Source organism: Pinus tabuliformis, chromosome 6, assembly GCF_031772625.1.
Source record: "Pinus tabuliformis cultivar Carrire ecotype Pingquan chromosome 6, CPIR1, whole genome shotgun sequence".
NCBI lineage: Eukaryota > Viridiplantae > Streptophyta > Pinopsida > Pinales > Pinaceae > Pinus > Pinus tabuliformis.
The window spans coordinates 396,188,615-396,260,703 of NC_142292.1; positions in this window are offsets into that span (position 1 = coordinate 396,188,615).

The following is a 72,089-nucleotide window of genomic DNA, read 5'->3' on the forward strand; positions in this document are numbered from 1 at the left end:
AAAATTATTTGAAAATCTAAAACTCTGTTTTACTTGCACCACTTGCCATTATTACAATCAATCTGCTACTATTTAATTTTATCAAACCATTTGAATGTTACAGTTTCAATAAAAAGAAATAAATTTTTTCGACCAATGTGAAGAGGGAAAGTTTGCCAAGAGCAAATTTCCATCTCAAAGACTCTGAATTAACCAGAGGATATCCTCCGTGTCCTCTCCACCAGGTCTGGAATTTCACATTCCCTTTGCCCACCAAATGAGTATTTCATGACGTTTTTGTTAAAAAGCAATGTTTGAATTAATAAAAAACATGCACTGGTCAGCTCTACGACAGAGAGTCTGCACTAGGAGAGTCTGGCTTTGCAGAACACTCTACATTGTCCATGTACATCACACATTAAATAGCACACATGGTTTTGGGGAGGTTTGAACCATACCCTAAGAAATAGAAACTAATTCCTATCCCGAGGTACCGTGAACCAATTCACTATTCTAGGATATTCTCCATTATCTCTAACACTCCCCCTTAATGGAGAGGGGGTTCACCAATATGCCTAACATCTCCCTAAACATTTCAAACTTAATTTTTCCAAGAGGCTTAGTGAAAATGTCTGCAACATTATCACATGTATTACAATATACCAGATGGATTTCTTTTGATTGCACTTTCTCCCTGAAAAAGTGGAATTGTGTATCAATGTGTTTCGTGTTCTTGTGAAACATTGGATTATTAGCAAGTTTGATTGAACTCTGATTGTTGCATCTGATTGTTGTTGCATCTTTCTGTTCTTCCCCAACATCCTGGAGAAGTCTCCGCAACCAAACTACCTCACATGTTGCTGCGCACATGGCTTGATACTCTGCTTCCGCTGAAGACAAGGAAACTGTGTTATGTTTCTTGCTGCTCCATGTAATCACCTCGGATCCAATGCTGAATGCATAGCTTGTTATGGATCTACGGTCGTCTACATTTCCAGCCCAGTCTGAATCTATAAATCCTATCAATCTAACATCAGAGGAATCAATATAAATAATACCATAGTCTATAGTACCTTGTAGATACCTCAAAACACATTTTGCTGCATTCCAATGACTCTCAAGTGGCTTGGACATGTATTGAATTAGCACACTAACTGCATATGCAAAATCTAGTCTAGTAGTGGTTAGGTAGATTAAGCTCCCAACCAATTGTTTGTAAAGTGTCACATCTTCCTCTTTAGAGCCATCCTCATTGTGAAGTTTAATGTTCTGCTATAATGGAATTGTTGTCGCCTTACACTGATCCATCCTGAATCTTTCAAGTAGACCTTTGACATACTTACCCTTGGACATAAAAGTTTGTCCTAAATCTCTCCAAATCTCAAGACCCAAATAATATCTTAATTCACCAAGGTCTTTCATTTCGAACACTTGTGACATTTGTTGCTTGATTTCTTTGATTAGAGCAATAACATCACCTATAATAATTAAATCATCTACATACAAAGAAATCAACACTATGTGCCCCTTTTTATCTTTCATGGTATATAGATTAGGGTTATTTGTACTTCTACTATAGCCAAGTTGTAGAAAAAATGAATCAATCTTTTCTTACCAAGACCTGGGTGCTTGCTTTAGTCCATAAAGAGATTTCTTTAATCTACAGACTAAATGTTCTTTCCCTTTCTGGACAAACCCCTCGGGTTGCTCTAAATAAACCTCCTCTTTCAATTCTCCATTTAAAAATGCAGACTTTACATCTAGTTGGTGAATCATCCAATGTTTCTTAGTAGCTAAAGCAATCAACATTCTGATGGTATTTAGTTTAGCTACAGGGGCAAAGGTTTCTTCATAGTCAATGCCTTCTTTTTGTGAATACCCCTTTGCTACCAATCTAACTTTTAGTTTATCTATGGTTCCATCTACATTAAACTTGGGTTTATACAACCATTTACAACCTATGGTTTGTTTCCCTTTAGGAAGTTCAACCAACTCCCAAGTGTTGTTCCTGATTATAGATTCATATTCCTGTTCCATAGTTGTTTTCCATTCACTACATTCATTTGCTTCCTTATAACTAGAAGGTTCAACAACATTCATCATACTAGTTATAAAAGCATTTTCCCTGTATCTAGCAGGAAATTAAGTCTACCTACCTGATCTTCTGAGCGTTGGTGTAGCTTCTGACCTATTCTGAGTTTCCTTTGCTGGACTCGGCTTGATTGCTGCATCTGAATTCTCTTCTTCTACCTTTTTCTGTTGATCCTGGTTGTTTCCTGTTTCTTCACTTTCTTCCACCAAGAACAGAATATCCCATTCCTCATTGCGCTTATCAGATTCTTCATGATCCTGCTCATGGAATATGACATCTCTACTAACAAAAATCTTGTGAGTAGAGGGAGTAAATAATCTATAAGCTTTATATTGTGAACAATACCCTATAAAGGTACATCTGATGGCTTTTGAATCGAGTTTTCTTCTGTCATCCTTTGGAATATGGGCAAATTCTTTAGACCCAAACACTCTTAATTTTTTACTGCATGCTTAAATCCATATAATGCTTCATGGGGAGTTTTAAACTCAAGACTTTTTGTAGGACTCCTATTTTTCAAATAAACTGCAGTATTCAATGCTTCAGGCAAAAAACCATTCGAAAGATCCTTACCTTTCAGCATGCTCCTAGCACATTCCACCAATGTTCTGTTCTTTCTTTCCGTTACTCCATTTTGCTGAGGAGTATGGGGTATTGTGAATTGTTGTAATATCCCATGGTCTTTACAATACTTGATAAGCTCATCCTTCCTGTATTCTCCCCCTTGATCGGAGCGGAGAATTTTTATGTGCTTCCCTATTTGCTTTGTAATCATGTTTCTGAACTGCTTAAAGTATTCAAATGTGTGACTTTTCTTACTCAAAAAATATACCCAAGAAAACTTTGTGCAGTTATCAATAAACAGTAAAAAATATAGTGCAGCTCCTAATCACTTTGTTTGCATGGGTCCACAAAGATCTGTGTGCACTAATTCAAGTATGCCCCTCTATTTCCTTTCTACTCGAATAGGGAATTCCTTTCTATGCATCTTTCTTAATGTACAATCATCGCAATCATTATGCACTTGTTTTAACATAGGAAGATCTATTACCATTTCCTTTTTCTGAAGTAACAACAAATCATTGTAGTTGATATAACCAAGTCTCTGATGCCACAACTCTTCTGTAGTCAAACTCGCTGCTGTCAAAGCTCGAACTGGTGTTGGTCTTACATCCAATTTGTACAGACCTCTTTTTCAAATTCCTGTAGCAATAGTCTTCATACCATCCAAAAAATATTTAATATAACAGTTAGATTTAAAAATTCAGTTTTAATATTTTGATCTGTAATCATGGATACAAAAATCAAGTTCTTTGTTACACCGGCACATACATGACATTATGAATTTGTCTTACAGTACCATTAGGTAAAATGACATAAATTTTTCCACACCCTTTGATCTAATGACTTCTATCATCACCTAGGTAGATTTGTGCTCCGTCGTTGATTTCTTTAAAATCTTTGAACCATTGCTTTTTCCCCATCATATGTGTTGATGCTCCTGAATCTACATACCAGATGTCTGCATCAACATTATCATCAAAGTCTGCCATGAACAATTTGAAGTTCTCCATATGATTGTCATTTTTGAGATGACCTGCATGTCATTTCTGCTTCTGCTGTTGTTCATGATATTTCTTCTTCATGCACTCCTTAGCAATATGAATAATCTTTCCGCAATAAAAAAATTTAATTTCAGAGTTGTTTCTATTCGGATGCATACCTTGAGTCTGATTTGGTCTTTTCTGTGAGTTTCCTCCGTTTTGCTATTGCAGATTTCCTTTTCCTTTGAAGAAGTTCTTCTTTGCCATCAATGCAAGATTTGCACTCTGGGGCTTCAGAGTCGATCTTCTTTCTTCTTCTTGCATTAATATTCCTATCAATTCTTCAAACTTTGGGATTTTCTCTCTCGCATTTATCCCAGTGATAAACATTTGGTAGTCACATGGGATCTTCACTCAATGAACCTTTGAAATATTGCATGCGTTCATGGCATATTAAACAATACCCCTAATTAGACTACATATTAGAAAGTACATCTGAAAGTCACATTATTCAACCCCCTACCAATATGAACCTAATATACCTTCCCAATTAAAAAAACCCTACTTTCACTAGATATTGTAGATATCCATTTTTTCATTAACATTTCTTATACCCCTTTATATTTATTCATTAACTTTGAGCTCCAATTTTTATACCTTCCAATATAAAAACCCTTTACCCCCTATATATCCCCCAATATATTATGTCAATTTTTCGTCAATATATATCCCCAAATATGAACCAACGTGGTATGGTATTGCTCCCCCTGTGAATCCCCTGTGGGTAGTCATCGGTCACACCATTCATGGTAATTGTTACTAGATCTTGATGAGCCCCAATTTTTGGTACAATTTGGGCTCATTTGGCCTACTTACCTTGCTCAACCATTCATCTTTTATCACTTATGCATTCATTTCTTAGTATATTCGTGTTATTTGTAGGAAGAAGGGCGGGCATTATATCTATGTGGCTAATACATGATGATTTCAGGTTTTTGGCATTAAAGAGAGCAAAAGACCACGCAAATGGAGACAAGGAGACAGCAAAGGTGACATTGCGGGTTCATAGGGAGGTTGTCCACAGTCTTGATGACCTTCCTCGTGATTTTCACCTTAACTCTGAGCTCCAACAGCTCTCCCCACCGAGCTTAAAGGCAGCCAACGGATTGTACAGGATCAGCAGTTTGACTTTCAGTTGGACATCCAAGCTCCACGAATGGAGGAAGCCAGCTTGATCTTCATTGTGTATAAATATGAAGGCCGTAGCCTTTGATAGGAGCTTTTTGAACTTTTGAACTAATATTGTAATTTTTGAGCACGAGCTACAGCTCGGTGTTTGTTTTTGTAAGCCAGTTTTGGCATGACATTAGACTCTTGATTATGAATAAAGTCAAGCAGATTTGGATCTAATTCTGAGCTTTTAAGGGAGCTATAGCTCTCAGGTTAGGGCCCAACCTGAGAGCAATAGACCTCCTCTTCTTTGTAGTGTTATTTGCCTTTCTTTTCAGCACTTTGTTTCTTTGTTTTGACATGCATTTCAAGAACACAGTCTGCTGATTTGATTTCTTTAATGAGATTGAGTAGGATTAGCTTATGGTTAAATCACTTTCAGTTGCTTAGATTAGAATAGGAGGATTGTAATTCATTGGAGCTCCAAGAAAAGGTTGATAGTGCCTTCACTGCCATCTCTGTTTAGAGATTGGGGTGCAGTGTGTACCAACCACCAAAAAAATGCAGTCTTTTTTACTTTTATGCCAGCTGCAACACAGTCATTTTAATTATAGATCCATCCACGCACTCTGATCTTGAGCCATACTTCTTCATTCCAACTCCATGCACGACTTCTCTTCACGATTTACATTGTTGTTCATTGGTTTAATAGCACAGGTAGCACAGGTTAATGGATTCTCGTTTTTGGTGCAAGACATAAGCAATTTGTTTTATTTACACTGCTCAGTATCATTCAATTTCCTTCTTCTTCTTCTTAACCACGCCTAAAGCCACCTACTCGACCTCTGTTCAGCTCGTTTACCTTCCAACTCTTCCATTGCCCACGTAGCTCCATTTTCTTGACCTTTCGTTGCTTCCATCCTTCTATCCACCAACCAACTTCGTGCACTCTTTCTCCATCTTATTTATCTGCCCCTGAGCCATCACAAGCTCCATCTCCATATTACCTATCCACCCATACCGCTCCATCACTTCACCATCACCCAAAACTCCCACGGTATAACATCCTGTAGAAGTTAGCAGACTTCCTGTAGAATTCCTGAGTTTCCTGTAGGATCCCCTGCAGACATCCTGTAGAAGCCTGCAAACTCGGTTGCCGAGCACCTGAACGTTGTGGACTTCTGTGGACTGATGCTAGGGATCCCCTGGGACCTCTCCTAGCCCACCTGACCTTTCCCAAGCTTTCTCTCCCTTCGCACCACCTCTGCACAGCCAAACCCTAATAAGAAACAAAATCATAATCACTCCAACCACTTAAGCAAAAATACATAAACAATGTTCTTTTCAATGGAAGTAGTTTAAGTGCATGCATTTCATATCACTAGCAGTAATGGCATCATTATTAGACACTTGCACTCCCACCATTGCATCATAGAGATTAAGCTAGTCAGATTAGGGTTTACTAGGGTTTCCATGTTTTGGTTGGCTTTCAGTTCATTTTTGCAAAGTAGATTAATTTCCTTTGAGATAGCCTTCGTCCATCATTTAGAAAGCTTCTTCTGAGAGCATATAGAAGTTGGCTTGAGCCCTAGCGGACTTGTGCCAGCTGACCAAGTGACAGCTGCGACAAGAGCTAGTACTTGTGCATACAGCACCGTCGCTTCCAAGTTTGTACGAACTACTAGGTTGATAAAATTAGAGATAGAAAGCCCCAGGAGTTGTAGCATTATTGCTACAATACTGGAGCCCACCATCTTTTTGGCGCCGTTGTCGGGGAAGCATCAGAGTATTAGTAATTGTTGCTTTTCTTCTATTTTCTTACTCTTGCCTTCTGCTAAGTAGTTTATTTCATTACCATTCTGCAAAAGTAGCATAGACATTTCCTGCTTTCATAGATTAGCATTTCCTGCTTTCATAGATTAGCATTTCCTTTCTGCAAGCGTAGACTAGTGTTTCAATTCTGCAAGCGTAGACTAGCATTTCCATTCCTGCAATTTCATTTGAGCAAAGTAGATTAGTTCTTTCCTGCTTTCAGTTTAATTCTGCATCTTTATAGTTAGTTGTGATCAATCTGTTTCAGTTTTGCAGGTACCATAGAAAAACAAAAGCAATCAAAAAAAAAAGTCTTTCCATTTCATGCCTCGTAGGAATCGAGATAAAACAGGCAAATTCTTACCCAACACCCCCACCACATCACTGAGTCACCCTTCTCTCTTCTTCGGTGACAGTGATCCAGAAGAACCTATAGGTGAACCTTCTGAGATATACGAAGATCCTATAGTAGAAGAAGAATTAGAAACCATCCCATCTGAAGCTATGGTTGACAATAGAAGAGAAGATGAGAGAATAGAAGGTGCCTTCCCCATCCGAGAGACCAATGGAGAGATGAAAATGAAGAACATTAGCCCCTCCGCCTTACCTCACTTCCATGGACTGACTACTGAAGATCCTGATACCTTCCTGTTTGAGTTTGCTGTCCTTTGTAGAACCTATGACTATACTGAAGATGAGCAAAAGCTGAAACTCTTCCCTTCAACTCTTAAGGATGCAACATTACGCTGGTTCATGGGCTTACCTGAGAATATTATCACCACTTGGGCTCAGATGCAACAAGCTTTCAATACCAAGTACAGGGATTACTGTAGGTCCAAGGAAACCAAGGGAGAAATCTTTTGGATGACCATGGGAAATGATGAGTCCTTAGAGGATTATGAGGAGAGGTTCCAACTTAGCTATAAGCGGGCCAGGTGCACACTTGACCCTGAATCCCTCAAGTTGGTCCTGCTCTGAGGAGTCCCTGAAGACCTCTTAGATACCCTTCACATGTTAGCTGGGGGGGACATTTACCAACTGCCTTATGAGGACATCAAGACTGTGTTTAGAAACCACTCCAGGGCAGCACGGAAACGAGGTAGAGGAAACCTCCTCTCAACTAGTGTCCCTTTCTCCAAACATGAGCTTGCAAATCAATTAGAAGATCTTAAGAGTGAGGTGAGACAGACCATTGCCATGTAGCTGGACACATTCAGGATCCAGCAGAAGAAAGAAGAAGCTGAGAGAGCCTTGGCTGTCTTCTGCCCTAGGTGCACAAGGAGACACCCTAAGAACGAATACCCATTACATTCGGTTGAAGTATGTTTCGTTTGTGAGGAGGACCATCCCACAAATCAGTGTCCAACCTTACCTGGGTTTAAAGCCATGTACCAAGGGACAGAAGCTCTCACTGAACCTCTCTATTACCTCAACCAAAGGAGGCCACAAGGACCTAGAACTTACCAGCAGGGGATGCAAGGGGCACCTCAAGCTTATTACAGCCCCAACCAATCGACTCCTATGCCTTCCTGGGGTCCCCCTGCTCATCCTTCCTGGTCTATGCCTCCTCCATGGTCTTATCCACCTCAGTACCCTACTCAACCTACTTCTCATTCATATCATTCACATGCCCAGCCACAGCCTCAGTGGAATGCACCTCAGTCGGGGTGGAGGCCCCAGTACAATACTCCTCCCGCCATTTTGCCTCCACCACCAGTTCAACCTCAGCCATTACCTCCTGCTCCTCCAAGGCAACCTCAAATGCTTGCTCAACCGAACCCAAACCCCAAGAATAGACAGGCCCAGCAGGTATACACTGGGGAAACCTCATGCCCTACCTATGCTATGGAGATCCAGGAGATCAATCTTCGATCTGGAAAGACTCTACCAGATCGCCAACCTCCTCCCCCAGAGGATGAGGAAGATAAACAGGAAAGTGAACCAAAGGCTATTCCACCCTTTCCTGAGAGACTAATAGCCACCACACAACCCAACCCAGAGGAGGATGAGCTTCTGGGTGAGCTCAAGCAGTTGTGTGTAAAAATACCACTTCTCCAAGCCATCAAGGATGTGCCAATATACAACAAACTGGTTAAGGAAAAGTGTTTCAAACACCCAGGCAGGCGGAAGAAAGATGCTTCAACCATCAATGTCATAGGACAACTGTCTGACCTTATGTTAGGACAAGTCATCTGCCAAAAGTACCTAGATCCTAGAAGTCCTGTAGTAGATGTCCACATCAATGGCACCATCATACCACACACCTTGATTGATCTGGGGGCTGCCATTAATGTGATGACCAGGGATACCATGCTCAAACTCAATCTTCAGGGTTCCTTGAGGAAGACCTCGACAGTACTGCAATTAGCAGATCGCTCCACTGTGACTCCCGAAGGGATTGTGGAGGATGTCTTGGTCTCTATCGACTCTTGGGAATACCCTGCAGATTTCTTGGTTCTGCAACCCAAGGCAAAGCTTACTGGATATCCTCTCATTTTGGGAAGGCCTTGGTTAGCCACAACAGATGCTTACATAAGTTGCCGTGCAGGAAATATGACCATCAAAAATGGTCCTATGTCCAAGCAGCTAGTCCTATACCCTCCTGCCCAACCCTCCTTAGAGCATGACTTACCACTCTAGTTGGAGGAAGGAGAGGAAGACGAGGTGTACTCAGCACCTCTGTGCACCCTAGATACCACTAGAAGAGACCCCCCAACCGAGGATGACTTGATCGAGACCTTGATCCAGAATCCACCTTCCAGTGCACTATCCTTAGAGAAATTGGTGGAGGATGCCCAAGCTAGCACCTTAGTGGATCTTTGTACAACCAACCCTGTCACTCCCAGAGTCAAGACTGTGGAGTTCGGCCCTGAGAGAACGTTAAAGATCAGCTCCTCCGTATCTCCTTCCCAGGAAAAGGAGCTGTGTAGCCTGTTGGCCAGTCACCTAGATGCTTTTGCTTGGAGCTATAAGGAGATGAAAGGAGTCCATCCTTCGGTCTGTACCCATCACATATACATCAAAGAGGATTGTAAGCCGGTTAGGCAACCCCAGAGGAGAATGAATCCAGCCCTTAAGGACATTGTCAAGGAAGAATTGCAAAAACTGTTGGATGCCGGATTCATCTACCCCATCTCAGATAGTGAATGGGTGTCCCCTCTGGTGTTGGTTCCCAAGAAAAATGGGAAATGGAGAATCTGTGTGGACTACCGAGAACTGAACAAAGCTACCAAGAAAGACCATTTCCCTCTACCTTTCATAGATAAAGTGTTGGATGGACTGGCAGGAAAGAAGTTCTTCTCTTTCCTGGATGGGTTTAGCGGGTACAACCAAATCCAAATCAGCCCAGAAGACCAAGATAAGACCGCCTTCACTTGTCCTTGGGGCACCTTTTCCTACCGAGTCCTTCCCTTTCGGCTATGCAATGCTCCTGCTACCTTCCAGAGAGCTGTCTTAAGCATCTTCTCGGAGCTGGTCCATGATGCAGTGGAAATCTATATGGATGACTTTACTCCTTATGGGGCCAACTTCCAGGAAGCATTGTCCAATATGGGAAAAGTCCTAACCAAATGCATTGAGATGAACTTGTCCCTTAGTCCTGAAAAATGTGAATTCCTAATGACTGAAGGGACCGTGCTAGGCCATACCATATCTTGCCAAGGGTTACAGGTGGATCCTAACAAAATTGCTCTCATCAAGAAGGTTCCACCTCCTCAAAAGGTAAGGGATGTTCGGAGTTTCTTGGGATTAGCAGGATATTACCAGAGATTCATTAAAGACTTCAGCAAGCTAGCCTCGCCATTGTTTGGCCTGTTGGCAAAAGATGTGGAGTTTAAATGGACTGACGATTGTCAGAGGGCTTTGAATGAATTGAAGGACAAGTTGGTGTCAGCCCCAATCCTGAGAGGTCCAAACTGGGCCCTACCTTTCCACATCCACACTGATGCCTCGAACAAAGCCATAGGTGCAGCTTTAGGACAAGTTGAGCAAAAAATTCCATATGCCATTTACTTTGTTAGAAAAAACTTGTCCAAAGCTGAGCTGAATTACACTATAACCGAGAAAGAATTCTTGGCTGTGGTCCATGCACTAAACAAGTTCCGACATTATATTACTGGCTATCAAACCTTTGTACATACAGACCATGCTGCAATTAGATATTTAATGAATAAACCAGATGTGAATGCTCGTATTATTAGATGGTTACTTTTATTGCAGCAGTTTGATTTGACCATTGTTGACAAACCAGGTAGAGAAAATGTTGTTGCTGACTTTTTATCTAGATTGGATTTGTCTGCAGATGAGGATGGAACAGTGGATGACCAGATGCCCGATGAACATCTGTTTGCTATTTCAGTACTCTCTCCATGGTTTGCTGATATAGCAAACTACCTTGTTTCAGCACAGTTCCCTCCGCACCTATCTTCAAGAGAGAAGAGCAGAATCATCAGAAAAAGTGCCTCATTTACTTGGATCGCGGGCAATCTGTTCACGCTTGGCCCCGATCAGATCTTAAGGCGTTGTGTAAGGGAGGAGGAAGTCTTTGATATCCTCCTCACCTGTCATGATGGGCCTTGTGGAGGACATTTTGTAGCAAAGGGAACTGCCTTCAAAATCCTGCAGGCAGGCTACTATTGGCCCACACTTCATCAAGATGTCAGAAGATATGTCAACCAGTGTGACCAATGCCAAAGAATGGGGAAACCGACCCAAAGGGATGAGATGCCTCTCCAACCTCAGGTGACTCTTGAGCCATTTGAGAAGTGGGGTATGGACTTTGTAGGCCCAATCAACCCTCCTTCGAGGCAAAGGTCTTACATCATTGTGTGCACTGACTACCTGACAAAGTGGGCAGAGACCAAAGCAATCAAAGCAACAACAGAAGAAAAGGTGGCCGAGTTCCTAAGAGAAAACATCTTCTATAAGTTTGGCTATCCAAGAGAGCTGGTCACCGATCAAGGGAGCCAGTTCACCTCCAACCTGGTTGAAGATCTACTAGCTCATCACAAGATCAAGCATAGGACTTCCACCCCCTATCACCCTCAAGCAAATGGGCAGGTGGAAGTCACCAATAGAGCATTAGAAGGGATCTTGACTAAGGTGGTGAGCAGCAGCAGAAAGGACTGGGCAGATCGCCTGGTTGAAGCCACATGGGCTTACAACACCACTTGGAAGACCACTACCAGCTTCACACCTTATGAGCTGGTCTATGGGAAGAAAGCTTTGCTATCCATTGAATTTGAATACAACACGTTGAGGATGGTGATGGGCTCCAGTATTGTAGCAATAATGCTACAACTCCTGGAGCTTCCTATCTCTAATTTTATCAACCCGGTAGTTTGTACAAACTTGGAAGCGACGGTGCTGTATGCACAAGTACTAGCTCTTGTCGCAGCTGTCACTTGGTCAGCTGGCACAAGTCCGCTAGGGCTCAAGCCAACTTCTATAGGCTCACAGAAGAAGCTTTATGAATGATGGACGAAAGCTAACTCAAAGGAGACTAGACTATTTGCAAAAAGAAACTGAAAGCCAACAAAGCATGAAAACCCTAGTAAACCCTAATTTGACTAGCTAGACCCTAACTATGCAAAACTGTGAATGAAACTACTACCACTAATGCCATTACTTGTAGTGAGCTGAAATACATGCATCTAAGCTACTTGCATCTGAAAAGACATGTTTTTGTATTTTTTCATTAAGTGGTTGGATTTGTTGTGATGATGCTTTTGATTAGGGTTTGGTTGTGCAGGAGCGGTTGGAATGGAAGGAAAGCATGGGCAAGGTCAGGATGGCTAGGGGAGGTCCCAGAGGGTCTCTAACATCAGTCCACAGAAGTCTACCACGTTCGGATGCTCAGCAACCGAGTTTGCAGGCTTCTACAGGAAGTCTGCAGGGGATCCTACAGGAAACTCAGGGCTTTCTGCAGGAAGTCTGTGCAATTCTACAGGATGTTTGGCCGTGGAGGTTTTGGGAGATGGTGAAGTGTTGGAGTGGTGTGGGAGGATAGGTGAGATAGAGATGGAGCTGGTGATGGCTCAGGAGCAGAGAAGTCAAATGGAGGAAGAGTGCATATAGTGGTTGATGGTTGGAAGGATGGGATCAACGAAAGTTTAAGTAAATGGAGCTAAGTGATTAATGGATGAGTTGGAGGGTGAATGAGTTGGACAGAGGCTGAGTAGGTGGATTGAGGAGAGATCAAGAAGAAGAAGAAGGAAGTGGAATGATATGGAGCAGCGTAAATGAAACAAATGACTTATGCACCAAAAACGAGAATTCATTAACCTATGATAACTGTGCCATGAAACCTATGAACAACAATGGAAAACCAAGAAATGAAACTCGTGCATGGAAGTGAAATGTAGAAGTATGGTTCAATATCATGAGTGCATCGATGGATCTTCAACGAAAATGTCTATGTTGCAGCTTGCATGGAAGTGAGAAGAACTGCGTTTCTTTTTGGTGGTTGGTTATGGACTGCACCCCAATCCCTAAGAGAGATGGCAGTGAGCTTTAACAACCTTTTGCTGGAGCTCCAATAGATTATAACTATCCTCCTATCGAATCTAAGCAACTGAAACAAATTCACCATAAACTAATCCTATCTAAGCTCATGAAAAGGACTAAATTAATAGACTGTAAATTCGAATTGCATGTTAAAGTAAAAACTCAAAGTGCTGGAACGAAATGCAAACAACATTACAACACCAAGGAGATCTATTGCTCTCAGGTTGGGCCCTAACCTGAGAGCTATAGCTCCCTTAGAAACTCAGAATGAGATCAAAATCTGCCTGCCTTTATTCATAAACGAAAGTCTGATGTCATGCCAAAACTGGCTTACAAAAGGAACAAACACCGAGTTGTAGCTCGTACTTCCAAATTACAAGAGCAATACAAAAGTTCAAAAAGCTTCTATCCAAGGCTACGGCCTCAGTATTTATGCAAAATGATCATCCAACAGGTGTCCTTGATTTGTGGAGCTCGGGTGTCCAACTGAAGTTTAAACTGCTGATCCTGTAGGACAGTCATAACTGTTGTTCCTGTAGAACAGTTATAACTGTTGTTCCTGTAGAACAGTTGGCTGCCTCTAAGCTCGGTGGGGAGATGGATTGGAGCTCGGAGCTATGGTGGGAATCACGAGGAAGGTCCCCAAGACTGTGGACATCCTCTCCTAAAAACCAGCAGTGCCACCTCATTGTCTCCTTGTCTCCTTTTTCGTGGTCTTTGCTCCCTTTTAATGCCAAAACCTGAAATCATCATGAATTAGTCACGTGGATAGAATGCCTACCCTTCTTCCTACAAACAACACGAATAAACCAAGAAATGAATGCATAAGCAATAAAAAAATGAATGGTTTGAGCAGAGCAAGTAGGCCAAATGAGCCCAAATTGTACCAAAAATTGGGGCTCATCATCACCCCCCAGCTAAACTATTTGCTCATCCTTGAGCAACTTAGTCCAAATCTTCATCCTTCATTGCTTTCACTGCTTCCCTTGCATCCCAAGGCTCTGTGGTGGTGTCTTCTCTGTGGATATGAAACCCTGCTTTCCTGTTCACCTCTTCCCATTGTTGACTGTCATCTTCCTCTGTATTGCCTTCAGTCAGTCCTAGCAGTAGTGGTGGGCTGAGTTTAAGGCCTATCCAGCTGGCCTGGAGGCTTTGCATGGATTTCTTGTAAAGTTCAACTCTTGCCAAAGCTTCCCTCATCCGAATGGGGGTATGGTACTCTCGGATCTTCAAGCTGTGTGCCAGGGTATTCCATCTGCGTGCACATGCTTGGGCAGCATTTTCTCCCAACAACCTTTCCATGTCTTCAAAGTGAGCTATGGCTTGGGCCTGTTGGTCCATAAATCTCAAGGAAGCTGTGGGATCTGTAGCCAACTGTTGGTGGGCTGAGATGAGTGCCACCGGATCCTCTACTTCTGGTCGAATGAACAGTGGCTCGCTCACTTCTCGGTTCATGACCGATTTTGCTTCAGCTGCTCTTTGATCCTCATGGTTTAACCATGAGGCGAACGCCATCAATTGCATATCCCCCAAAGCAATATTGGGATCCCAGGAGACTTCATTAGGCAAAGCCAAATTGTGGAGGTAAAACTCTGCTAATTTGGCTTTGTCTTCTGACGAACTAGTACTGCACAACTCAGAAAATTGTTGTGGGCTCTGGATATGTGAAATACCTCTTTGTGCCAGGGTGTTTATTTGGAACTGCAGCCATTGATCTTTTAAGAACAATCCATAGGATTTTGCAGGTGTTCTGCACTGAATTGCCTCCATGGCCCAACTGGCCATGCAGGCCAATTGTGCTTCCTTTTGTTGCAGTTGTTCTCTTAGGGCTTGCACTTCAATTTTTGTTTGTTGTTCTGCTTCCTGTAGAAGTGTCATTGGCCCTTCAAGGCTGATGGTCAGCTCCTTTTTGCTTTGTTGTTCATTTGTTATATCCTTAGAGGATGTTCCTGCCCCTGCCTTTAGTTCCTGTAGCTGCAATCTCAGTTTCTGATTTTCTTCATGTAGAAGCACACGTTGGCAATTAGCCACATGTTTAGCCATGGTGAATTCACTCCTAACCTCCTTGAGTTGCTCTTGTAAAGGGCCTATGTCCGCCACACCCTTTGATTTGGCGATCTGCACCCATGTGTGGGAACGGACTCTTTCTTTCTCTAGTTCAAAAAATAGAGGCACAGTAAATTTCTGCGGTATGATTTTGCCCGCCTCTAAAAAGGTGTAGTATGAATTCAAATTAGGTGAAGGGCTAGGTTCTGGTATATGTTCTCTTTCTATCTCTTCAGGCGGTTCTACCTCACCCTCCCTTGGTGGTGATGAGGGTCCTTCTCCTTCCTTCTTTTCCATTTCCTGTAGCCGGGCCAGAGTATCCTGTAGAACATTTTCAGCTTCCTGTAGCCGTGTTTGTTCAGTCAACAAGTCTAACCTTTCTTACCATGTGTTTTTCTTTGGACTCCCCTTCTCGTAGGTGACTGTGATCCTGGAGGGTGACTTTTCCTTGGGAGAAGCAGGTGTATCTTCGATGACGATCGGGCTGCTGGATTGAGGCTGTGGTTTGCCCGTCTTTATCCTAACACTTCTTCGAGCCTTAAAGTATAGAGGGGTCTCCCTCTTCCTCTTTTCTTTTGGCTTAGGTGGCGTGCTGAGGCCAGCTAATACAGCTGCTGCCTCCCGTGCTAGAATGTCCACCTTCTTCTCTTTGGGTTTTGCCTTTTCGGGGCTTCCTGTAGAAGCCTGTTTCTGCAATTTCGGGCTTCCTGTAGAAGCCTTTGTCTCCGTTTTTGGGCTTCCTATAGAAGCCTGTTTCCCAACTATTTTCGGGCTTCCTGTAGAAGCCTTGGTCTTTGCTTTTGGGCTTCCTGTAGAAGCCTGCTTCTCAATGATCTTCGAGCTTCCTGTAGAAGCCTTTGTTTTTGTTTTTGGGCTTCCTGTAGAAGCCTGTTTTTGCTTTCCTGTAGACACAGGTGTCTCCACCTCTGCTTGCTTGCCTGCCTGATTTTTTCTTTCTTTCTTCCTTATCCCACAGCAAACCCATAGGAAGTTCTGTGATCCGACTGATATGTTCCGGGGTGAGCTTGAGGCTTAGACCTCTGAAGTTCACTGTGGCCAGTGTCTGAGATTTAGGCTTTAGAGCCTGCAAGAATTCTTCGGCCACTTCATCATCATAACCCTGCAGCTTATCACAAAAATGCATCCATTGTGCTCTGGTGAAGAGCTCTACCACTGCCGGGTTTTCCCTTAGTTTAGTTGAATCAGTGGGTTCCCGTCTTATAAACCCACCCGGCATGATGAACACGGTCGTTTTAATTAAAGGTGGCAAATGCAAAAGAGATTTGGTCTATTAAGACAGAGCATGCACATAATCCACAAAATTCAACACAGTCTACTTATACCGACATCCTGTAGAATGACAACATAGGCACAGCAAACAACAATTCCACCAATATCTTTATGACCCGACTGTGGACGATGGTCTTGCCACTTCTACTAACCAGTTGCATGAAGAGTTCAGGGTTACCTCTTTAATTGGCCACCTTTTTGCGTGAGGCACCCGCTTCCCTGTAGATGACTGTGTTCCTGTAGACTGCGTTCCTGTAGAACTGCGTTCCTGTAGAACTGCGCTCCTGTAGAACTGCGTTCCTGTAGAAGCAGTGCGCAATTCTCGGGGAGGACTGTAGTTGGCCCGCGCTCGAGGTGTGCTTTATCGACGTTCTGGTAGCCAACAGCTCGACGTATCAAAGTGCAGAGGAGATTAGAATAGCCACCCGAGTTTGAAGTGTTGGATGATAAATGCATGCGCATGATCTAGCCGATTAGATTTTGAATCGGCGCAATCCGTGGCGCGGGGGATGAGCTGTCCCCGCCGTACCGTTGGGCGACGTCATCCATCATCCGCCTGCGTATTCACTTGCTGCCACATCCATTCCCACAGATTTGTCGCCGCCTTTTCCTGTTAAACTCATGCTTTTGACGAGAGTGTTCTCACGTGCGTGCCGTTCATTCTCTTTGTCGTGGCCGCCACCCAAACATCCAATTACACTTTAACTAGCCGACGTGGCCAGTCGACGGGCCATACGGCCGCTCAACCATTCAATTTTACGCTATGCAAACAATTTCAAAGTAAAATTCATGCGATTTGATGGAAGGAAAGGTTGAGACACTTACCTGCATGGCTGCACACGATTTTTCCAGTTCTTGGACGATGGTGAGTGGATCTACCTGCTGCATGCGACTTACACAGACCTGGAGGCTCGTGGTTACAGGCTGCCAACGATGGAGTGGATGTTTTGCTTGCATGCGCCCGCGTTTCATTTCAGATGGCGGTGCTGTGAATGGTATCCACTCGAGCAGGTTGAACTGTTACAGGATTCCCGCGAGGTGTCTCGTAACAGTCCTTTCTCCTTGGGTGCATGCTGCACAACGGAGGTTCTGGCCTTTCAATCACGTTCCAGGAGCTCTTGATGCCTGCGGTATGAGATCCCAGCATTTGTTTAACTTTGAAAATGGCTTTTCCCGCGAGAACTCATCGATCTTCTTTGTTGGTGTAGGGAACTTGGTCGCATGTCGACAAGGATGGTGGAGCAAGGTGACAGCAATGTGCAAGGGTGCCAACAGAGGCTTGCATGCATCCAAACCAATCCATAGTCGCTAAATCTCCTTTTAAGATGAATTCTGGCCGTCCAAAACTCCTACAGGAAGTTTCCTGTAGAACACAGAGCTTCCTGTAGAAAGTTCGGCCTTCCTGTAGAAAGTCTGTACTTTCCTGTAGAAAATCTGCGCCTTCCTGTAGAAAGACTGCATCTTCCTGTAGAAAGACAGCATCTTCCTGTAGAAGATTCAAACCATGATAAAATTGCACATACCTTGAAAAAACATGGGTACCCTTGGAGGAGGTGTTGGTGAGGTTCCTTGACAGCATGATAAGGACCCTTGGCTTTGAGTTGAAGGGCTTCCTCTCCTCCATAGAACATCTGCAACCTGCATGCAATTTTACCATATTTTGCTTATTGTTTTTTTCTTTTTTCTCTTTTTTCTCTTTTTTTTTTGAAAGATAACAGGGGCGCCTCAAAGAGGTTTTCACCCGTGCCATCTGCCCTGAGCACCTTAGAGAGGTTTTCACTCAAGGATCTTTTTCACCTTTTCTCTCTTTTTTTTTTTTGAAAGACAATAGGGGCGCCTCAATGAGGTTTTCACCCCTACTACCTGCCTTGGGCACCTCAGAGAGGTTTTCACCCAAGGATCTTTATTTATTTTTCTTTTTTCCCTTTTTTTTTCTCTTTTTTTTTTTTATCCTTCAGGTTATGCCAGAGGCAGAGGCAGAACCCTTCTCTATGACCAATACAGATTTCTCTATAGTTTTGATGAACTCTTGTCTTGAGAGAGGTCTCCTGTAGATCTTCAAACGATGCCCATTGACAAGCATGGGAATGGCTTCCTCATCAATGGTTCGAATGAGGACAGATCCATTGTCATGGCATTTCTCCACTGCATATGGTCCTAGCCATTTGGTTCTCAGCTTCCCCTTGAAATCTTTGTATCTGGAGTCATACAACAAAACCCAATCTCCCGGCTGAAATTGCTTGTCATGGAGATGTTGGTCATGCCACACCTTTCTCTGAAGTTGAACCACTTCTGAGTGAAGGAGGGCCTGCATTCGGTGCTCATCCAGGCCATTCAGCTGCAATAGCCTTTCTTGTTGTGCATAGCTGAGATCTAGGTCCAGCTGAGCTGCCATCCTCAAAGTGTTGTATTCAAACTCAATGGACAGCAAAGCTCTCTTCCCATAGACCAGCTCATACGGTGTGAAGCCGGTGGTGGTCTTCCAAGTGGTGTTGTAAGCCCATGTGGCTTCAACCAGGCGATCTGCCCAGTCCTTTCTGCTGCTGCTCACCACTTTAGTCAAGATCCCTTCTAATGCTCTATTGGTGACTTCCACCTGCCCATTTGCTTGAGGGTGATAAGGGGTGGAAGTCCTATGCTTGATCTTGTGATGAGGCAGGAGATCTTCAACCAGGTTGGAGGTGAACTGGCTCCCTTGATCGGTGACCAGCTCTCTTGGATAGCCAAACTTGTAGAAGATGTTTTCTCGTAGGAACTCGGCCACCTTTTCTTCTGTTGCTGCTTTGATTCCTTTGGTCTCTGCCCACTTTGTCAAATAGTCAGTACACACAATGATGTAAGTCCTTTGCCTCGAAGAGGGGTTGATTGGGCCCACAAAGTCCATGCCCCACTTCTCAAATGGCTCAAGAGTCACTTGAGGTTGGAGAGGCATCTCATCCCTTTGGGTCGGTTTCCCCATTCTTTGGCATTGGTCACACTGACTGACATATCTTCTGACATCTTGATGAAGTGTGGGCCAATAGTAGCCTGCCTGCAGGATTTTGAAGGCAGTTCTCTTTGCTGCAAAATGTCCTCCACAAGGCCCATTATGACAAGTGAGGAGGATATCAAAGACTTCCTCCTCCCTTACACAACGCCTTAAGATCTGATCGGGGCCAAGCTTGAACAGATTGCCCCCGATCCAAGTAAATGAGACACTTTTTCTGATGATTCTGCTCTTCTCTCTGGAAGATAGGTGTGGGGGGAACTGTGCTGAAACAAGATAGTTTGCTATATCAGCAAACCATGGAGAGAGTACTGAAATAGCAAACAGATGTTCATCGGGCATCTGGTCATCCACTGTTCCATCCTCATCTGCAGACAAATCCAATCTAGATAAAAAGTCAGCAACAACATTTTCTCTACCTGGTTTGTCAACAATGGTCAAATCAAACTGCTGCAATAAAAGTAACCATCTAATAATACGAGCATTCACATCTGGTTTATTCATTAAATATCTAATAGCAGCATGGTCAGTATGTACAAAGGTCTGGTAACCAGTAATATAATGTCGGAACTTGTTCAGTGCATGGACCACAGCCAAGAATTCTTTCTCGGTTACAGTGTAATTCAGCTCAGCTTTGGACAAGTTTTTTCTAACAAAGTAAATGGCATATGGAAGTTTCTGCTCAACTTGTCCTAAAGCTGCACCTATGGCTTTGTTCGAGGCATCAGTGTGGATGTGGAAAGGTAGGGCCCAGTTTGGACCTCTCAGGATTGGGGCTGACACCAACTTGTCCTTTAATTCATTTAAAGCCCTCTGACAATCATCAGTCCAATTAAACTCCACATCTTTTGCCAACAGGCCAAACAATGGCGAGGCTAGCTTGCTGAAATCTTTAATGAATCTCCGGTAGTATCCTGCTAATCCCAAGAAACTCCGAACATCCCTGAGCTTTTGAGGAGGTGGAACCCTCTTGATGAGAGCAATTTTGTTAGGATCCACCTGCAATCCTTGGCAAGAAATGGTATGGCCTAGCACGGTCCCTTCAGTCATTAGGAATTCACATTTTTCAGGACTAAGGGACAAGTTCATCTCGGTGCATTTGGTTAGGACTTTTCCCAGGTTGGACAATGCTTCCTGGAAGTTGGCCCCATAAGGAGTAAAGTCATCCATATAGATTTCTACTGCATCATGAACCAGCTCCGAGAAGATTCTCAAGACAGCTCTCTGAAAGGTAGCAGGAGCATTGCATAGCCCAAAGGGAAGGACTCGATAGGCAAAGGTACCCCAAGGACAAGTGAAGGTGGTCTTATCTTGGTCTTCCGAGCTGATTTGGATTTGGTTGTACCTGCTAAACCCATCCAGGAAAGAGAAGAACTTCTTTCCTACCAGTCCATCCAAGACTTGATCTATGAAAGGTAGAGGGAAATGGTCCTTCTTGGTAGCTTTGTTCAGTTCTCGGTAGTCCACACAGATTCTCCATTTCCCATTTTTCTTGGGAACCAACACTAGAGGGGACACCCATTCACTATCTGAGATGGGGTAGATGAATCCGGCATCCAACAGTTTTTGCAATTCTTCCTTGAAAATGTCCTTAAGGGCTGGATTCATTCTCCTTTGAGGTTGCCTAACCGGTTTACAATCCTCTTTGATGTATATATGATGGGTACAGACCGAAGGATGGACTCCTTTCATTTCCTTATAGCTCCAAGCAAGAGCATCTAGGTGATTGGCCAACAGACTACACAACTCCTTTTCCTGGGAAGGAGATAGGGAGGAGCTGATCTTCAATGCTTTCTCAGGGCCAAACTCCACATTCTTGACTCTGGGAGTAACAGGGTTGGTTGTACAAAGATCCACTAGGGTGCTAGCTTGGGCATCTTCCACCAATTTCTCTAAGGGTAGTGCACTGGAAGGTGGATTCTGGATCAAGGTCTCGATCAAGTCATCCTCGGTTGGGGGGTCTCTTCTAGTGGTATCTAAGGTGCACAGAGGTGCTGAGTACACCTCGTCTTCCTCTCCTTCTTCCAACTAGAGTGGTAAGTCATGCTCCAAGGAGGGTTGGGCAGGAGGGTATAGGACTAGCTGCTTGGACATGGGACCATTTTTGATGGTCATATTTCCTGCACGACAACTTATGTAAGCATCTGCAGTAGCTAACCAAGGCCTTCCCAAAATGAGAGGATATCCAGTAAGCTTGGCCTTTGGTTGCAGAACCAGGAAGTTTGCGGGGTATTCCCAAGAGTCAATAGAGACCAAGACATCCTCCACAATCCCTTCGGAAGTCACGGTGGAGCGATCTGCTAATTGCAGTACTGTCGAGGTCTTCCTCAAGGAACCCTGAAGATTAAGCTTAAGCATGGTATCCCTGGTCATCACATTAATGGCGGCCCCCAGATCAATCAAGGTGTGAGGTATAATGGTGCCATTGATGTGAACATCTACTACAGGACTTCCAGGATCTAGGTACTTTGGGCAGATGACTTGTCCTAACATAAGGTCAAACAGTTGTCCTATGACATTGATAGTTGAGGCATCTTTCTTCCGTCTGCCTGGGTGTTTGAAACACTTCTCCTTAACCAGCTTGTTGTATATTGGCACATCCTTGATGGCTTGGAGAAGTGGTATTTTTACACACAACTGCTTGAGCTCACCCAGAAGCTCATCCTGCTCTGGGTTGGGTTGTGTGGTGGCTGTTAGTCTCTCAGGAAAGGGTGGAATAGCCTTTGGTTCACTTTCCTGTTTATCTTCCTCATCCTCTGGGGGAGGAGGTTGGTGATCTGGTAGAGTCTTTCCAGATCGAAGATTGATCTCCTGGATCTCCACAGCATAGGTAGGGCATGAGGTTTCCCCTGTGTATACCTGCTGGGCCTGTCTATTGTTGGGGTTCAGGATCGGTTGAGCAGGCATTTGAGGTTGCCTTGGAGGAGCAGGAGGTAATGGCTGAGGTTGAACTGGTGGTGGAGGCAAGATGGCAGGAGGAGTGTTGTATTGGGGCCTCCACCCCGACTGAGATGCATTCCATTGAGGCTGTGGTTGGGCATGTGAGTGATATGAATGAGAAGTAGGTTGAGTGGGGTACTGAGGTGGATAAGACCATGGAGGAGGCATGGACCATGAAGGATGAGCAGGGGGACCCCAGGAAGGCATAGGAGTCGATTGGTTGGGGCTGTAATAAGCTAGAGATGCCCCTTGCATCCCCTGCTGATAAGGTCTAGATCCATGTGGCCTCCTTTGGTTGAGGTAATAGAGGGGCTATGTGGGAGCTTCTGTCCCTTGGTACATGGCTTTAAACCCAGGTAAGGTTGGACACTGATTTGTGGGATGGTCCTCCTCACAAATGAAACACACTTCAACCGAATGCAATGGACATTCGTTCTTAGGGTGCCTCCTTGTGCACCTAGGGCAGAAGACAGCCAAGGCTCTCTCAGCCTCTTCTTTCTTTTGCTGAATCCTGAATGTGTCAAGCTGCATGGCAATGGTTTGTCTCACCTCACTCTTAAGATCTTCTAATTGATTTGCAAGCTCATGTTTGGAGAAAGGGACACTAGTTGAGAGGTGGTTTCCTCTACCTCGTTTCCGAGCTGCCCTGGAGTGGTTTCTAAACACAGTCTTGATGTCCTCATAAGGCAGTTGGTAAATGTCCCCCCCAGCTAACATGTGAAGGGTATCTAAGAGGTCTTCAGGGACTCCTCGGAGCAGGACCAACTTGAGGGATTCAGGGTCAAGTGTGCACCTGGCCTGCTTATAGCTTAGTTGGAACCTCTCCTCATAATCCTCTAAGGACTCATCATTTCCCATGGACATCCGAAAGATTTCCCCCTTTGTTTCCTTGGACCTACATTAATCCCGGTACTTGGTATTGAAAGCTTGCTGCATCTGAGCCCAAGTGGTGATACTATTCCCAGGTAAGCCCATGAACCAGCATAGTGCTGCATCCTCAAGAGTGGAAGGGAAAAGTTTCAGCTTTTGCTCATCTTCAGTATAGTCATAGGTTCTACAAAGGACAGCAAACTCAAACAGGAAGGTATCCGGATCTTCAGTGGTTAGCCCATGGAAGTGAGGTAAGGCGGAGGAGCTAATGTTCTTCATTTTCATCTCTCCATTGGTCTCTCGGATGGGGAAGGCACCTTCTATTCTCTCATCTTCTCTTCTATTGTCAACCATAGCTTCAGATGGAGTGGTCTCTAACTCTTCTTCTACTATAGGGTCTTTGGATATCTCAGGGTGTTCACCTATAGGTTCTTCTGGGTCACTGTCACCAAAGAAGAGAGAAGGGTGACTTAGTGATGTGGTGGGGGTGTTTGGTAGGAATTTGCATGATCTATCTCGGTTCCTACGAGGCATGAAATGGAAAAGACTTTCTTTTTCTTTTGATTACTTTTGCTTTGCTTTTCTTTTGGTACCTGCAAAACTAAGACAGATTGATCTACAACTAACTATGAAAGATGCAGAATTAAACTAAAAGTGGGAAAGAACTAATCTACTTTGCTCAAATGAAATTGCAAGAATGGAAATGCTAGTCTACGCTTGCAGAAAGGAAATGTTGATCTATGAAAGCAGGAAATGCTAATCTACGAAAGCAGGAAATGTCTATGCTACTTTTGCAGAATGGAAATGAAGTAAACTACTTAGAAGAAGGCAAGAGTAAGGAAGTAGAAGAAAAGCAACAATTACTAATACTCTGACGCTTCCCCGGAAACGGCGCCAAAAAGATGGTGGGCTCCAGTATTGTAGCAATAATGCTACAACTCCTGGAGCTTCCTATCTCTAATTTTATCAACCCGGTAGTTCGTACAAACTTGGAAGCGACGGTGCTGTATGCACAAGTACTAGCTCTTGTTGTAGCTGTCACTTGGTCAGCTGGCACAAGTCCGCTAGGGCTCAAGCCAACTTCTATAGGCTCACAGAAGAAGCTTTATGAATGATGGATGAAAGCTAACTCAAAGGAGACTAGACTATTTGCAAAAAGAAACTGAAAACCAACAAAGCATGAAAACCCTAGTAAACCCTAATTTGACTAGCTAGACCCTAACTATGCAAAACTGTGAATGAAACTACTACCACTAATGCCATTACTTGTAGTGAGCTGAAATACATGCATCTAAGCTACTTGCATCTGAAAAGACATGTTTTTGTATTTTTTTATTAAGTGGTTGGATTTGTTGTGATGATGCTTTTGATTAGGGTTTGGTTGTGCAAGAGCGGTTGGAATGGAAGGAAAGCATGGGCAAGGACAGGATGGCTAGGGGAGGTCCCAGAGGGTCTCTAGCATCAGTCCACAGAATTCTACCACATTCGGATGCTCAGCAACCGAGTTTGCAGGCTTCTACAGGAAGTCTGCAGGGGATCCTACAGGAAACTCAGGGCTTTCTACAGGAAGTCTGTGCAATTTTACAGGATGTTTGGCCGTGGAGGTTTTGGGAGATGGTGAAGTGTTAGAGTGGTGTGGGAGGATAGGTGAGATGGAGATGGAGCTGGTGATGGCTCAGGAGCAGAGAAGTCAAATGGAGGAAGAGTGCATATAGTGGTTGATGGTTGGAAGGATGGGATCAACGAAAGTTTAAGTAAATGGAGTTAAGTGGTTAATGGATGAGTTGGAGGGTGAATGAGTTGGACAGAGGCTGAGTAGGTGGATTGAGGAGAGATCAAGAAGAAGAAGAAGGAAGTGGAATGATATGGAGCAGCGTAAATGAAACAAATGACTTATGCACCAAAAAAAACGAGAATTCATTAACCTATGATAACTATGCCATGAAACCTATGAACAGCAATGGAAAACCAAGAAATGAAACTCGTGCATGGAAGTGAAATGTAGAAGTATGGTTCAATATCATGAGTGCATGGATGGATCTTCAACGAAAATGTCTATGTTGCAGCTTGCATGGAAGTGAGAAGAACTGCGTTTCTTTTTGGTGGTTGGTTATGGACTGCACCCCAATCCCTAAGAGAGATGGCAGTGAGCTTTAACAACCTTTTGTTGGAGCTCCAACCGATTATAACTATCCTCCTATCGAATCTAAGCAACTGAAACAAATTCACCATAAACTAATCCTATCTAAGCTCTTGAAAAGGACTAAATTAACAGACTGTAAATTCGAATTGCATGTTAAAGTAAAAACTCGAAGTGCTGGAACGAAATGCAAACAACATTACAACACCGAGGAGATCTATTGCTCTCAGGTTGGGCCCTAACCTGAGAGCTATAGCTCCCTTAGAAACTCAGAATGAGATCAAAATCTGCCTGCCTTTATTCATAAACGAAAGTCTGATGTCATGCCAAAACTGGCTTACAAAAGGAACAAACACCGAGCTGTAGCTCGTACTTCCAAATTACAAGAGCAATACAAAAGTTCAAAAATCTTCTATCCAAGGCTACGGCCTCAGTATTTATGGAAAATTATCATCCAACAGGTGTCCTTGATTTGTGGAGCTCGGCTTTCCAACTGAAGTTTAAACTGCTGATCCTGTAGGACAGTCATAACTGCTGTTCCTGTAGAACAGTTATAACTGCTGTTCCTGTAGAACGGTTGGCTGCCTCTAAGCTCGGTGGGGAGATGGATTAGAGCTCGGAGCTATGGTGGGAATCACGAGGAAGGTCCCCAAGACTGTGGACATCCTCTCCTAAAAACCAGCAGTGCCACCTCATTGTCTCCTTGTCTCCTTTTTCGTGGTCTTTGCTCCCTTTTAATGCCAAAACCTGAAATCATCATGAATTAGTCACGTGCATAGAATGCCTACCCTTCTTCCTACAAACAACATGAATAAACCAAGAAATGAATGCATAAGCAATAAAAAAATGAATGGTTTGAGCAGAGCAAGTAGGCCAAATGAGCCCAAATTGTACCAAAAATTGGGGCTCATCAGATGGTAGCTCAGCTGGACCTAGATCTCAGCCATGCACAACAAGAAAGGTTATTGCAGCTAAATGGACTAGATGAGCACTGAATGCAGACCCTCCTTCACTCAGAAGTGGTTCAACTTCAAAGAAAGGTGTGGCATGACCAACATCTCCATGACAAGCAATTTCAGCCGGGAGATTGGGCTTTGTTGTATGACTCCAAATAAAAAGATTTCAAGGGGAAGCTGAGAACCAGATGGCTAGGGCCATATTCAGTGGAAAAATGTCATGACAATGGATCTGTTCTTATTCGGACCATTGATGAGGAAGCCATCCCCATGCTTGTCAATGGGCATCGATTGAAGATCTACAGGAAGCCTCTCTCAAGACAAGAGTTCATCAAAACTATGGAGAAGGCAGTGTTGGTCATAGAGAAGGGTTCTGCCTCTGCTTTGGGCATACCCTGAAGAATCTAAAATAAAATAAAAATAAATAAATAAATAATAAAGATCCTTGGGTGAAAACCTTTCTGAGGCGCCCAAGGCAGGTGGTAGGGGTGAAAACCTCATTGAGGCGCCCCTATTGTCTTTCAAAAAAAAAAAAAAGAGATTGGAAAAAGATCCTTGAGTGAAAACCTCTTTGAGGCACTTAAGGCAGATGGCAAGGGTGAAAATCTCAATGAGGCGCCCCTGTTATCTTTCAAAAAGGAGAAAAAAGAAAAAAAGGAAAAAAAAAAAAACAAAAGAAAAAAACAAGGTCAGCAAATTCATTATGTAAAATTGCATGCAGGTTGCAGGTGTTCTATGGAGGAGAGGAAGCCCCTCAACTCAGAGCTCAGGATCCTTATCATGCTATCAGGAGACCTAACCAGCACCTCCTCCAAGAATACTCATTTTCTCCAAGGTATGTGCAATTTTATTACAGCTTGAGTCTTCTACAGGAAGATGCAAATTTTCTACAGGAAGATGCAGATTTTCTACAGGAAGGTGCAGACTCTCTACACGAAAAGCAACCTTTCTACAAGAAGCTCTGTATTTCTACAGGAAACTTCCTGTAGAAGCCCAGGACGGTCCAGAATCCATGTTATGAGAAGATCTAACGACTGAGGATCGGTTTGGACGCATGCAAGCTATTGTTATCTCCCTTGCACATTGTTGTCACCTCATCCTACCATCCTTGTCGACATGCAACGAAGTTACCTGCACCAGCAAAGCAGATCGATGAGTTCTCAAGAAAAAGCAAATTTTAAATGAAAAAACGCTGGAGATCTCACACCATATTCATCCCAGTCATACAGAAGCTCTAGGAGCGTGATCGTGAGGCCAGATCCTTCGTCGTGCAGCATTCACCCAAGGAGGAAGAACTGTTACAAGACATCCCGCGGGAGTCCTGTAACAGTTAAGCCCGCTAGAGTGGATACCATTCACAGCGCCGGCCATATGCAATGAAACGCGGGCGCATGCAACCAAAGAATCCAATCCATCGTTGGCAGCCTGTAAACATGGACCTCCGGGCCTGTGTAAGTTCGCCAGCAGCAGGTAAATCCACTCATCAGCGTCCAAAAAACCGAAACATCGTGTGCAGTCGCGCAGGTAAGTGTCTCGACCCTTCCTTCCATCAGATTGCATGAATTTTACTTTGAATTGATTGCAAAGTGTAAAGGTGAATGGGTTGAGCGGCCGTATGGCCATTTGGCCGGCCACGTCGGCCAGTTAATGGTCTAATTGGATGTTTGGGTGGCGGCCATGACAAAAAGAATGGGCAGCACGCACGTGAGAGAAATCCCGTTGGGAAAAAACGAGTTTAACAGAAGAGGCGGCGGCAGATCTGCGGGAATTGATGCGGCAACAAGGGAACTCGCAGGAAAATGATGGGATGACGTCGCCCAACGGTCCGGCGGGGACAGCTCACCCCCGCGCCACGGATTCCGCCGATTCAAAATCTAATCGGCTAGATTGCCCTCATGCATTTATCAATCACCATTTTGAACTCGAGTGGCTATCCTGATCTTTCTGCAGTTTGATACGCTGAGCCTTTGGTTATCAGAACGCTTGTGAAGCACACCCAGAGCACAGACCAACTGCAGTCTTTCCCGAAAATCGCGCGCTGCTCCTACAGGAACGCTATTTCTACAGGAACGCGGTTTCTACAAGAAGGCGGGTGCCTCACGTAAAAAGGTGGCAGATTAAAAAGGTAACCCTGAACTCTTCATGCAACTGGTTTTTAAAGGTGGTAGAATCGTCGTCCACAGTCTGGTCATAGAAAAGTGGTGAAATTGTTGTCTACTGTGCCTATACTGTCATTCTACAGGATGTCAGGGTAATTAAACTGTGTTAAGTTCCTCAGGGATAAGTTTTGTGGATTATATGCATGACAAAAGCGTAATCCTGCGCTCTGTCTCAGTAGACCAAATTTCTTCCACAATCACCACCTCTGGTTAAGGAAACTGTTTTATCATGCCGGGTGGGTTTATTAGACGAAAACCCACTGATTCAACCAAGTTAAGGGAAAACCAGGAGGTGGTGGAGTTCTTCACATGGGTTCAATGGATATCTTTTTGTGACAAATTGCAGGGTTACGACGATGAAGTGGCAGAAGAATTTTTGCAGGCTCTGAGGCTGAAATCCAAGACACTGGCCACAGTGAACTTCAGGGGCCTAAGCCTCAAGCTCACCCCGCAATATATCAGTCGAATTACTGAACTTCCAATGGGTTTGCCATGGGATAAGGAAGAAAGGAAGTTGAGCCAGCAGGCCAAGAAAGAATTCTTTCCACCTGAGGAGGAATTCTCGGAGGACAAAAATGGGGTGCGAAGAACCAGCTTGCTGCCACCATGGAACGAAGTTAGCCTGCAAATCATGAAGTATATAACCTGTGAAGGCCGTTTTAGCATCGTGTACGCGTATCACTTTCGGTTTCTCACTGAATTGAGGCACCAGATTGAGCTTCCTGTAGAAAAGAAACTGAGCATTCCTTATTTCCTGCTACAGTCTCTAATTGAGTGTGCCACAAAGTTAAAATAAGGCATACCAGATCAGGTAGCCCACCATGGGTTGATCAAACTTCTTGTGGAGGATGCGCTTCATTCATATAAGGTTCCCCTCTCATGGGAATCATTCAGAAATTTGACAAGAGATGGAGACATAAGGATGTTGACTAAAGAAACGGGTTCCTCCAGCAGTGAGGAAAAAGAAGCAGTGGCCGCGGAAAAGAATGAAACAGGCCAGAAGACCCCGACCACAGTGCAGAAGAAATAACAAAGGAGGAAGCACGAGAAAAAGGATGCTGAGGAAAAAGGTGACACACCCATTTTGTCAGCGAGAGAGAAAAGGTTGCAGAGCAGAACGGACAAAGCTGAGAAGGTCCACATCAGCCCAAGTACCTCATCAGCACCCGCAACCCAACCAAAAAGAAAAACCCATGCAGCAAAGCAAGCCAAGGTGGCGACACCTGTGTCTACAGGAAAGCAGAAACAGGCTTCTATAGGAAGCCCGAAAACAGTAAAAGGGCCTTCTACAGGAAGCCCGAAAATTACCAAAACAGGGGCTTCTACAGGAAGCCCGAAATTGGCTAAAACAGGGTCTTCTACAGGAAGCCCTGAAAAGGTGAAACCCAAGGAGAAGAAGGCGGAAATTCTAGCAAGGGAGGCAACAGCTGTACTAGCTGGCCTCAGCACGCCACCTAAGCCAAAAGAAAAGAGAAAGAGGGAGACCCCTCTATACTTTAAAGCTCGAAGAAGTGTTAGGATAAAGACGGGCAAGCCACAGCCTCCGTCCAGCAGCCCGATTGTCATCGAAGATACCCCTGCTTCTCCCAAGGAAAAGTCCCCCTCAAGGATAACAATCACCTATGAGAAGGGGAGTCCAAAGAAAAATACATGGCAAGAAAGGTTAGACCTGTTGACTGAAAAAGCTCGGCTACAGGAGGCTAAAAATGTTCTACAGGACACTCTGGCCCGGCTACAGGAAACGGAGAAGAGGGAAGGAGAAGGACCCTCATCACCACCAAGGGAGGGTGAGGTAGAGCCACCTAAAGAGGCAGAAGGAGTACATATACCAGAGCCCAGCCCTCAACCTAGTCTGAGTTCATACTACACCTTTTTAGAGGCGGGCAAAATCATACCACAGAAATTTACTATACCCCTATTTTTTGCATTGGAGGAAGAAAGAGTCCGTACCCACACATGGATGCAGATCGCCAAGTCAAAGGGTGTGGCGGACATAGGTCCCTTACAAGAGAAACTCAAGGAGGTCAGGAGTGAATTCGCCATAGCTAAACATGTGGCTAATTGCCAACGTGTGCTTCTACAGGAAGAAAACCAGAAGCTGAGATTGCAGCTACAGGAGCTAAGGGCAGGGGAAGGTACATCCTCCAAAGACACCACAGAAGAACAACAAGGCAAAAAGGAGCTGACCACCGGTCTTGAGGAGCCAATGACACTTCTACAGGAAGCAGAACAACAAGCACAAATTGAAGTGCAAGCTCTAAAAGAACAGCTGCAGCAAAAGGAAGCACAATTGGCCTGCATGGCCAACTGGGCCATGGAGGCAATACAGTGCAGACAACCTGCAAAATCCTATGGTTTGTACTTAAAAGATCAATGGCTGCAGTTCCAAATAAATACCTTGGCACAAAGAGGTATTTCTCAGATCCAAAACCCACAGCAATTTTCTGAATTGTGCAGTACTAGTTCGTCAGAAGACAAAGCCAAATTAGCAGAGTTCTACCTCCACAATTTGGCTTTGCCTAATGAAGTCTCCTGGGATCCTAATATTGCCTTGGGTGATATGCAATTGATGGCGTTCGCTTCATGGTTGAACCATGAGGATCAAAGAGCAGCTGAAGCAAAATTGGTCATGAACCGAGAATTGAGCGAGCCACTGTTCATTCGAGCAGAACCAGAGGATTCGGTTGCACTCATCTCAGCACACCAACAGTTGTCTACTGATCCCACAGCTTCCTTGAGATTTATGGACCAACAGGCCCAAGCCATAGCTCATTTTGAAGACATGGAAAGACTGTTAGGAGAAAGTGCTGCCCAAGCATGCACATGCAGATGGAATACCTTGGCACGCAGTTTGAAAATCCGAGAGTACCATACCCCAACTCGGATGAGGGAAGCTTTGGTAAGGGTAGACCTTTACAAGAAATCCATGCAAAGCCTCCAAGCCAGCTGGATTGGCCTTAAACTCAGCCCACCACTACTGCTAGGGTTGACCGAAGGCAACATAGAGGAGGATGACAGTGAACAATGGGAAGAGGTGAAAAGGAAAGCTGGGTTTCATATCAGCAAGGAGGACACTACCACAGAGGCTTAGGATGTAAGGGAAGCAGTAAAAGCAATGAAGGATGAAGATTTGGACTAAGTTGCTCAAGGATGAGCAAATATTTTAGCTGGGGGGTGATGATGAGCTCCAATTTTTGGTACAATTTGGGCTCATTTGGCCTACTTACCTTGCTCAACCATTCATCTTTTATCACTTATGCATTCATTTCTTAGTATATTCGTGTTATTTGTAGGAAGAAGGGCAGGAATTATATCTATGTGGCTAATACATGATGATTTCAGGTTTTTGGCATTAAAGAGAGCAAAAGACCACGCAAATGGAGACAAGGAGACAGCAAAGGTGACATTGCGGCTTCATAGGGAGGTTGTCCACAGTCTTGATGACCTTCCTCGTGATTTTCACCTTAACTCCGAGCTCCAACAGCTCTCCCCACCGAGCTTAAAGGCAGCCAACGGATTCTACAGGATCAGCAATTTGACTTTCAGTTGGACAGCCAAGCTCCACGAATGGAGGAAGCCAGCTTGATCTTCATTGTGTATAAATATGAAGGACGTAGCCTTTGATAGGAACTTTTTGAACTTTTGAACTAATATTGTAATTTCTGAGCACGAGCTACAGCTTGGTGTTTGTTTTTGTAAGCCAATTTTGGCATGACATTAGACTCTTGATTATGAATAAAGGCAAGCAGATTTGGATCTAATTCTGAGCTTTTAAGGGAGCTATAGCTCTCAGGTTAGGGCCCAACCTGAGAGCAATAGACCTCCTCTTATTTGTAGTGTTATTTGCCTTTCTTTTCAGCACTTTGTTTCTTTGTTTTGACATACTTTTCAAGAACACAGTCTGCTGATTTGATTTCTTTAATGAGATTGAGTAGGATTATCTTATGGTTAAATCGCTTTCAGTTGCTTAGATTAGAATAGGAGGATTGTAATTCATTGGAGCTCCAAGAAAAGGTTGATAGTGCCTTCACTGCCATCTTTGTTTAGAGATTGGGGTGCAGTCTGTACCAACCACCAAAAAAACGCAGACTTTTTTACATTTATGCCAGCTGCAACACAGTCATTTTAATTATAGATCCATCCATGCACTCTGATATTGAGCCATACTTCTTCATTCCAACTCCATGCACGACTTCTCTTCACGATTTACATTGCTGTTCATTGGTTTAATAACGCAGGTAGCACAGGTTAATGGATTCTCGTTTTTGGTGCAAGACATAAGCAATTTGTTTTATTTACACTGCTCAGTATCATTCCATTTCCTTCTTCTTCTTCTTAACCACTCCTAAAGCCACCTACTCGACCTCTGTTCAGCTCGTTTACCTTCTATTGAGGGCCCTGAAATCGGGTCAACAACAAGGGGGATACCCACCCGGTCGGGAACCTGGTTGGCAGCTCCGTGCCCGTTTGGTGTAGCGGGTCCGACTGGGGATAACGAGACCAACTTCCCGTTCTAAGGGGGTGTGTGTGTGTGTAGAGTTTAGTGATGTGTGTGTGTGTAGAATATGATAATGAAAATATGGAATTATTTCTAAGCTAATCTAGTTCTAAACTCTGAGAGTGAATTTTATACTACTTTAATCTATAAAGAATAACACATCTAATCTACGCTAACCCGGGATAGAACTTTTTCCATTATGCGATCTAGAAAGGTTTCACACAATAACTGGTAATGAAGATTATTCAGCTATTATGAGAATATAAATCAATTAAGATGAACCATCCTGCATAAAAAGTTAAGCAGAACGATTGTGAACAACATATCGCATAATCAATTATTCATGTATTAAGCACAAATCAATGACTCCACTGTACAAAAGTGCCAAATGGTAGTCCACTCATTCATACGTTAACATATAAACAACATCAGTTGTATATTACGCTAAGAATGCAAGCAGAAACTCGTCAAGAGATAAAAGTACCATTTATGACTGACTTTATACTCACAGACCTGAAGCAATAATGATCTATTTCTACTTACTTCTAATGCCTACTAGGAGCACAGAAGTGCAACATCAGTAGCAAGTATTAAAATGCAAACATAAATAAATCTTGATCCATCCATTCATCAAAAACCCCCTCTGAGGGTACAAAAGTGCATGTTCTGAGGACAAGTTTTTTGACAAATTTCCGGACCCTTCTCCAATGCAACGAGAAGGGTTAAATACTACTAACCGGCTAATTTTAATTACACAAATTGAGGGAACGGCTTCAAATGACCACCCTTTTACTAAAAGAAAATTTATTTCTAAAAATCAAATCTAATTTCTAACCGTTTCTGTATCTGTTCTTTAGTGCTATAACAATGCGCTGTTCGCCCTGAAAGAGTCGGCTGGTTGTCCTTTCCTTTTGTTCGAGCTTGATAATTAGAAATAACAAGAGCTGGCACCTCTTTCTGACAGGCTAGAAGATATTTTCGAAAGTGTTCTTCTGGAGGAGTGTCTTCACGGCGTGTATACTTAGCACAACTCAGATTTCTTTCAAACTGATTGTGCTGTTGCTATTTCGGTTTCCGGCCGTGCGAATGACTCAATGAGTTAGAAGTCGCGCTGTATGGACAATCCCCTGTTTCGAGAATTGTTTCCATTCTTTGTTCCAGGCTTTTCTGGAGCGTCTTCCTTCTCTTGCGCTTCTTTCTCTGCTTTACCAAGTCTGAGCTTCAGGATCTTTTGTAAACACGCTGCTTTTGTGCGCCTTTGACTCTGAGTCTTGGACAGTCTATTTTCATCACTGCCTGTTGGGCGATATTCTGGAATCCGCGGTTCTGCTGCATGTGGCATCCAATTGCGGAGGCATCTTCTCTCTGTTGCCTTATTGGCGCTCTTCCCTTAGATTTTTCCTGCATATAGATTTATATCAGTAGCATGTCTTGTAGTTTACGCAAAGAAGAAGGGAAATGACGAAAAGATTGACATGAAAGCATTAAATTCTAATAAATGCGTAATTCTGACATTCATCATGACTTGACTCTCCGATAAATGCGATGCAATCATTTCTGGATACTCAAGCATGCGGCCATTAATTTCTCGTAAGGTGCGCGCCTAATTTGGGCTCACAGATCATGCTGAGGAATGCCTGCGATGAATGATTTCTACGATTTCCATCGCAGTCTTGAAAATAGCGATGTAAATAGGTGGCGTCGCAGCAATTGACAGTCTCATTCGTCGCAAACCATAGGTCGCAGATCGCATATCGAAATATCGCAAGGTTTTCGCTTTGTCACTTCGTGCTGCTCATGCGACATTGCGACGTGCGACGTCGCATATCGGCCGTCGGCGTTTCTTCAGGTTTTCCCTTTTCAAGCGCTTTTAATGCTCGCGATGCGATGGGTTCTCGCGTCGCTCGTCCTTGGTGTGTTTGTGTGCTTTGGGAAAGCGCTATTTTTTCCTTTGCGACGCGATATAGCTCTTAGGGGGTTGATACAAAATATTTTTTTTTAAACAAAAATATTTTTTGGATTTTTTGGTTAAGGGTCCCCTTTTGCTTGATGTTATTACTAATATCAAACAAAGAGGGGGGTTGTTGGTGACCACAACAATGGCGATTCACTGTGAAGAACCAGTTATCTCTGCATTTCTATTGACCGTTCACTTCCGAAACAGCAAAAATTTTTATATGTCTAAATTTTGTTATGGACAGATAGAGTAGATTACCCCTCACCTTGTCGACGATATTTTGTCTCAACCTTTTTACATCTCAATTTCTTGCTTCCTCAGGTTTCTTCTTGCACTTGCATCAGACATTACTTGGTCTTGATAAAAGATAAAATAAGGTCTTCTCTGCGTACTGGCTTAAAAGTATGCTCATTTGTCGTAGGTAGAGCCTCTGCTGCCCACAAGCGTCCATAGCCTCGACAGGGTTACCATATTATCCAGCAATGATCCTTTTTCCTGCTTTGAGGTTACTCGCAACATTCCAGAGAAAAATCCTTTTTTAACACACTTTTCCTTTTTTAATTCTCTAAAGAACAATGTCTTGGTTTGGTGGCCAAATTATGACACAGTCATTCACCTGATTTACACTTGTGCTGAACAAGCCGGCTCGTGATGAGACCTCTTGTCTTTGGATTGCAACAATCTTAAGTCGTTGCCTTGTTTTGATAGATAGTATTGGAAAAGTCAGCAAGTTATAATATCTGTGATCATGATAAGCCGGCTCATGATGAGACCTCTTATTCTTTGAGATATAGTGTTTTGCTTGGATTGTTTCTCTGGATGTTGTAGTTTCCTTTTTGCAGGGAGGAAGTCATGGTTTTTCCTTAAGAAAGCTCTGGACGACAATAATATATTTTTTGAAAACAACAGCTTTGCAGAGAATGCTTATTTTATTATTGATGATACCCTTCATGGTGCTGATACAAAACAATTCTTTTACCAGAGGTTGCTTTTGTCAAAGTTTTTTAGAGGTTGAAACGAGTATCGTAATCAAAGTGAAGTTAACTCTATTTGTCAATAATAAAATTCAGATTTTTCAAAAATTTTGCTATTTGTACAAGCGAAATCAAAATCTAATAGATAATTGGCGTGCTCTTTCATGAATCCTTTTTAAATGATCATCTACAACGGGTTTTATTCAAAAGAGAAAAGAAAAACAAAAATAAAAACTAAAAACTAAATCTATCCTACAAAAATTAGAAGATTTCTCTTCTATGGAAAATATAATTTAAGAATCAGTCCATTGACAGGTAAAGAATCTCTCCTTCCTGCCAGATCCTGCAATACGAATGTAGATGGGTCTACGACTTCCACAATCTGAAAAGGGCCAAGCCACAACTTTTGAAATTTTGTATGTTTTCCCTTTTCTTCATGAGCCTTATCCCATTTCAAAACTAAATCACCCATCTGAAAGTTTTTTCTAGTTATGATGCTTGAGTCAAAAGAAGATTTTATTAGCGCTTGGTGATGAGCATGGGTTTTCCTAGCTTGTTCTCTTTGTTCTTCTAGTTTAATTATTTCTATTTGTCTTAATTGTAATGAGGAAGTAGGTACTTCATTGATGTATTGCACTAAAGACAAAGAGGGAATGACTAAGTGAGTCGGAAGAACCACTTCCCTCCCATAAACTAAATTAAAGGGAGAAGTGTTGATTGAAGCTTTCTTTGTGATTCTATCAGCCCATAAAGCATTTACCAGCGCTTTGTGCCAATTCCTTTGGTTTTGGTCAACTGTTCTTTTGATAATTCTGATTAGGTTCTTGTTTGTTGATTCAGCCAATCCATTACCTTGCGGATAGTAGTTGGCAGAATATTTCAGTTTGAACCCTCTTTTAAGCGCAAACTCAGTCATAGCATTTCCAGAAAAATATGAAGCGTTATCAAACATTAAGGCCGTTGGCAATCCAAACCTAGTTATGATAAATTGGTCTATGAATTCAATAATGTTTTCAGAATGAACTGTCTTGAGAGGAACTGCTTCTACCCATTTGGTAAAATAATCAGTTGTCGTAAGGATATACTTATGCTGCTTAGAAGAGTGAGGAATGATCTCACCTATTATGTCCAAGCCCCATTGACTGAATGGTTGGTCAATGTTGACCGGTTGTAGCGGCATGGATGGTTTCCTTTGTTTTCCTGCAGCAGTCTGGCAGACTTGGCATTTCCATACGTGATTGTATAAGTCTTTGAACAGCGTGGGCCAATAATATCCTGCACGCAATATTTTGTGTGCAGTCGCATCTCCGGCATAGTGTCCACCTGCTGGTCCATCGTGAAGTTCCTGCAAAACCTTTTCGGCTTCAGTTTTCTCAAGACACCTAAGGAGTACAGAATCGTAATTCTTTTTAAACAGGACATCATTCATGAGCTGGTATTGTTTAGCTTTTAATCTCAGAGCTCTTTTCTTGGTATGATCCAGATGTGATGGAGCATACCCGTTCTTAAGAAAATAAATGGTGTCAGCATATAATGATTCTGCATCGTTTAGGCTTACCTCATATGCTTGTACCTCTTCAGATGAGTTCTCTGGGATTTTCGATGCTCCGGCTAACATCTTGCAGAAGCCTTGACCTCTTACGATGTTTGCTGGTTTGATCTCAAGATCATATTCTTGTAAAGCGGTAATCCAATTAGCTCTCTTCTCGCCCACGTCTTTCTGTACCAAAAGGTTTCTTACCGCTGGAAACGGCACTACGACTTTGGTGTGGGCTTTAAGCAAGAAAGGTATGAAATATTTGATTGCTTTGAAAACAGCATATGCTTGTTTCTCTATGTCTGAGTAATTAATTTCAGCACCTTGTAAGTTCGAGCTAAAGAATGCAATTGGAGCTTCCGCTTTCTCTTGATTTTCTTGGGTCAAAATCGCGGCATAGGATTTCTCTGAGGCAAAAGTGTATAAGATGAAAGATTCTGAAAAATTTGGGGTGGCCAAAGATGGAGCATTGATGATAGCTTGTTTGATTAAGTTAAATGCTTCGTGCTCATCTAGACCCCATTTGAAAGTTGATTTCTTTTTTATCATATTTTGTAAGGGAGAAATAATACGTGAAAAATCCGGGACAAATCTTTTGACAAAATTGATCTATCCAAGGAAGGATTGCATGGCTTTCTTGTTATGAGGTATGGATATTTCGGAAATTTCCTTGATTCTGTCGGGTTCTATGTGAATACCGGATTTCGACACTATGAATCCGAGCAATTTCCCTTCGCTTAACGCAAAGAAAGATTTCTTTGGGTTGAGCGAAATCCCATACCTCAAGCATCTTTGAAAGATTTGCTTCAAATCTTTGAGGTGGTTGTTTCGATTTTTGGAGTACAATGTTATATCATCCAGGTAAATCACTACTGATTTATTGACTAACCCTTTAAACGCAATGTCCATGGCTCTCTCAAAGGTAGCTCCGGCATTGATCAGACCAAATGGCATCTTCTGATATGCATAAGTGCCCCATTTGGTTCGGAATGTAGTCTTTAACTGATCATCGGGATGCACCAGTACTTGATTGTATCCTGAGAATCCATCCAGGAATGACATTAATTCTGAGCCTACTACTGCCTGTAGAATTTGCTCCATAGGTGGGAGGGGAAAGTTATCTTTCTGACAGGCTTTGTTGAGATTTCGGAAATCAATACAGATTCTAATGTCTCCGTTTTTCTTCCTAACGGGCACCATATTGGATACCCATTTAGAATGCCTGACGGGGAAGATTATTCTGGCTCTCAACAACTTATTAAGCTCAGTTTTTATCTGATTTTCTAGGTTAGGGTGTATTTTTCTGAGCTTCTGCTGGACAGGTTTTTCATTGTCAATCATAGGGATAACATGTTGAATGATAGAAGTGTTGTAAGTCTTCAGCTCATCGTAATTCCAGGCAAAAACGTTTTTGTATTGTCTCAGAAGACGGATATATGTTGATTTTTCTTCAAGGGCTAGGCCCTGGCCTAGGTTAACGTTCTGTGGCTTCTAATCGGTCCCTAGGTTTACTAATTCATAGTTCAGGGTAGAACTGCAAAGTTTAGCATTGGCAGACCTTTTAAACCGACTTTTCAAATCATATAGATCTTCTAGCTTGACCACCGATTTCGGTATAGCATTGTCAGAGCTATTTTGTTGTATTTGATGATCATGATGGTCTTCGTCGATTATCTGATTTGAGTAGGATCCTTCAGAAGTAAGGAAATTTACGATGTCAGGATCGTCATTGAACACTCTCCAATTGGTGATATTGTCAGGGTTGGATGGTTTAAAGATCAATTCTATTGAAAACCTATCAGGACTAAAATCTTCAGAAGGGATAAGTCTAGAGGCTACGTTAGCTAACAGGTCTGCACTCGCGTTTTGAATTCTTGGAATTGACGAGATGTTGAATGCTGCGAAATGTGCAGTGAGATCTTGAACTAATGATTGATAATGCTTTAAATGACTTGACAGGCAATGTATGGTGTTACGTACCTGTTTTACAACGATCTCCGAATCTCCAAAGACTTGAAGATACTTAACGTTCAATCTGATTGCTTTGTATAGACCTTGAACCAAGGCTTCGTATTCCGTTGTGTTGTTCGTGCAATCGAACTCAAGTCTGCATGTGAGCATAATCTTGTTCCCGTCTGGGTTAATCAGAATGCATCCTGCTCCTGCTCCCTCATTTGATTTAGATCAGTCAAAATATAATTTCCAAAATAAAGATGTATTTACAGAATTATCTAAAAAACTAAAACATTTTGAGTCATCAGTTTGTGAGAAATTTTCAACTTGGGATAAAACTGAATTCTCTAAGTATGGTGAAATATGAGCATTGAAATTACCTAGGAAAGAATCTATTGCGTAATTGCCTACAATGCTGCTATTGTACGTTATGGCCTCATTTTCTCCTTCCAGTTCTGTCACTATGTATTTTTGGTGCAACTCTCATTCAACCTTTATCTGATTTGGTTTACCATTGTATGGTAACCACATGTGCGACCAATCGGTTGAAAAATATCCGTGGAGTTTTTCTGACCAATCCCTGCTAAGAATCAAACCATAGAACTCAGGGATATCAGCTACTAGAATGTCGATAACCTGACACACTTTCGGGTTAGACGACAATCTTATGGTCCCCTGATTCAGTTCACCAATCACTTCGACTTGGGATCGATCAAGTTGAACTATGCGTACTGCGGATTTTTGAGGTTGCACATTCACTTTAGCACATATTGACCTGGGTAAAATATTCGTTGAAGCACCAGAATCGACCAAGCAATTGTGCACATTTTTGTTGAAGATTTCATATGTGAGAAGAAAAGGAGGAGTATGAGATCTTGATCTTCCTCCAATCAAGGCGATGTCATTTGGATCAATTTTATTGATCGTGTTGTTTGGAGGCCTTCCCAGATTGTGGGAAGCTACCACTGTAGGTAAAGATGTAGTAGGCACAGCATGTAATTCTTTCATCATTATTTTCTGCTGGTGTTTCAATTTACTCAATTCATACAGAGTGATATTAGCCCCAGTCTTCTTCATGTCATCAATGATGTTATACTCCATTTCATCCGACACTATTAGTGTTATTGATGGAGGCATTTGATCAGATTGGACTGGGCTAATCTGGGTCGCTTTAGCAGTTGTCTTTTTTGTTGCGACCTTTTCTTTTGTTGCAGGGCTTGCGCCCTTTTGTTTTGGGGTAGTTATGGGAGGATCAAGTTGATTTTTGCTTCTCGTGCTAACTGGAAATGCTTCTTGATCCTCTTCTTGTGGGAGGATGAAGTCCCACATTCCTTGTAGTTCTACGACCTCTTCCTCGTCGGTTTGCCCTTCAGTGGTATTCTCTTCTTCTTCGTCTTCTTCAGATTCAATGTTTGAGACAACACTAGGTGGTCTTACCTCCATGGGAGGATTTCTTTTAAAAGTCCTAAAGGGCATTTTCGAAGAAGTCTCTGCTACTTGTTTCTTAATATCAATGATCTCATTTGACATGGTTTTCAACACTTTTTGTAATCCTTCCAAATCGAAAGGATCTTTCGTTTGCTTCTTCTCGGTGTCTTCTTTGAAAGAGATCTTCTTAGATTTGCGTTCTTCTATAGCAGATCTCTTTTCTAGGGCTACCATGCGTTTTTCCACTGCTAACGCTTCTGTCAAGTTGTCGACTAAGGTGGTCTTGTTTGCCCTATCTACGAAGATAGCCAAGTTTGGAGGTAAAGCCGTGATGTACCATTCACATCTTACTTCCTCGCTGGGTTGTGAGGTGGTGGGGATTTTGTTGAGGATCTTATTGAACCGTAAGTTAAAATCTTTAATGGGTTCTCTAGCCTCAGCCTTAAGATTAGATAGGTCACTGATCAATGTCGCTGTGGATCTGTCATCACCAAACTTGGTGAGGAACTGACTTTGAAAAATGTCCCAGCTAGTGATGGATCCGGAAGGTAACAAAAAGTACCATGACCCGGCTGTTCCTTGCATTGTATAAGGGAACAGCCGGACAATAGCGTCTTCGTTAGTGACTCCGTTGAGATTAACAGAAAGCATGAAATTATTGATATGTTCCTCGGCTAGCATGCCTGCTTCCAGATTGAATTTAGGCAGCCATTTCTCAGGATGGGCCGGTATAGGGCTCAGGGGTGGAGGCATTAAAACCGCCCCAGGATTGTTCCATGGAGACTGGGCCATCGTTGAGCTACTAGTTAATGGAAGTGTAGAAGATGAATTCTGATGCTGAGAAGATGAAGATATTAAGATCTTTGATGTTTGAAGAGGAAGGTTTGTAGAAGATGGGTGAGTGAGTTGTAATGAAAGATTGGGTGGTTGACTTCGCGGTGAGGGAGTTGATATGGACGAAGTGGATGAAGGAGTCCGACTGTCAGACTCTGGTGGTGTTTTCCTTGCTCTTTTCTTGGTAGGGAGAGGGAGTTCACTTGGTTGTATGCCAAATTTTTCACTCTTTGATCTGGTAAGGGGATGAGCAGGGTTATACTGCGAAGTCACGATGCTTTTAGATTTATCAGACTTCTGGTTAAAAATAGAAAATCCCTGGAGTTTACGAACCAAAGTCCGAATTTCAGGGGGTTCAATGATAGATTGGTCTGATATATTCGAATATGTAGCAGTGGTAGATACTCGAGCGACTTCAAATTCTGGGTTTAACCGTGTTGGAGAAGTCGAGGGAGTTGATGAGGGTGTATTACTCTCAGAATGGTATTTAGATATTTCTTTAGGTGCCATTCATAGTTCGTGCCCTCCTTCTAGCGCCAAATATGTTGAGGGCCCTGAAATCGGGTCAACAACAAGGGGGATACCCACCCGGTCGGGAACCTGGTTGGCAGCTCCGTGCCCGTTTGGTGTAGCGGGTCCGACTGGGGATAACGGGACCAGCTTCCCGTTCTAAGGGGGTGTGTGTGTGTAGAGTTTAGTGATGTGTGTGTGTGTAGAATATGATAATGAAAATATGGAATTATTTCTAAGCTAATCTAGTTCTGAACTCTGAGAGTGAATTGTATACTACTTTAATCTATAAAGAATAACACATCTAATCTACGCTAACCCGAGATAGAACTTTTTCCATTATGTGATCTAGAAAGGTTTCACACAATAACTGGTAATGAAGATTATTCAGCTATTATGAGAATATAAATCAATTAAGATGAACCATCCTGCATAAAAAGTTAAGCAGAACGATTGTGAACAGCATATCGCATAATCAGTTATTCATGTATTAAGCACAAATCAATGACTCCACCGTACAAAAGTGCCAAATGGTAGTCCACTCATTCATACGTTAACATATAAACAACATCAGCTGTATATTACTCTAAGAATGCAAGCAGAAACTCGTCAAGAGATAAAAGTACCATTTATGACTGACTTTATACTCATAGACCTGAAGCAATAATGATCTAAACAATGTAAACTTTGAAACGGGAACTATAAACTCAAAACGGGAACTCTGGCCCAAAAACCCCAAAAAAACCACAAAAACAGTGCTCAAAACGAAAAGTGTGTATACTGGAATGATGTTTTTTTTTAGGTGTCAATTTTGCGGTTGTTTTAAAAATGGCAGTGACTACGAAATTTTCTACGAAATTTTCCTGCAAAATATAGCTTCAGAACGAAAGTGTTGATACTGGAATAATGATTTTTTTTTTTTAGGGTCAATTTCCATACTTTTTAAACAATGCTAATAAAACCAATTTTTTATGTCTCAAACAAAGTTAAATTTTAAGGAAAAACACATTAATGTTTCTGGTAGAATATCATTTTTCTTTCCTAAGTATAAATTTAACATGTTTTCAACCACAAAACTAAAAAAACATGACATTATGAACAAATTATATCACTAAATGAATTCAAAAGTCTTTATTTGTACACTGAATAAAATAGACATTATATCTCTAATTTGATATTGCATTGTAGATATTTAAACAATAAAATTTATCATACTTAAGACATAATCCAACAACATAAAAATGCTTCATAACTTCTCATTTAACAAAATATGGAAAACATTAATTTTATTCGAAGATACGATGCATACATCAATTATATAAACTGTCTTAAACAATTATTCAAAATCACTCATATTTTCTTGCACACCATCAGAATTCACATCTTCAGATGAGTGACTGGATGCTGACGAAGATGTTCCATATTCTTCTCTGTCATCAACTAGTGCCCCATCTGAGTCCACATGCATGCCCAAGATTCCAGGTTTCAAAAGTCTTCTAGATCTACGACTGGTTTCAGCAGAGTCCCATGTCAACACTGTTCCTTCTGGTAACAACCTTTTCAGAATCTCTATCGTCTTGAAGCGAAGAGTTCCTCTCTTTGTTAAATTGAAGTCATAAACAAGTATGTCAACATCCTTCAATTGTAATATGTCTGTGCGGCGGTGATTTATATTTGTACCCTTTATTTTTCTTTTTCCACCATTTTTTTGTCAACTACCATCTCTGGCTTATACACACCATTGAATGGGTGTGTATTTGTGGCATACCAATGTACTTCAACACCTGTAACATCCTCATTTTCTGTAAATACCTTTATAACTTTAGCAACCCAAAATGGATAGCCATTGGGATCTCCATCTGCTAGCACTGCAATCATGCAACCCTCCTTAATATCATGTACTGAACCCCTATAAAGGTCTTCCATGGCTTCATGTTGTGCACGAGATCTTCTGGAACCTATATACATCTCTCTTTCCTCTGCCTGTGAAGAATTAATAATACCTTGAGATTGTTGTTGTTCAACAATGTTTACTTCCTCATGTTCATTCGACACATTTTGTGGCCAAATAAATGGATTTTTCAAAGGTATACCTTCATTTATTGTTGTCGAAATGAGATCACTTTGATTATTGAAAAACGACTACCACCAAACTGAATCAGCAATGTCAAAGTACTCATATGTATATCTAATACATTTTTTAATTTCTTCCAAGCAATCAGAATAATTTATAGCCCTGTTCTGTCTACGTGCATTCTGAACTTCACCAACTGATTGTAATGACAATATTTTTGAAGCAAATATTGGATGATCTGGAATGAACTTCAAAAATTGCAATCCTGATGACGGTGCCACTCTGTAGTAGTTGAATACTTCTTGCCCCATATTAGTGTTTTCCCATCAATTTTTTTGATACGAAATTGATGTTGGAAGCTAATGTCATTAAGTTGTTCAATGCATTTCCCCTCACCATATGATCCCAGAATAAACCTTCGCATGTCAACAGTTTCTTCCAACACTTCAAAAGCAGGCTCTGGCATGTATGATTTCTTAATACATTCAATTAGTGATGGCAAGCTCCCAACTTCCTTCCTCCTCAATGTGACTGAAAAACGACTAAACATCTGATCAATATGGTCATGAGTGTGCCCAACAAGAAGGAAACCAACCTTTACCTTTTGAAAATTTCTCAATTCAACAAGCATGTTCAGATACCCAAAAACAATCTGATTTTTGTTTTCACGGAAAGTGTTGTCCAATTGTAGATACAAAACTTCAGGAAGATTACCAGACCAATGAGAAATCACATCATGAATTATGGTTATGGTCAGATTTGCATCATTATGAATATTTGGAGCTGTGAAGTACACCCTTGGCAACATTTTCCCATTGAAGACCATACAACCGACCAAGTGAAACTGAATAAAATTTTCCTCTTGTAGATTTTTGGGTGTGCGAACAAAATGTGGTAAAAGTGTTTTCTTCTGGTCCATACCATCAATTATCAAACCCAAATATTTATTTGGATTATCATAACACTTCTTTCGATGCTTGTACAACTTCTTCCTTTCATTTGTTTGTTGTTCGCGATGCTCCTAAAGTTCTTTGACAATTAAATCTACACAACATAAAAGAAATTCATTAAGAAATATGTTTTCATAGTTGATGACTATACAATTTTAAAAGTAAAAGTTATGAACACTTACCTCTTTCTGAGCCTTCACATTTGTCCCTTTTTGATTTAAGAGAAGCACATGTACTGCAAATCCCCATCCTTGTCTTCTTAGGAATACGAACATTATTGAATTCTTTCTTCCATATCTTCACAAAATATTGATTTGTAATAAAGTGGCCCTGTCCCTCAGCACTTTCTGCATATTCTTTGTATAAGTTGTAGACTTCTCGTCTTGAAAAATTATCTGGAATATGTATTGTCTCTCTATTTGGCATACACTCTCCATGCTTTGAAAAGAAATCTTTCATCCATGACATTGTAGTATTTGATAATGGCCCAAATTGTCTTTTATAACGTACTTCTGAATAAAATGTGGGATCCTTTTCCAAATTTTCTTGAATTCTCGAGAGACGAAAATTCCCAATTGAATGAAACATTTTGAAAGCTTTTCTACACAATAAAAAATTCCTAATATGATAATCATAACCTGACAATGTAGATTGCATGCAGCCAACTAAATATGAGTTTTGCATGCTTTTATTCATTGACAAATATCTCTTCCTGCTTTCTAATGCAAATGTGAAATCCATACGTTTCAAGCAATTTTTTTGGCAACATTCACTTGAAATGAGAGCGCTGATAGAACTTCTTCTCGTCAGCTATTCTGCTCTACCCCTTGTATAACTAGAATAGCTTGCATCGATATGAAAAGGTCTACTCTTACTCCTCGATACAATATTTCTTGGCAACATCTCCATCATTGGATCATCATTTTTATAAGGACTTTCATCATCATTAAGAGGAACGTTATCCACACTATGATCTGTTCTGATTTTCAAATTTTGACTGAGAGGATACCCTTCATCTTCCCCTTCTTCAGTGCTACTATCATAGTCCTTAGAATTCAGACTAAATGGAAAATCTGACTCGATGTTTAATGGATATTATTCCTCATGTACATTGTCAGTGCTACTCTCATAGTCCATAGAATTAGGACTATGTTGAAAATGTGGCTGTTTACTTATTGAAGATGCTACATCCTGTCCTTTGTCACTGCTACCTTTATACTGATTAGAATTAGGACTAACTACATCATCTTGTTCTTCATCACTGTTGCTCTCATAGTCCTTAGAATCAGGACTAAGAGGACATTGTGATACTCCAATGTTTTGAAAATCTTCATCACCGCTGCTCTCATAGTCCTTAGAATCAGGACTAATAGGACATTGTGATACTCCAATCTTTTGAAAATCATCATCCCGTGCTTCATCACCACTGCTCTCATAGTCCTTAGAATTAGGACTAAGAGGACATTGTGATACTCCAATCTTTTGAAAATCATCATCCCGCGCTTCATCACCGTTGCTCTCATAGTCCTTAGAATCAGGACTAAGAGGACATTGTGATACTCCAATGTTTTGAAAATCATCATCCCGCGCTTCATCACCGCTGCTCTCATAGTCCTTAGAATCAGGACTAAGAGGACATTGTGATACTCCAATCTTTTGAAAATCATCATCCCGCGCTTCATCACCGCTGCTCTCATAGTCCTTAGAATTAGGACTAAGAGGACATTGTGATACTCCAATCTTTTGAAAATCATCATCCCGCGCTTCATCACCGCTGCTCTCATAGTCCTTAGAATCAGGACTAACTGGACACTGTGACACTCCATACTTTTGAAATTCATCATCATGCTCTTCATCACTGCTGCTCTCATAGTCCTTAGAATTAGGACTAAGTGGACACTTTGACGCTCCATTTTTTTGAAATTCATTATCATTTTCATCATCACTGCTGCTCTCATAGTCCTTAGAATTAGGACTAAGTGGACACTTTGACACTCCATTATTTTGAAATTCGCCATCATGCACGTCAAAACTGCTGCTCTCATAGTCTTCAGAATTAGGACTAAGTGGACATCGTGACCCTCCATTCTTTTGAACTTCACCATCACATTCTTCAAAACTGCTACTCTCATAGTCCTCAGAATTAGGACTAAGTGGACATTGTGACACCCCATTCTTTTGAACTTCACCATCATGCTCCTCATCACCGCTGCTTTCATAGTCCTTAGAATTTGGACTAAGTGGAATCTGTGACTCTTTATTAATTTGAAATTCTCCATCCCCTCTTTCATCAGTGTTGCTCTCGTAGTCTTTATAATCGGGACTAAGTGGAAGAATTGACTTTCTATTCATAGTGGAAGAATTCCCGCTATATTCATCAATATGAATAGAGTTGTTACGCGATGAAGATGTTGATGGTGTATAAACCGAAACTTCACCATCAGAGCAATCCATCACTTTCAAATAGAAAATGTTGAATGATACAAATGGAGTCTCCTAAGAATATTATATAGCTTAAAGAATGAAATATTCCCTCCAAAGTTATTCCCTCCAAAAAATGTCGCGAAAATATTTCCCTCCTAAAATTTTCGCGAAAATATTTCCCTCCAAAAGTTTGTTAGATTTATTTACCTTTATTATTTTATTCTACAATTGATTGAAAAACGTAAACTAATTTATTTTTATGAAATAAATCACTAAAATTCAAATTGTAAATCACAACTTGTACATTAATTATTCTAATAGTTAAAGTATATAATATTTACTTAACAATTATTTTTTTCTAATTTTTATAATATATTCTCAAACAAATTAATCCCACATTCAATCCGTTGTAAAACAACTCTACAATATTCTCTCTATAATAATGTAAAACAAACTATCCCACATTAATCGTATGGAAAAACATCTTCGTAATTTCACTTATATAATAAATTTCGCTATCACTATTACTCGCCTCACATCTAGGTTTTCTGAAGTCCCTTGAAAGAATCGTGAATTTGTGGAGCAACGATATTGCTATCAACAATATATACAACGAAGAATTGTCGCAATTGAAAGGTAAGTACAATTATTTTTTCGAAATTTTCATATTAAATTACTTTAATGAAAAATATTTTTTTTTTTTAAATTAAAAAATTTTCCAAGCCAAATTTTAATATTGCTATTTACCCCACCCCGCCCGCCACACCTCCCCCCTTCTCCAACCCCTGCCCCCTAACTCCCTCCCCCCCGCCATATTTTTTTTTTAAATTAAAAAATTTTCCAAGCCCACCCCGCCCCGGGCCCACCCGGCACCCGCCCCCACCCCGGACCCCTGCCCATCCCACACCCCACCCCGGGCCCACCCGGCCCCCGGCCCCCCCTGCCCATCCCACCCGCCACCCGCCCCTCCTCCTCCCCCGGCACCCTCGCCTACCCCGCCCCCACCCGGCACACGGCCCAAATCCGCCCACCCCTCCCCCTCCCCGGCACCCCCGCCCCCACCCGGCGCACGGCCCAAACCCGCCCACCCCTCCCCCTCCCCGGCACCCCCCGCCCCCACCCGACGCACGGCCCAACCCCGCCCGCCCCTGCCCCCTCCCCGGCACCCCTGCCCGCCCATCCTCCACCTAGCGCACGGCCCACCCGACGCCCACCCCCGCCCCGGCCCACCGGGCCGCCCCAGCCCCCGCCCCCTCCCACCCCCGACTGGGCCGGCCACCCTCGCCCGGCCGCCCCACCCCCCTCCCCCTCCCCCTCCATCCCCCCCCCGCCTGGGCCACCACACCCCCCTCCCCCTCCCTCCCCCCCCCCCCCCCCCCCCCCCCGCCCGGGCCGCCCGGCCACCCCCGCCCTGGCCGCCCCCTCCCCACCCGCCCCCCCCCCCCCCGCCCGGCCGCCCCACCCCCCTCCCCCTCCCTCCCCCGCCCGGCCACCCCCGCCCGGGCCGCCCCACCCCTCCCGCCCCTCCCCCTCCCGCGCCCCCTCCCCGGCCCCGCCGCCCACCCCACCCGCCCTTCCCCCTCCCGCGCCCCCTCCCCGGCCCCACCGCCCAGCCCGCCCGCCCCTCCCCCTCCCCGGCCCCGCCCGCCCCCTCCGCCCGCACAGGGCCACCCCCGGGCCCCCCCACCCCGCCCGACTGGCGGAGCGTCGATTCCGGGAATCATCCAACACTGACAATATTGTTGAGAGACAACTTGATCACTTGGATAGATTCGCAAAAGCAAAATCGTTTCAAGAATTTGATAATCAGATTCCACATCTTGAAGGGGATTCCTATACTAGATCAACATGTGGAATCTTCTTCTCAAGAACACTCTCCCCTGCATGAAACTCCAACAACGGATGATGCTTTAAGTGATGTGATTGATAGAATTGGGAGACTCAACCTTGATTCAACTCAATCAGCGGAGCAGCCTTGACCATCTGAGAAAGGTCCCCCAAAATGGCTGACAAAGACACTTGAAAGTGTTCATCCTGATGAGGTTGGAAAGCAAGGAAATAGAAATTCAAACCGACAAAATGGAAGTGATGTAGATGACTCTAATTCACCTGTTGATATGGATGTTTCTTATGATTGTGAATTGATAACAATGTAAACTTTGAAACGGGAACTGATACTGTTACCCGTTTTGTAGAGGTGGCAAAAAAATGACCCGATTTTCAAAAAGTGTTGATGCAGAATACACATGTTTTTTTAAGAACATGGTTTTTGGAACTTTAATTTTTTTCATGTGCATTAAGTTTTAGAATGGTAGTGAATGGTAGTGATTTTCATCCTGATTTTAAAAAGTGAGTATTCTGCATCACACCCTTTTTTTAAAAGACCTATTTTTTGACTTTAAATTTTCTAGTGTGTGAAATGTAAAAAATTATTTTCTAAATTTGATAGTTTTTGAAGTCGTAATTGTATTCATATTTTCTTGTTCTCTATCTTAATTTTTTTTTTTAGTGGGGTTTTTATTGTTTTGCGTTTTTAAATTAGAAAGTCGATAGTTTGAATTTTAGATAATCTACATATTTAGACATCCTTAATTAATTTTTCAATCCACATGAAATAATTGTTTCTAAAAAACAACATTTTTTAACAATGGACATAAAAAATAACCATTTTTAACATAAATATAACAAAAAAACTAAACGTTTTGATAATTTTTTGCTAGAATTAACATGTCAAAATCACAATTTTTATACAAAAATATTAACTAAAAATGGTCAAATAATAGTTTTTTTTATGAATTTCATGTCAAAAAGATAATAATAACTACTTCTTTTTCAAAAAAAAATGATTAACTTAAAAATCAATGCAAAAATCACATATTACCAATATTGAACGTATAACAACCCTAATTGAGTGTTTATTCTTCTCATAAAATGTCAAAGTCAAAACATTGCGAAGCTTGAGTTACAAGCATAACTTAAATTTAAGCAAGAATGTCACGTAATCCAAACTCTTCGTCCTCTAGAGTTTCATCATTGTCCTCTTCCACAATATTTTCTGTTTCATTTTGCTCATTTTGCTCATTTTCCTCTTCTAATGGGTCTTTCATGTCTGCAAATCCCCCAATATGTGTCTTTCCATACATTCCATGTAATGGTGGTTGGGGTTCCTTTGCCTTTTTTGCCACACGTGATTCACTAAAGTCCCCTTTCTTCAACCCAATTTCTTGCATTGCATCTAGAAGAAATTGAAGAGCATTAATTCTTTGCTGAATGAAATTGCATTGTAATGGATCTTTCTCAATTGCAATGCAATTTCTTCCTTTTTGAAGGCAGCATGCTAGTGTTGTACCTAATTATCAAGCACAAAAAAATAATGAAGTAAATTAGTACAATGGCATATTAATTAAAAAAAAGAACATATTGAAATTCAATTCCATGTGGCAAAACGTACCTGAGCCAGAAAATAAATCCAGAACCCAATCTCCTTCAATTGAACATATGTCTATAAGATAGTTAATCAATAATTGTGGTTTCTGATAAATGTTAACTATCTCTCCTTTCATTTCTTTGTCTTCATATGTTAGTTTTCTCACAACAGCATCATAAGTCAGTGTTTGGCTATGACTCTTTTTGTCCACCCGATTAAAAATCATAGACATATGGCTATCATCTTTTGCCCAACTATCAATATGAATGAACTCACAGTCATTTATAAATTGTTGATCTTCATTGTCAAGAAGATTTGACTTTTGCCTGTAACATAAAATAGTAAAAGTTCAATTAACTTGTACATAAATTAATTTTTCAACATTAATCAAATATACCTTTAAACATCTTACCATGTAAGCTGCATCCTTGAATTTGTTTTCCCCTTGAAGCTTGACAATAACATTGCCAATTGTGTGTCTGAATGAAATGTCACAAATCTCCATAATGGTGATGACGTCACTTCCTTAAATCCCGCCACCACTTTATTAAAAGCTTGATAAGTATAAGGGTCAATATCATAGCAAATGTTTGGAATATTGAAACCATGGGGAATATCTGCAATAACCAGGGCATAATCCCTTTTTGGTACGAGTTTCGCAATGTCTTCACAGTCGCCTTGTATTACTTGATATTGAATAGTGTCTAGCCCTTTCCAAATGAAATGATTAAGAGTTGGATCAAGTTCAACATTCTTAATACGTTGCTTTCTCAGTCTTTCAATCTTTATTTTTTCAATAAAAGTCTTGAAACTGTCTGGTGCTCCATTATTTTCTTTCTTCATCTTTTACCAAACAAACAAATGTATGTGTAAGTTTTAAATTAAAAATAGTACACAGATGATTAAAACTGAATGTATAAATCAAGTTACCTTTTTAAATGCAAGATAAAAAGCTTTCAATGTTGATGTAGAACTTGAATCTGGATATTTGCGTACAACATCATCCCAACTATCTTTATTCAACAATTTAACCATTTGTTCCTTAATTTTCATGTAAACTTTGTGACTGCATAGATAAAGTAAGAAAAAGTTAAGATACTGATATGTATAACAAATACTACCAATAACAACATGTTTTATTTCAAAGATAACTATAATCCTGGAAATAAGTAAAAATAATTCAGCAAACTTACTTTTGAAATTCTTCAGACATTTCTTCCAATGATAATTTCCCCGACTTCACACGAGATAATATTGTTTTGAAAAATTTTTCATCTTTCACTCCTTGCATCGCCCTCCAAGGCGTGATGGTCATATCGTCTGGAAGTTGCTTCAGTTCAGGCGCTGATTTATTGTTGCTACATATCAATGGCTTAGACTTTCTGACCCTCTGGTTTTTAATGTGAATGTCTTCCCACATGCTAAAAATGTCATCAATCAAATTCCAAATATCTCCAGTTCTAAATGCCAATTGGAAAATGTTATCAACACCTCTGAATAAATCGCTAGATCTGTTGTCTTTTCCATTTTTTGAATTGCCTTTATCTTCAATTTTGATAGCCTATTTCCATACAACATTCCTTTCGGAAATCTGTAGTAATATTGATCTTATCCCCACCACATTTTTCTAGGAATTCACTATGAATAAATCTAACCTTTTGGATCAAAGTCATAGACATCCTATATTCATTATCTGAATTATGATCCCATGCCACTAACTTTGCTTCTGTTTCATTTAAACCAGCATAAATGATACATTTCATTGTTTCAAAACGTGGGTTATTAGGATATTCCTCCATCAATTGTCTTTGAGCTTCAACAGAATGGTTCCCCCCAAGCACATAATAATTGTATTCAAAACATTTTGACTTATCAAATGCTTCTTTGTTGGGAACTTGAAGTGGATCAACAAGAAGCACATAACTAACCACATGAGCATATGGATTGTATCTCATCAATGTCTTCAAGTTGTGAACATGCAGATGATGTGGCTTTCTGACTTGATATTGGCATTGTCCTTCACTTGCCTTATAGGTTTGTGTGACGTTTAACTGAAATGTACGACCACCATCAACTAAGTTTCTCTTTGTCAAATTCTGTCGAATGGCATTTTGTTTTGTTTTGATAATGCCATCACCTAAATCAACTCCTGGTGTAATGATTTCTCTGCTTTCTTTTGAAGTTTCACTAGGTTCTTGACTGCTGGTAATGACTACTTCAAGATCTTCAACTCTACTTTTTTTCGTCTTAACATTCTCAAGAGATCTATTCTTTGGCATTGTTACTTTTGGTCTTTTACGACCTTCCACAATTTCAATGTCATCTTCAGTAATGGCAACATATGCTTCATTGTCAATTTCAACTTCATCGTCCTCAAAACTAACTTGTTTACCCTTGCTAGATTTATCCACCAGAGGCCTTTTTTTCTGATTCTTTGGATGTAGTTTTGTAGCATCATCAATTACTACATTTTCCATGTTTTGCATATCTTCTTCTGACACTGAGTAAAAATGGCTGACAACTTTCATGATATCATGCTCTATGTAATGAATGCCTCCCAACATAATTGAACAGCTTTCAACAAAATTCTGCCAAACAAAATATCATATGTTAATATAATCAAAGTTAAAAAATATAGCGAGACATTTTCAAAACGCAAAATATAAATACAAATAACAATACTTACCGTGTTTTGTGTCATATCATTTACGATTTGTTTACACAACTTTGTAGATACCTCTCTCCTGTCATATAATGAATATGATAGTCGGTATTTAATCCTTTCATGTGACTTGGCAGCTTTTGTAAGTACGTAAACAACTTCAGTGTTTGGTACCGAACACATATCTATGACTTTTCCTATCACCTCCAAATTTTCATTATTATTGCGTGTATCAATGTATAGATATATATTCACAGTTGTGCTCTCTCTTTCTTTCACATACCAGGCTCTTGATGGAAATTTCACCTCTTTTGAACTTTTCCAATCTGAGATTAGCTTCTTATCACTTAAAGCAGTTGACATATTTGTAGGTATGAGCTCAGGTGGAGTTCGTTTACCAACGTTTTTTGAAGATACACCTTTAAGACTCCTTGCTCCAGAAAGATTCACAGAAATTTTCCTTGATGCCATTTTCCTAAAAAAAAAACACATAAATTAGTAAATAAAAAAACATATTAACTTAAATTAACAACAAAAATATACCATAAATTTTTTATTTGTATAATCAAAATTGCCCTCCCCCTCCCCCGACCCGCCCCCCAGCCCACCCCTAGGCCCCCTGCCAGGGCCGCCCCGCCCCCCTCCCCCTCCGGCCCCCCGGGCCACCTCGGCCCCCCCGCCCCTCGCCTGCCCCTCCGGCCCCCCGGGCCGCCCCAGCCCACCCCCCCCCCCCCCGGGCCGCCCCACCCCCTACCCCTCCCTCCCTCCCCGGGCCGCCCCCTCGCACCCCCCACCTCCACCCCTTTCCCCTCCCTCCCCCGGCTAGCCCCGCCCGGGCCGCCGCACCCCCCTCCCCCTCCCCCTCCCTCCCCCGCCCGGGCCGCCCCCACCCACCCGGGCCGCCCCACCCCTCTGCCCCTCCCCCTCCCTCCCCCGCCCGGCCACCCCCGCCTGGGCCGCCCCACCCGCCCGGGCCGCCCAACCCTCCCGCCCCTCCCCCTCCCGTGCCCCCTCCCCGGCCCCGCCACCCACCCCGCCCGCCCCTCCCCCTCCCCCGGCCCCGCCGCCCACCCCGCCCGCCCCTCCCCCTCCCCCGCCCCCTCCCCGGCCCCACTGCCCACCCCGCCCGCCCCCTCCGCCTGCACAGGGCCACCCCCGGGCCGCCCCGCTCCGCCCCTCGGGCGGGGGCCGCCCAATCGACGCTCTGCCCCTCGGGCGGGGCAGGGCAGCCCGGGGGTGGCCCTGTGCGGGCGGAGGGGGCGGGCGGGGTGGGCGGCGGGGCCGGGGAGGGGGCGCGGGAGGGGTGGGACGGCCCGGGCGGGGGAGGGAGGGGGAGGGGGGTGGGGCAGCCCGGGCGGGGGGGGGAGGGGGTGGCCGGCGGGGGAGGGAGGGGGAGGGGGAGGCGGGTGGGGCGGCCCGGGTGGGGGGGGGGGAGGGGGCGGCCCGGGCGGGGGTGGCCGGGCGGAGGAGGGAGGGGGAGGGGGGTGGGGCGGCCCGGGCGGGGGGGGGGGGGGAGGGGGGAGGCGGCGGCCCAAGCGGGGGTGGCCGGGCGGGGGAGGTAGGGGGAGGGGGAGGCGGGTGGGCCGGCCCGGGCGGGTGGGGGGGGGCGGGCGGGGGGAGGGGCCGGCCCGGGCGGGGGAGGGAGGGGGAGGGGGTGGGGCGGCCCGGCCGGGGATGGGAGGGGGCAGGGGCTAGGGCGGCCCGGTGGGCCGGGGCGGGGGTGGGCGCCGGCTGGGCCGTGCGCTAGGTGGAGGATGGGCGGGCAGGGGTGCCAGGGAGGGGGCGGGAGCAGGCGAGGTTGGGTCGTGCGTCGGGTGGGGACAGGGGTGCCGGGGAGGGGGAGGGGCGGACGGGGTTGGGCCGTGCGCCGGGTGGGGGCGGGGTAGGCGGGGGTGAAGGGGAGGGAGGAGGGGCGGGTGCCGGGTGGGATGGGCAAGGGGGCCGGGTGCCGGGTGGGCCCGGGGTGGGGGCGGGTGCCGGGTGGGCCCGGGGCGGGGTGGGCTTGGAAAATTTTTTAATTTAAAAAAAAAATATGGGGGGGGGAGGGAGTTAGGAGGGTAGGGGTTGGAGAAGGGGGGAGGTGTGGCCGGCGGGGTGGGGTAAATAGCAATATTAAAATTTGGCTTGGAAAATTTTTTAATTTAAAAAAAAAAATATTTTTCATTAAAGTAATTTAATATGAAAATTTCGAAAAAATAATTGTACTTACCTTTCAATTGCGACAATTCTTCGTTGTATATATTGTTGATAGGAATATCGCTACTCCACAAATTCACGAGTCTTTCAAGAGACTTCAAAAAACCTAGATGTGAGGCAAGTAATAGTGATAGCGAAATTTATTATATAAGTGAAATTACGAAGATTTTTTTCCATACGATTAATGTGGGATAGTTTGTTTTACATTATTATAGAGAGAATATTGTAGAGTTGTTTTACAATGGATTGAATGTGGGATTAATTTGTTTGAGAATATATTATAAAAATTAGAAAAAAAATAATTGTTAAGTAAATATTATATACTTTAACTATTAGAATAATTAATGTACAAGTTGTGATTTACAATTTGAATTTTAGTGATTTATTTCATAAAAATAAATTAGTTTACGTTTTTCAATCAATTGTAGAATAAAATAATAAAGGTAAATAAATCTAACAAACTTTTGGAGGGAAATATTTTCGTGAAAATTTTTGGAGGGAAATATTTTCGCGAAAATTTTTGGAGGGAATATTTCATTCTTTAAGCTATATAATATTCTTATGAGACTCCATTTGTATCATTCAACATTTTCTATTTGAAAGTGATGGATTGCTCTGATGGTGAAGTTTCGGTTTATACACCATCAACATCTTCATCGCGTAACAACTCTATTCATATTGATGAATATAGCGGGAATTCTTCCACTATGAATAGAAAGTCAATTCTTCCACTTAGTCCCGATTCTAAAGACTACGAGAGCAACACTGATGAAAGAGGGGATGGAGAATTTCAAATTAATAAAGAGTCACAGATTCCACTTAGTCCAAATTCTAAGGACTATGAAAGCAGCGGTGATGAGGAGCATGATGGTGAAGTTCAAAAGAATGGGGTGTCACAATGTCCACTTAGTCCTAATTCTGAGGACTATGAGAGTAGCAGTTTTGAAGAATGTGATGGTGAAGTTCAAAAGAATGGAGGGTCACGATGTCCACTTAGTCCTAATTCTGAAGACTATGAGAGCAGCAGTTTTGACGTGCATGATGGCGAATTTCAAAATAATGGAGTGTCAAAGTGTCCACTTAGTCCTAATTCTAAGGACTATGAGAGCAGCAGTGATGATGAATGTGATGATGAATTTCAAAAAAATGGAGTGTCAAAGTGTCCACTTAGTCCTAATTCTAAGGACTATGAGAGCAGCAGTGATGAAGAGCATGATGATGAATTTCAAAAGTATGGAGTGTCACAGTGTCCAGTTAGTCCTGATTCTAAGGACTATGAGAGCAGCGGTGATGAAGCGCGGGATGATGATTTTCAAAAGATTGGAGTATCACAATGTCCTCTTAGTCCTAATTCTAAGGGCTATGAGAGTAGCGGTGATGAAGCGCGGGATGATGATTTTCAAAAGATTGGAGTATCACAATGTCCTCTTAGTCCTGATTCTAAGGACTATGAGAGCAGTGGTGATGAAGCGCGGGATGATGATTTTCAAAAGATTGGAGTATCACAATGTCCTCTTAGTCCTGATTCTAAGGACTATGAGAGCAGCGGTGATGAAGCGCGGGATGATGATTTTCAAAAGATTGGAGTATCACAGTGTCCTCTTAGTCCTAATTCTAAGGACTATGAGAGCAGCGGTGATGAAGCACGGGATGATGATTTTCAAAATATTGGAGTATCACAATGTCCTCTTAGTCCTGATTCTAAGGACTATGAGAGCAGCGGTGATGAAGCGCGGGATGATGATTTTCAAAACATTGGAGTATCACAATGTCCTCTTAGTCCTGATTCTAAGGACTATGAGAGCAACAGTGATGAAGAACAGGATGATGCAGTTAGTCCTAATTCTAATTAGTATAAAGGTAGCAGTGACAAAGGACAGGATGTAGCATCTTCAATGAGTAAACAGCCACATTTTCAACATAGTCCTAATTCTATGGACTATGAGAGTAGCACTGAAAATGTACATGAGGAAGAATATCCATTAAACATCGAGTCAAATTTTCCATTTAGTCTGAATTCTAAGGACTATGATAGTAGCACTGAAGAAGGGGAAGATGAAGGGTATCCTCTCAGTCAAAATTTGAAAATAAGAGCAGATCATAGTGTGGATAACGTTCCTCTTAATGATGATGAAAGTCCTTATAAAAATGATGATCCAATGATGGAGATGTTGCCAAGAAATATTGTATCGAGGAGTAGGAGCAGACCTTTTCGTATCAATGCATGCTATTCTAGTTATACAAGGGGTAGAGCAGAATATCTGACGAGAAGAAGTTCTATCAGCGCTCTCATTTCAAGTGAATGTTGCCAAAAAAATTACTTGAAACGTATGGATTTCACATTTGCATTAGAAAGCAGGAAGAGATATTTGTCAATGAATAAAAGCATGCAAAACTCATATTTAGTTGGCTGCATGCAATCTACATTGTCAGGTTATGATTATCATATTAGGAATTTTTTATTGTGTAGAAAAGCTTTCAAAATGTTTCATTCAATTGGGAATTTTCGTCTCTCGAGAATTCAAGAAAATTTGGAAAAGGATCCAACATTTTATTCAGAAGTACGTTATAAAAGACAGTTTGGGCCATTATCAAATACTGCAATGTCATGCATGAAAGATTTCTTTTCAAAGCATGGAGAGTGTATGCCAAATAGAGAGACAATACATATTCCAGATAATTTTTCAAGACGAGAAATCTACAACTTATACAAAGAATATGCAGAAAGTGCTGAGGGACAGGGCCACTTTATTACATATCAATATTTTGTGAAGATATGGAAGAAAGAATTCAATAATGTTCATATTCCTCAGAAGACAAGGATGGGGATTTGCAGTACATGTGCTTCTCTTAAATCAAAAAGGGACAAATGTGAAGGCTCAGAAAGAGGTAAGTGTTCATAACTTTTACTTTTAAAATTGTATAGTCATCAACTATGAAAACATATTTCTTAATGAATTTCTTTTATGTTGTGTAGATTTAATTGTCAAAGAACTTCAGGAGCATCGCGAACAACAAACAAATGAAAGGAAGAAGTTGTACAAGCATCGAAAGAAGTGTTATGATAATCCAAATAAATATTTGGGTTTGATAATTGATGGTATGGACCAGAAGAAAACACTTTTACCACATTTTGTTCGCACACCCAAAAATCTACAAGAGGAAAATTTTATTCAGTTTCACTTGGTCGGTTGTATGGTATTCAATGGGAAAATGTTGCCAAGGGTGTACTTCACAGCTCCAAATATTCATAATGATGCAAATCTGACCATAACCATAATTCATGATGTGATTTCTCATTGGTCTGGTAATCTTCCTGAAGTTTTGTATCTACAATTGGACAACACTTGCCATGAAAACAAAAATCAGATTGTTTTTGGGTATCTGAACATGCTTGTTGAATTGAGAATTTTTCAAAAGGTAAAGGTTGGTTTCCTTCTTGTTGGGCACACTCATGACCAGATTGATCAGATGTTCAGTCGTTTTTCAGTCACATTGAGGAGGAAGGAAGTTGGGAGCTTGCCATCACTAATTGAATGTATTAAGAAATCATACATGCCAGAGCCTGCTTTTGATGTGTTGGAAGAAACTGTTGACATCCGAAGGTTTATTATGGGATCATATGGTGAGGGGAAATGCATTGAACAACTTAATGACATTAGCTTCCAACATCAATTTCGTATCAAAAAAATTGATGGGAAAACACTAATATGGGGCAAGAAGTATTCAACTACTACAGAGTGGGCACCGTCATCAGGATTGCAATTTTTGAAGTTCATTCCAGATCATCCAATATTTGCATCAAAAATATTGTCATTACAATCAGTTGGTGAAGTTCAGAATGCACGTAGACAGAACAGGGCTATAAATTATTCTGATTGCCTGGAAGAAATTAAAAAATGTATTAGATATACATATGAGTACTTTGACATTGTTGATTCAATTTGGTGGGAGTCGTTTTTCAATAATCAAAGTGATCTCATTTCGACAACAATAAATGAAGATATACCTTTGAAAAATCCATTTATTTGGCCACAAAATGTGTCGAATGAACATGAGGAAGTAAACATTGTTGAACAGCAACAATCTCAAGGTATTATTAATTCTTCATACGCAAAGGAAAGAGAGATGTATATAGGTTCCAGAAGATCTCGTGCACAACGTGAAGCCATGGAAGACCTTTATAGGGGTTCAGTACAGGATATTAAGGAGGGTTGCATGATTGCAGTGCTAGCAGATGGAGATCCCAATGGCTATCCATTTTGGGTTGCTAAAGTTATAAAGGTATTTACAGAAAATGAGGATGTTACAGGTGTTGAAGTACATTGGTATGCCACAAATACACACCCATTCAATGGTGTGTATAAGCCAGAGATGGTAGTTGACAAAAAAAATGGTGGAAAAAGAAAAAGAAAGGGTACAAATATAAATCGCCGCCGCACAGACATGTTACAATTGAAGGATGTTGACATACTTGTTTACGACTTCAATTTAACAAAGAGAGGAACTCTTCGCTTCAAGACGACAAAGATTCTGAAAAGGTTGTTACCAGAAGGAACAGTGTTGACATGGGACTCTGCTGAAACCAATCGTAGATCTAGAAGACTTTTGAAACCTGGAATCTTGGGCATGCATGTGGAATCAGATGGGGCACTAGTTGATGACAGAGAAGAATATGGAACATCTTCGTCAGCATCCAGTCACTCATCTAAAGATGTGAATTCTGATGGTGTGCAAGAAAATATGAGTGATTTTGAATAATTGTTTAAGACAGTTTATATAACTGATGTATGCATCGTATCTTCAAATAAAATTAATGTTTTCCATATTTTGTTAAATGAGAAGTTATGAAGCATTTTTATGTTGTTGGATTATGTCTTAAGTATGATAAATTTTATTGTTTAAATATCTACAATGCAATATCAAATTAGAGATATAATGTCTGTTTTATTCAGTGTACAAATAAAGACTTTTGAATTCATTTAGTGATATAATTTGTTCATAATGTCATGTTTTTTTAGTTTTGTGGTTGAAAACATGTTAAATTTATACTTAGGAAAGAAAAATGATATTCTACCAGAAACATTAATGTGTTTTTCCTTAAAATTTAACTTTGTTTGAGACATAAAAAATTGGTTTTATTAGCATTGTTTAAAAAGTATGAAAATTGACCCTAAAAAAAAAAATCATTATTCCAGTATCAACACTTTCGTTCTGAAGCTATATTTTGCAGGAAAATTTCGTAGAAAATTTCGTAGTCACTGCCATTTTTAAAACAACCGCAAAATTGACACCTAAAAAAAAAAAACATCGTTACAGTATACACACTTTTCGTTTTGAGCACTGTTTTTGTGGTTTTTTTGGGGTTTTTGGGCCAAAGTTCCTGTTTTGAGTTTATAGTTCCCGTTTCAAAGTTTACATTGTTTGATCTTGTCTACAGATTTTGAACCAACTTCCTTCAAAGAAGCTGCTTCTCATGATGAATGGAAAGAAGCGATGCAAAAGGAGTATAATGCCCTCATAAAGAATGGCACTTGGAAGCTGGTTGATCCTCCATTAGGAACCAAACCAATTGGCTACAAGTGGGTCTACAAGAACAAGTATAACGCTGATGGCTCACTTGAAAAGCACAAATCTAGGCTTGTGGCAAAAGGTTTTGCACAAAAGGAAGCATTCGATTATGAGGAGACTTTTTCCCCCACAGCAAAAAGGGCTTCCATCCGAACACTCTTTGCCCTAGCAGCTCAGAACAGTTGGAAAGTGCATCAAATGGATGTAAAAACTGCTTTCTTGAATGGAGATCTAAAAGAGAATGTTTTTATGTCCCATCCTGAAGGATTTGCTATGAAAGGACATGAACATAAAGTATGCAAACTTGTGAAGTCCTTGTATGGCCTCAAACAAGCACCGCGAGCCTAGTATGAAAAACTAACTGAGCATCTTTTGAAACTCAATTCCAAACATTATGATCTTGATGATGCAACTTTATTTGTCAAGAAAGTTGGCAAAACAGTTGTATATCTTGTGGTATATGTAGATGATATTTTGACGTCAGGGAACAATGAAAGCTACATTGCATCCATAAAGAAGGAATTGGGGAAAAGTTTTGAAATGACTGATTTGGGCTATGTTCATTACTATCTTGGTATTGAAGTAACCCAACATCTGAAGTCCATATTTCTTTCTCAAAATAAGTACATTGGAGATCTGTTGAACAGGTTTGGCATGACAGAATGCAATCCTCTTACTACTCCAATGGAACAAAACTTAAAGCTCACATCTATTGAAGGAAAAGAATTTGAGGATGCAACCAAGTATAGACAACTTGTAGGAAGTCTCAACTACCTAACTACTACCAAACCAAACATTTGCTGTTGGAATTCTCTCCAGGTTTATGCAAAAGCCTTGTGAGGGACATTTGTCTGCTGCAAAAGGAGTTCTAAGGTACTTGAAGGGAACTCAAGACTTTGGAATCAAGTATACACAGGTGGACGAATTCATCTTGATTGGATACTCTGATTCAGACTTCAATGGAGACAAAGAAATTGGGGTATCTACTTCAAGATATGCTATGAGTCTTGGATTAGGAGTTGTCTCCTGGAGATCACGCAAACAATCAGTTCCAACAGATTCCACAACAGAAGTAGAATACATGGCAGCAGTGGAAGCAACAAAAGAAATTGTGTGGCTTAGGAAAATTCTTGAAGATTTGCAGGTAAAACAAGTACAATCAATTCCACTCATGATTGACAATACCTCTGCAATAAAGTTGGCCAAGAACCCAAAGTTCAATGATCGAACGAAGCACATCAATACTAAATATCCTCTGATTCGACATCATGTTGAGGCCAAAACAATCCATCTACGTCATTGTTCCACTAATGAGAAAATTGCAGACATCTTCACCAAAGCGCTTGGAAGAGAAAAGCTTGAACGATTTAGAATGATGCTTGGACTCACCAACATCCCTTTAGATTAAGGGGGGGAATGTTGACACCTAATCATTAGGATTGGGTGAATATAATGTAAATAAATAATAAGTAATATGAACAGTCATCGGGAGATGAAGTGAACAGTCTCTCCCTCATGTATATAATAGAGAACAACCTGAAGGAATAAGATATACGAATCAATTTGTTTTGAGGAGTTACTGTCTGGCCTGAAAAATAAATAATTCTATGTTTGTTCATAAAGCTTCAACATAGAATCATATAGTTTTCACATAGATGCTAGTGAGCAGTGTACAATGTGAGTATAATACTAATCATCTTAAGCTGTATGATGTTGAAAATATAGTGGAATTATGGAAATTTACTAAAAGTAACAGCTACCAACATTTATTCATGCTTAACACAACATTCTTTAAACCAAATTACCAAAGTTGTGCTTATAATTGCAAACTTCCAGACTTCACACAGATTTATCCATCTCTAACAAAAACAAATGGCTGGAAATATCAATAGGTGATCTCCAATCTGGACAAGCATCAGAACACTTGAAAACAAATATGGACAATTCGATTATCCCAAACGTTGCTAGAACATTAATTTAGGTTTTTTTTTTTTTTTAACAGATCAAGACTAGAGTTCAATTCATAAACGACCTTCAGCATAAACTGATCCTTCTCATGCATGTACAAACTAGATTGAAGCGATTTTCCTCATAAACTCCAAACAAGGAAGGGAAAATTGTAATCACAAACCTTTTTCATTCTTTTGAAAAGGCTTAGAAAATTCTAATCACAGAACTTTTTCATTCTTCTAAAAAGGCTCAGAAAATTCTAATCATGCATATTTGTCATTCTTCTGTAATATTTTATGTAGTTTTACCATTAGCAACACATCTGAAACAATGTATAGAGGACAAAATTTTCAAATATTTGTCAACCGAGAAACATTATTTTTAACATATTCTGGTCTATACATATATTATATATGAAAGTTTTCAATCTTCCCTCACTAACACACTCGAATTCTAGTTTTATTACAATTTCCAGATCCAAAAAAATAGGATCTGTTTGACTAAACTTAAAAAGAAATATTTGTTTTTCATTTTTTTAACTCAATTAAATAAAAATAAAAATACAACCGACACTAGTTAGTTTTCAATCTAGTTTTATTATAATTTCCAGATCCAAAAAAATAAGATGTCTGACTAAAAATAGAAAACAAATATTTGGTTTTCATTTTTTAACTTAATTAAATAAAAATAAAAATACAACACAATTTCAGGTAAATTTCAGCCTGTGTAATTTCAGGTATGATAAAGTTAGGATGTATGAATGATTTAAAATTCAATTTAATTTTTGATTTTTGATTTCTATATTTTTAATTTCCAAAAAAAATATTCATAATTTGAAGTTTGAGTTAAGAAATCTGTATTATTTTTTGGATTTTTTTTTTTAGGAATTCTTATATGCATTTGAAAAAAAAAATCCAACAGCTAAATCATGATTTCTTAAAATTATCACCATGAAATTTGCGACTTGTCAATAGCATGTAATTTCAAAGTATATAGAAATTTCCAAACATGATGGTTCGTAGTGATTTTTTAAATATATTTTTAAATACATAAATAGATTTAATGTCTAGTGATATTTGAAATAGAATTAAATTGGTTATATTTTAGTTAAATTAGTTAAATTGTTTAAATTGGTTAAAAACCTCTTATCTACTCCAATTTTGAAAATTCAAAATCCTCAATTTTGGATTCCAGAAAACTACCAAATAGCATTAAACATCTTATCCACTCCAATTTTGAAAATTTAAAATCCTCAACTTTCGTTTCTAGAAAACTACCAAATAGCATTAAAGATTGTTATACTGAAAATATCTTATCCACTCCAAGTTTGAAAATTTAAAATCCTCAACTTTCATTTCTAGAAAACTACCAAATGGCATTAAAGATTGTTATACAGATTTTAGATACTGAAAATTCTAGGTTTCAGTTAATTACTTAAAATTATTTGGATGAGTGTTGGATAGATTACTAAGCAGCGGATAGGTTTAGAACATCATCCACAAAATTGGAGAGAAATCGACCAAAATGTTGATTTTGAAAATTTTATTCATAAATAAATCTAATACTTTTAAAAACCTCTTATCTATTCCAATTTTGAAAATTTAGAATCTTCAACTTCCAATTCCAGAAAAAAATACCCAATACCATCAACTTCTGATTCTAGAAAACTACCAAATAACGTTAGAGATCGTTATACGACAAGAACAAACTTTAGATACAGAAAATTTTACGCTACATTTAGTTAATTACTTAAACTTTAGATACCGAACATTCTAAGCACACTACATTTAGTTAATTACTTAAACTTTATTTGGATGAGTATTGCATATATTACTAAGTTGTGGGCTCTGGGAAGGCTCCTTAGTTATGAAGTTCCTTATTTAACAAGGTTGCCAACCTTAAAATATTCTTAAAACAATTGCCAGAACATCATGCAAAAAATTGGAGAGAAATTGAAGAAAATATTTTTGAAATTTTGATTCATAAATAAATCTAATACCTTAAAACCTTTTATCTATTCCAATTTTGAAAATTCAAAATCTTCAACTTCTCATTCCAGAAAACTACCAAATAACATTAAACCTCTTATCCACTCCAATTTTGAAAATTCAAAATCCTCAACTTCCGAAAACTACCAAATAACATAAAACCATAAAATACATAATAGATTCGAATACAAAAAATAAAATACACACACTTTTTTTCTTGAATTTATGCTCCCCAAGCTGGTTGGAAGAAATCACCCCTTAATTTACTTCAAAATTTCCTTAGGGGCTCCCTAAGTTGGTTGGAAGAAATCACGCCTTAATTTACTTCAAAATTTCCTGAAGGACTGTATACCATATCAAAATTTACATATAGCTTGTAAGTATTTTTCAGGTTTTACAATAACTAACGACATAAGTAAATAAAGCAACCAAGCCTCAATTTACTTCAAAATTTCCTCAAAGGCTATATACCATATCAAATTTTACATAACTTGTAAGTGTTTACTAACAACATAGTAAATAAAGAGTACATACCTGATAGGCTACGCTGATACCAGCAATTTTGAACGAGAAAGCATGTCATATCCAAAACGAGAAAGCATGCCATATTCAGACGCTAACAAATTCAACAGTGAAGTAGGGTAAATTAAAAGATTGCAGGGATGTTATTGCTTTTCCCAATTAGCAAGAAAGAGCAATGACAAAGGAAAATGTAAGACCATAAAACACATAATTCATCAAACCACATATGGTTAGATGCCAAAGGGGAAAGTGGTAAATTCTAAAGTTGTTTTGCAAGAGAGTCAATTCTAATGCTAGTAAATAGGTCATTAAATTTTGTCATCAATATTCATATGGCCGACGGTTACTCCCACAATGTTCCATTAATTCTCAAAAACCAGATCTTGAAAGAATACAGCGAGCTAGCCATAGCCCTGTAGTCTCCATAATGTCCCATTAATTCTCCACCACAAGATCTTGAAAGAATATAGAATGCTAGCCATAACCCTGTAGTCTATAGGTACAAAGCAATAAGACTGGATCACCTATTTATAATATGTACATTATAATTAGATTTTTGTAAACCCAACTTATAATTTTAGAAATTTGTAAATTCCAGTACAATAAATTTTTACCATTTAAACTTTTAATTAAAAATGACACCAATATATTTTAGAATCTGACGTGCACAAATTTTCACCGACCCATAAAATAGGTGCTGAAAGTTAAAATACGTCCTATACGACGTCAATTTCCAGGCCTACTCCACGATCAATCACATGGAATCGATGTGGGGTCGGCGGCGGAGAGTTTGTAGTCAAGCACGCACAGTGGAAATTACTCGGTTCTTTCTCGAAAGTGGATTTTGTCAAACAATCACTCGGGACGTCAATTTCTAGGCCTGATCCACAATCAATCACATGGAATCGATGTGGGGTCGACAGTGGAGAGTTTGTAGTCAAGTACGCACAATGAAAATTACTCGGTTATTTCTCGAAAATGGATTTTGTTAGACAACCAGTCCATGCTCACTGACTTTCCATCCTTAGCTTTGAAAATATGTGGAAATTACTCATCCTTTTGTTAAACAATCACTCCATGCCATCTTAGTCCACAGTGGGTGCATGTCTGTGATTACAGATGTTAGATGATGCCACAAAAACTAGCCATAACTCTGCAGTCAAATCTAAGCATCAGCACCGCTATAAATAGTATCCCATGCTATGCTTCAGATACCTATTAAAAATGCTTCAGATTTAGTGCTCCAGTTTGCTTTTGTAGTGTGAGTAATGGTTTTGGTTACTTATAGGCTCTAACGTTTTCCTATTGTGAGACATGTTTCTGGTTACAGGCCCTGAGGCTTTCATTTTGTGAGTACTGCTTGAGAAGTGCATTGAATTGAGGGGAAAAGTTATTGTTATTCTTGAGAGATTTTTAAATATGTTCAGCCGTCTTTGTGACTGCTTCTGTCTTGTGTTACAAGAGACATTGACATTGTAGATATTACTGTTGTGACAAATTCACATAATGGGTGATCCTGGTTTCCTCCCTGGATTTATTGGTGTCGGCATTGACATTGCCGTCCGCCAGATTCTCCACCACGTTGGGATTGCAGTCAGCTGTAGGAAAGAGTTGGAGTCTCTAAGAGATCTGGTAACCAGCGTCGAACCTATGGTCACGTAGATCTATCAATGGTGCATGGAATTAAATAGAAGGAGAAGAACTTCCACTGCTGGAATTGAGATTAACGCGTTAGCCATCGATACATGGGTCACCAACTTGCACGCACTTCTCCAGCAAGCACTATCAATAATGAAAAAGTGCTCATTACCAAGGTATGATGTCATTTCTCATTATCAAACTAGCACAAAGATCGCTAGTTTGATTTCAAAGATCGAGAAACATCTGAAATATGTTCCTTTAGTCCATCTACAGCAGCATACGGAGATAGAGATGCGGAGAGAAAGCAACCAAGCTTCAAGCAGCACCTTTGCAACCATCTTTGAAGGTCTTGCTCCTGCTGCTGGTGGCTTCTTAGTAGGGGAAACCCTTATAGTCGGACAAGAGAAAGCATTTACAACTCTGAAGGGGTGGGTGATCAATGCAAATGTTAAGTCTCTCTCTGGCATTGGTGTTGTTGGGAAGGGTGGATCTGGCAAAACTCTTCTTCTAAAGAGACTCTTCAGCTGCCCAAAGGTGACGAAATTATTTAACGATGGTTTGTTGCTTTGGCTCACTGTTTCACAGTCTCCCTCCTTTGCAAACCTTAGGAATGATCTTTGTAGACAAATAAAAATTCAAACAAAAGTAGATTTGCCTCAAAATATGACAGAAGAGGATGTAAAAGTCTGGTTGAACCAGAGAATGCAAGGAAAAGGTTTGCCCTCTTCTTATATGATGTCTGGGGAGATGGTGGAAAACTACTAGAGGAACTAGGTGTAGCCCTGCTCATCCATCACTCCCGCTCCAAAATTGTTGTAAGCTCAAGGAATCGCAGAGCACTTCTGGAGATGGGAGTTTCAGAGAATTTTATAATAACAATGACAGATTTGGTCAAAGAAAAGAGTTGGGATTTGTTTGCTTATCATGCTTTTCCACATAATAATGTAAATTTCCCTGCAAAAATAGACGAGAAAAAGGCAAAGCTTGTGTGCGCCAAATGTGGAGGGTTTCCCCTTGTGATCAAAGTAATAGGGAGGTCAATGTTAGGCATCACTGATGCACGGGAATGGGAATTGGTAGTCCAGAGCCAACAACATGCGCACCTCTATGATCGCTTAAGTTGGAGCTACGACTCTCTTGGCAACTATCATGTCAATCTGCAACTGTGCTTTCTCTACTTAGCTGCTGCCTTCTCAGAGGACCAAGTTGTTGATGTCGAGTGGGCCTTGCTTCCCTTGTGGCTGGGAGAAGAGCTGCTTGCAAGAAAGAAGCCACAAGATCAGCATGACGGCAAAGATCCATTCGAGATCGGAAGAATCTATGTGAAGGTTTTAGCGGATCGGTCTTTGATCGAGCCCGTCTTTAGAGACATCGATGGGTGCATATGCTTTTTGAGGGTGCATGACGTCATTCATGGTTTAGGTATACACATTGATGAGATGGAAGAAAACTTCTCCTGCCGCACAAGTAAGGGTTTGAAGGTGTTGAATCAAAATGAGTATTCTGGCTGCACTCGAATTTTGTTGATCAACCATAAATTGAGTTTGCTTCGTGAATCATGGAGAGATCCAAAAATCTATGCACTGTTGATGGTGGACAACCAATTAATAGAAATTCCAAGAAAGGTGATTGGGAGTATGATTCATCTCAAGGTTCTTGACTTGAGTGACACGTCAGTACAGTCATTGCCAGAGAGTGTGGGGTGTTTAAAACGACTAGTATGCCTCAGCTTACGTGGCGTGCCAATCAAAAGGCTACCTACATCCCTCCCAACTCTGGAAAACCTCCCAATCCTGTGTCTCGACGTATCCAAGATCACAAAATTACCGTTTAACATCGGTAGGTTGAGATGCCTAATGCATCTCAACATGTATTTCTATGATGATTTGCAATGTTTGCCTGGTAGCATCTTAGGGCTTACCTCCTTGCAGCTGTTAGACATGAGATACTGTAGTAACGTGTGGGCAACACGTGATAAAAAGAGGAGATGGAAAAAAGTAGCTTCCATTGCGGATTTGAGTAGTCTCACACAGCTAAAAGTGTTACATGTACAAATCAACAGAGAAACAATTAGTGAGGGGACATTGGAGAGCGTAGTTGAAATGGAGACACTGGTGTTGTAGCTTACATCGATGACAGAGTTACCTGTCGACATATTCAACATGTCAAAGTTGAGAAGGTTCACTTTAGAGTGCTCCCACGTGGTTAGGATGGAAAGTAAGTTTTGCAAATTTCACAATTTGATGCATCTTAAATTGTGGAAGTGCTCTAAGTTGAAAGATATTCCTGATTTGCATAAGCTTAGGAGTTTGAAGCAATTAGATATTTGTTATTGTTCTCAGTTAAGGAAAATTTCTGGAGAATTCGGTGAGAGTAATGGATTTTTATTATTGGAAACATTGTCATTTAGATGACTTAGAAGAGTTACCATTAATAGAAGAAGGAGCAATGCCTATGCTCAAAGTGTTTACTATAATTCAATGTGAAGCATTACAGATATTGCCAAAAAATGATTTGAATCTTAAAACACTCCAAAAAATAAAAGTGTTTGGTTGTTCAATGGTTTTAGAAATTCTACAAAGAGTCAAGTTAGTAGACACAAAAGTACAAGTGATAACAATGTCTACTACAATTACATAAGAAATTATAGAGAAGTATCACCAAGTGAAAAATTTGGCACAAGGTTGGAGCTATGGTGAATCCTGGAGTAATGAGCTTTGTATTTTCCTCAGAGATCTTTATAGAGCTTTATGATTAATAATTCCATTATCAAAATTTGTAATTCACATATATGAGCAATATTTGTATATACCTTATAATAAAAACTTGTGTTTGATGGTGCAAATTAGCACTCTTAAAATGTTTAGTGCTATAATGTTTGGTACATTTAATAGGTTAGAACACAACACAATGTCGTAAGCAATAATTGAATACAACAAAATCATTGCAATCACTTTTTTTTAATTGCATAGTAATCTTAAACCATTAAATCTTCATTTGTATATAACTTGATTGATCTTTATACACAATTATCCAACATTATTTGTTTACATGGTGAAAATAAATAAAAGATACTAATACCTAGAAAACAAGCAAAGGAACATATAAGTGAAACACATGTGAAGTTATGTCCTTGAAAATGTAAGTGCAATATTTTTTATGACTTGAAAAAAAATTCTTGAGTCAAAGAGCATACAATTGACATTTTGCATTAACTCAAAATTCATGTTACAAAAAATGACATTTACATTTTGTGTTTAACTTGCAATTCATACTTTAAGAAGAAGAAAACAAGCACACAAATGACAAATGCATATATATATATATATATATATATATATATATATATATATATATATATATATATATATATATATATATGCATTTGTCATTTGTGTTTGAGTTTGCTTCCATGCATTTACATATTGGCTTAGCAAGGATAGAGTTGTATGTTTCCATATGTCACAAGGGGAACACACATGCATTTTGCAAATTATGTATTACAACCTCTTAAACAATAGTCATGCATAGATGCGTCTTTGAATAGTCAAGATAAAGGTTGAACCACAACTAGACTTTGTTGATCGATATCAAGACAAGTAGTCATTAAAGGGGATACTTAGAAATTTATTCATACTTGTCTTAGGTGTGATGCTTTCTATGTAAAGATGTTTGTTCCTATTCCTTGGGATTTGTTTAGCTCTAGATGTTTCCTGTAGTGGTGTGTGGTTGAGATATTTTCAACCAAGTGATCGTGTGTCCAAGATAGTATTCCTATCTTGAGACAACACTACATGTATTTATATGTAACACTATTTGATTAATAATTTGGTTGATCGATATATTTAAGTTTTAGTTGGTTAATATCACTAGAAATAATCTCTAGATAGGCTCACTGTTTCTGGGAAAACTAGTGTCTTGTTGAACGACTAGCCCTCTAGGTTTGGCAACTACCCTAGAAACAACAACTTAAAGTGATTCAACGATTTCTTCTATATGCAACAGATAAGAGAAAGATAAAGGAACCAACCTGGAACTTCTGCTTAATCCCTTGCTTGATCTCTCTCCCCCTTGACAGAGCTTGCAACTCCTCTCCGTACTTAACCCGCTTGGAGAGTACCTACATAAGTACAGCAACAAAGAACCGTCAAAGCATCGTGATCTATTACAACATAAACATTACAGAATCAGATATATAATGAACAAATGATAACATTCACAAATGATAACATTCACAATTGCACAATCATATGGAAGAAAACTTGAAGAACTTTATTAAATAGAAGGGAGAATTACAACCCAGTTGTTTGATCTAGCATCATCCTCCTAGCTTCAATCGATCTTCACCTCATGAAATAGCAAGATCACACCAACAATACAATGCTCTTTCCTCAATTACAAACTATTAGCACTTCCTTGCAATTCAGAATATTCCAGCCTCCGGATCTCTTAGATGAGGGATCCATTTATAGATGTGTTCAAGGGTGTGAGACATCCAAGGGGTT